We start from the raw sequence: 72,089 nt of genomic DNA on the forward strand, positions 1-72,089 counted from the left end.
GACATATTTTTTTCTTTACTAAGCCGTGTCGTAGGCGGCCGGGTCGTAGCTGTGCATCGCCACTGATCAGTTGGGCAGAGAAGATGTTATGATGATGAGCTCACCCCACAGAGGGATTTATTATTGTTATATGATATGATATATGCCGCCACAGTGAGGAATGATTTTATGAGCATGCATTTACATTTATGTTATGGTTATGGTTGCCCTTAGTGGCCTTGAACAGAGTTTCAGGTTGTTTCTAAATCCCTTTTTATATTATTTACATTATTTGTGCTTGCGCTTATCGCCCTACATATTCAGTACATATTTCGTATTGAAGCCCTTTTGTGCGCTGTGTTCATGCCCACAGGTGTTGATAGACAGGCCGACGCGCCTCCGCAGTAGGACACCGAGATCAACGATTGAGTGTCGCACTCCACTTCTTCGGAGTTGCTGGTTCTGAGTCTATAGGTACAGATGCATATGTATATGTATAGTTTTGGGATATGTTAGGGCCCTGTCCCGACTTGTTGATATTGTGTTACTCTTTTAGAGGCTTATAGACCAGTTGTCAGTGTATATATGTTTTGCTTGGCCTTGTCGGCCCCCGGTACAGTTGGCATGACCGTGGTATAACCTTGTTGTTGGGTTCTTCTGCGTGCAGGTTGATACATTTGGTTCTTGTTAGTGTCATATAGCGGCCTTGTCGGCCCATTATTCATATTACATGTCACAGATGCCATGGTTGGTTCGCTCGGGCCTTCGAGTGCCGAGTGCCGGCCACACCCCCCAAGGTTGGGGTGTGACATTTTGTTTGTGGAAATAATGAATATAAAATCTTATGAATTTAAGCAACAGGATATTGGGAGTGATGATACGTTTAATGCAAAAAAGAAAAAAAAATCTTAATGTAACATGTAAAAAAGTTGAAATGTGTGTATGAGATGTGTGTTGTAATTGTGTGTATGAAATGTGTATACATTATTTATACATTAATAAAATAAGATTGTGATTATTGACCTGTGTATTAATTGTATATAATAATTGGTTTGTATCGTTTTGAGATATATGTGATCATTGTGTGTTTGAAATCTGTATAAATTATATAAATTGTAGTTTTTGAAAATGTTGAAAACTAATATATGTATGACATGTGTATGGAATCTGCTATATATCATTTTTCAGACATATGCGGCACAATGTGTATGAAATGCGAATAAATTTGATACGAATTAGTCTTAAAAATATTGAAAACTGATGTGTATGAAATGTGTATGGAGTCTGGTTTGTATCAATTAGAAAATTTATTATACATATATACTTTGTCATAATCTATACACATTTTGATAAGATTTTATACAATTTATATGTACTTTATCATAATCAAAATATACATACAACTTTTATACATATTTCATACATAAAAATTATAACGAATTTATACAGTTATACATGTTGCATACAAAATTTATACTACATATTTATTTTCTGGTGTATGAACTTTGTATGGAATCTGGTTTGTATCAATTACAGATTTATTATTACATATTTTCTCAAAATTTATACATACTTTAATTTAATCAGATTTTATACAATTTATATGTACTTTATCATAATCAAAATATAGATGCAATTTTTATACATATTTCATATACAAAAAATTATAACGAATTTATACAGTTACACACACACACACACACACACACACACACACACATATATACACACTAGTTTCTCGACACGTGCGTTGCACGTGTATGTCGAGTCATGTAATATGTAATTTTTTAAAATAACAATATTTAAATAAAATTTGGAGTAAAAATATAAATAAAGGATAACGTATAATTTTTATAACTGGTCATATAGTAAATTGTTTGTCAAGGTCATGATTGAATATCGTCTAAAACTACAAAGATGAATAATCAAAAGGAAAAATAGAATCCAACATGATGACTTGTTTAAACCTTTGATTTATTTATCATCGCACATACTTGATAGTATCCAAGCATTAGCTTATCTTATTTCATTTTTTCAAGAATTCACCGTCTTTTTAGATGAAATATTCGAATAAAACAATACTTGTGTAATCATACATGTATGTTAGAATTACTATTTGGATATAGAGTTTTTAATCTATTGATCTGTTGTTTGACTTTATTTTAAAGTGTATATTCCCTTGGTGCCTTCATTTGTACTTTGAGCTATCTATCAACAAAATCTACATATTGGTAGAAAAAATTAAATATTCAATTGGAAAAAAAATCTCAAACCATATATGTATAAAGGGAGAAACGGAGTGCCCATTGTTATTCGCACGTGATTAGTATCTGGTAGCGTAGAATACAAATACAAATTCAAAATAAACACCCAATAATCTTTCATGAAAGAAAAATTAAACATTCAACTAAAATTTCTTAAACCAATCTCAAAAAGATAGGGAGGCAAGGTTACGTCATCCACATACTCATAGTATGTGCCTAAAAAAATGTTTCAAGTATAGCTAAACGTTAACTATTGTCTAAAATTTAATTCTCAAACCTGTTTGTAATAAGAAAAAAATAGAGAAGCAAATTTCAAGCCTTTTTTTATCTTCTCAACATGGAGGTTGATTCAAAATTTGAAAAGAGTTCTTGCAAAAGAAATATTAGATTTTCTCAAAAACCATTTTTTTAGCCAAACCCATGAAAGAAAAGTTTTTCTATTGTAATAAAAATCGAAAAACTTTAATGATTAGTTGAAAAAAATGTTTTACCTAAAAAATTGAAAAATTATTTGCAGGCACATTTACTATTGTCATGACATCATTTCAAATTAGAAAATATAATAGTTCATTGGACTTCTAATTTCGGGTTATTGAGTTACTCTCTCTGTTAGTGGACCAAAAAACTTTCCAAGAATAAAATATTGGGATTCACTATAATAATAGTGCTATATAGTATGTCTTAAAAAATGGAATGTATAGATAACAATTATGCACATACACTAACAAATACAAGTGGAAAATAGTTGCGGCAACAAAAAAGAGAACCAACATACCCGTTAAAAATAGTTGCCTGATTGTTGTATAAGGAATATATATGAAGCATTGGAGTATTGTTGTTAGAAGGCGTGATTCTTTTTCCGCGAAGAGAAGCGTTTATAAAAAAAAAGTGTGTATGATGCGTTTGTCACACCTCATTTTAACCGGGTTAAATTTAGGAGTACAACATATTGGTGATTCCTATTTATTTTGTTTTTAAGGAGTCGCCACCTAATTAATTTAACGGTGAATTAGGACACCTAGATGTTAACTAAGGTAAAGTTAAAACTAAACCTCCGTTAATGGTCTGCTTAACCAATGTGATTCTAGGTAAGGGCTCTATATTATCCTAAAGGGAAGGGGTTAGGCATCCTTTAGAATCCGCTAACTACGGTTATCCGGCCAAACTTAGGTTAATTAATTAAGATGGAAATTCATATAAAAGAGGACTTTGAATGCCATTTTAAATAAACTCGTAAATATTACTAAGGCTTTAAATCAAATGCTATTTAGAAATAAAACTTATAAAAGATAGTTTGCATAAAAGAGGATTTTAGATGCTATTTAAATAAAGCTTAAAATGTTGCTAAGACTTTATATGAAAGTAATGATGATGTCGTTTGAAATAATACTTGTAGAAAATATGATGTATTGCATAAAAGAAGATTTTAAAGGCTATTTAAAATAAAACTTGGACATGCTAAAACCTTGAATGAAAATGTAATGATGTTCTTGAAAATAAGACTTGCAAAAATATAACAACTCGCTATAGCAAAATGTGAACTTTAGACAAAATTTTGTATTATATCAATATGGTGATGTAAAATACCTAAACTCATTTTCTTTAAAATGTGATGGATAGGGTATGAGTTTTCGTTCTTTTATATTAACTATACTTGGCTAAAAGAAGTATATTATTGGATAAACTTTGAAAAATTATTCATAGAATGTATTTGAACTTATATTTGCATATTAGTGATGTTTTGGAATTTCTGGGATAGTGAGCATGAAATATGATTCTTTTAACTCAATATATAAGGTCATGCTATTTTGCAAATCACTTATGCTAAATAAAATAAATATTAGACATTATAAATAGTTTTAACATGAAAAGTAAAAAAAGAGAATAAAACTTATGGAATTGATTGTTAGTCTTCCTTAAACTTACTACCCATTACTAAAACTAAACCTACTAATTCATTAGGATTTATCTAAGTTAATAAAATAAGATAAGGTTAGTTATACAAAGCAAATAAAAATATACAACAATAAATAAGATAGAGGGGAAGAGAATTGAATGGATCTGGCCCATTTTCTAGGCCCAACTGCTGCGAACATGAATGGGCTCGGCCCATTTTAGATTGTTGCGATCACTGTTGCTATTGGGCTTATTGGGCCTTGGCCCCGAATTTGTGTTTTCCATTTTTGCTGTGAAAAAGAGAGTTGGATGGAGAACTGAGTCATGTTGGGCTCTTGGCCCAACATCAAATGCGGAGGAAAACGAGTCCTCAGACTCGTATGCGATGATCATGCATAAAACAAAAGAAAAAGATTAGTATATGATCAATAAGGTTAAGCATATAAAAATATAAATTCAAAACGACTCCGTCGATTATATAGATTATGTATATCCAAGTGTATTTCACGAACATACTTTGATATGCATTTATATACACGAACATATAAATTCAAAATGATGTGCAGGTATCTGTTGGTTTTGGGAGCTTTGAACTGAGGTGGGTATACTTTCAAATGAATACTTTAAGTAAGCATCCACAACTAAGGAATCTAACTCCATTGTTTTAAAACTGAGTTCTTCCAAATGCTTGTCCAAACTAAACTGGAATAGAACACAATGGTGTTTAAAGAATGAGTTAGAGATGGTTGTGATCAAACATATTCCTAACAGTCTTCAACCCTTAAAAGTGGACTTTGCTCAGTTTTCTCTTCTTCAAAAATATATATCAGCAAAGCCATTTATCGAATCATATCAAATGAACAAGCAAATAAACTCAGTTCCTTAAAATCTTTATAGGGAAAAGTTGACCATAGCAGGTTTCAGGAGGGGACTTCAAATTTCAATCACACAACAGAACTTCAGACATTCACTAACTGATCTCGACGAAAAGTTTCAACTATTGATCACAAGCTTCAGCAGGATGCCAACACAAATTTTAAATAGCCAAGGGTTGAACTTAGTAAGTAACATATATGAACATGCTTGGAAACTACTACTACTAAGCATAACCAAACAAAGATAGTAATTAACACACATAAATGTATATCCTAAACTAGCAATTAACATGGCTGTCTTCTAACATATAGAACAAGTTAATAAATGAACAAATCTAACATGTATGATTCTTAAATTAACTACATGATTGTTTGGCAGGGATATACACTTACTAATTGTGCATATGCAACACAACTCGAATCAAATACAATTCATAACAACCCAACACTTAACTACACATGATTTGGAAGCTCTAACTATCATGTTCCACATAGCAAAGATCTGATTTTATTAAGCAGATAAAAGAGAGAACACCACTATATAATGATTTGGCCAGCCCACATATTAAACAGGATCCACCATTTAACTTAGAGGATGATTACAAAGTCCTATAACATGTGAGAATAGCTTGACGGACATACAGACCAATCTGAGTAAGCACAACCTAACACTAATTCATACCTCGAGTTTCGCCGAGGCATCAAACAGACACAAATGCTAACATATCATCCTTTATAGAGTTAGACCAGACACATACCATATTAGGCTCAAATTTATAGAAGGCAAACAAGAAGGTTCATTTGCAGACCACAATGGAGGCATATTAACTCAATACAATGCCATTTGGCAGTTTCTTTTGTCAAATATAAGTGAAAACCATGACCAAAATTAACTAGACAGTTTTCATGCCATTTAAGTGAATTCCAACACAATGAAGAGTCTAGGTAATGAACTCAGTCCCTATTTGAACATTGACTGGATTAAGGCTAATACACCAGTACATTTTACTGCATTAAACTGTTGAACCTGCTTATTTAAACCAATTTAACATAGCAACATGCTTGAACACAAAGGCTAGCTAAATTAGCATATAACATGCTTAACCATAAAACGACTCATCGTATCAAGGTTCATTAGATTAAACTGACTTAAGCAGGCATGGAAATCCCAATACTAAGCAAAACAGAAGGGTTTTTCTACTTCAACTATGATTATAGTTTCAGATTGAGCAAACAAAATAGGCTACTTTGAGTGTAATTTTTATACTAATTACAAAACTAAACAGGACAGACTTAATGACTAAACATGATTTCATACCAACTACGATACTAAGCAAACAGACTAAAAGGTTAAATACAATTTCTTACCAACTGCAATACTAAGCAAACAAACTAAGTAGCTAAACTCAGAACAGATTTAATACTTGGAATATATTTCAACAGGCATATTTAACTAAAATTAAACTAAAACGAGACTGATATATATACACGTCTCACTGTATGGAACTGCTAAACATATTTCTAAACCAATTAACCCAACCTAACACAGGAATATGCTTAACCCCATAGATTAATTATGCTAACACATACCGTGCTTAAACTGATGCTAAAATTAATATCAACATACAAGAAACATGTAATTTAAACTAAGATACAAGAAAAAATGCAAGCAAAATAAAAGGGACAGGGGATTTTGAATAACCAAACAGAGATTTACTAGGCGACCTTAACTACATATTCTGGCAAAATAAGGAAGGAAATGGCCATATTCTAAGTGAGGTTACCATGACACAAAGGACAAAACCAGGATCAAGTCAAGCTAACAACTATAGAGGCACAAAATGTACGTATGTTCATGCTAAGCTAATATGAAAGAGACATCAAACTGAAACAACATTCACTTTTATATTAAACTATTAGGCATCAAAATAAACATATACAATTGTATCAATAAGATTTCTGCTAAACTAGCACATGGAATAAGAATAAACCTAAACTATTATATGGTATCATATAAAGGTACAGCCAAGCAAAACCACAGGGGGCAATCTGATGCCCCACTAGCCAGAGCTGGACAAATATGGCACAATTAAGCAGCTAAACTAATCTGTGACCAATCATTATGGAGCAGGCACACCATACTTAATCTGCCATAAGCTAAATAACATGTGGCTAACCCAAACAAGACATAAATGAACCACTGCAGAATAATTAAAAGGCAAACATATGCACATAATTAGCAAACTACCAGCTAATATATAGAACTAACCAAATGAAGAATAGATAAGCAATGTAGACCTAACTAGCATATGACTACCCAAATTGATACCTAATATGGGGCTGAACAACTGCAGAACTATAAACAGGATTAATCTAAGCTTAAACATGCATAATGCGACCTATACAACTACAGACAGGAACCAAAATATGACTAACCAAACAGATCACATAAGTAGTCTGAAGCACTCGAGCAGTTACTAAATTTAACTAAGGGAAGGTGACTTACATACTAAGGGAAGAGAGCACCTAATTGATTTCATGCAAATAACAGGGAGATAGCATCATACATGAAAAAGAACCAGGCAAGTAAATTTCATTCAAGGCAGGGGAGTGTCAAAATCATAGTAAGGAAACAGCGACCTCAACCAAATTGAAACTTCCTTCTTCCAAATATAGAGTCCCAAAAAAAAAAAAGACAGAATTGGTTTTAAATATTTGTATTCCTTTAAAGACTATTTAGCCAATTTATATTAGATTGACTAGGTCTTATTTGATTAGGTTTAACTTGATTAAACTAACATGCACAACTATAAACAACAGAAAGATTATATGTGCCTAGACTGATCATTAACCAGATTAACTAGGAATGAGACTCCAAATAAATCCATACAATTTACCAGATTGAATTCTCAGCATGCAAACAAACTATGTTCAAATAAGCCGAACATCTAGAACTAAATGAACAGCAACATCCGACAATATCTAAACTAAACTAAAATGTAATAATGACTCATCTACTACTACAGCTAAGCTAAACATCGAACTAAACCATACAAACACATAAACATACAAATTAAAAGGGAAGGAATGGGATTTACCTTCTTCGGGTGCAGCGAAGTGAGGCTTCGAGTCTTCGATCTACACTCGAACACTGCCAAATCCGAGTTTGCGATGCTCGGATTCGCAGCAGCAGCAGCAAGGTAAACGAGAATAAAATTGATTTGATATTTTTGATTTGACAATGAAACAAGACCGAAACTGCTAAAAGAACTCGTATTTTTAGGAATTATAAGCGACTAAAAGACTCATATTTTAGAACTTTTCGGGGTTCAAAAAATTGTTTCAGAACCTTAATTTTCAGGGGATTCTGTGATTCGAAAAAAAAAGAACTACAAAATAGGGGGGGGGGGGGGGGGGTTTAGGGTTCAAGAACTGTGATTCTTAGGGGATTTCCTGCGATTCCAGAACCTGTCCTTAGGGGGTTTCTGTGATTCCAACGCTTGTCCTAAACGATTTCAAGTCGCGCCATTTATAGGGTTTTGGCTCGTTTGAGTCGAAGAAAAAGGAGAGAGGAGCGGGGAACAGGGGAACAGAGGGAAGTGGGAGCGGGTGTAGGCGGCGGTGGTGGGGACGAGAGATGACGAAGAGGAGCGGCGGTGGTGGGGAAAAGAGAGACGAAGGAGAGGAGAGAAAGAGGAAAGAGAAAGCGGCGGGTGAGGGTGAAAATGAAGGAAACCCTAGGGTTTCCTTTGTTAAAAGAAAACGGGTCGGGTCAAATGGGTACTGGGTCGGGTATGGTTTAAATAATGGGCTGATTATTTTTAAAATGTTGGGCTGGATGGAAGAAATAGTTTGGCTTCTAAATTTATATAAGAAACCCATTTTAAATTAATCATATACTGAGTGTGCTAAAATACCCCCTTAATATAAAGTATGTGTTTACTAACATTTATATGAAAAATGAAATGACGCCGTAATAGTCGGGCGATAATATATTTGAAATTCAACAGTAAGTAAATGCTATTATTAAATTACACGAAGATAAATGTGATGCGTGTGCATAAGCTGGTAAAATGCCAAAATAGATAAAAAATTGTGAATTAAAATAATAATGATAATAATAATAATAATGATAATAATAATGATGATAATAATAGTGGTGAATGCAATGGAATAATGAAATGCCGATTTTAATAAAGCTAATAATTATAGTAAAATATAAATATATTTTTTTTAATTTGCCAAAAAATATTAGAAGCGCAAATAGGTATTTCGGAGGAGAGGCGGGACAAAATTGGGTGTCAACAGCGTTGCCTTTATTCGTTTGTGAAGTGTTGCTGATTCGTGATAAAGGAATTTGAAGCATCGGAGTGAAGTGAGGCATTTTGTGAGGGTTGTTCAAAGGAGTGGTTTTTTTTTTCTTCAAGCGAAGAGACACTTTCTGCAAATAAGTGCTATGATGCGTTGCCTTTTTTTTCTTTTAAACGTTGGTGGCTATTAAGTAAAATTTTAGAAGTTTAGTTAGGCGATTCTAATTAGGTTTTTAATAAGGGTAAATGTGTAATTTAACTTTCAAGCTAGGGAGTTCATGCTTTTAATATAATATAGATATAAATAGATAGATACAAGTACAAATTGCTATGGAGATCTGAGTCGTAAGTAATGCTACTCATAATAAACACTATACGCATGCAAATCATTGTTTATCACTTTATATATACATGACATGTATAAACGCATACCTGACCGAATCCGCGACTTAAGTAGCACAAAAAAAAAGTTGAACCAAACTAGTACAAAAAAAAAAGACATTAGTAAGGACCAAACTGCAAAAATGCAGCTAGTGCCTTTCACGCACGAAATTCATGCGTTAAAGGACCAAAACTCAAAAATAGCGTTGGCCTGTGTGAATCAACCTTTCATGCACATAAACTGTGCGCGAAAGGCTTTTCCCTTACACACATTAATTTCGTGCGTGAAAAGGCCTCCCTTCCCGTCACCTTGATTTGACAATGCATTATTTGACCGTTTTAACACGACTTGTATTGCACACCATTTTAATGCGCAATCTAAGTGTTGATTTGACAACACACCACGCATGACAATTTCAGAAATCTATGACACATAAAGCCTTGATTTGACAATACGTTATTGTATTATTTGACCGTTTTAACACGACTTGTATTGCGCACCATTTTAATGCGCAATGTAACACCACGCATGACAATTTCAGGAATCTATGACACATAAAGTCTTGATTTGACAATACATTGCTGCATTATTTGACCTTTTTAACACGACTTGTATTGCGCATCATTTTAATGCGCAATCTAAGTGTTGATTTGACAACACACCACGCATTACAATTTCAGGAATCTATGACACATAAAGCCTTGATTTGACAATACGTTGTTGCATTATTTGACCGTTTTACACACCACCATGTACCACCACCGATGGCTGAAAACCCAGCTTCTGAAAGCCCAATTTAGTGGCATTCTAACAATATCCCTTATCTTGACAGCCTACAGGGTCGTGATGATGCATTTGTCTTCACAAGAGAAGATGATGATAGCCGCCAAAAAACCTGGATTGAACCAAAGGATCTCAACAAAGATCGATGCTACCTTGCAAAAGGAATGTTGTTCGCATCCAAAAAGGCGTTGCAACGGGCTGTCAAAATTTATTGTTTTAAGGACACGAGGGAGTTTAAGGTTGATCAGTCAACCTTAAAGATATGGAGACTAGTTTGTAAACGACGGTATCAAGGCTGTGAGTTGTTGCTTCGGGGAATTGTTAAGCCTGATGGTATGTGAGCTAACACAAAATTCCGCGAAAGACACACTTGTGATATGGAAGAAAATCGAGCAGATCATTATAATTTAGATACAAACATGATTGCTCAAGTATTACTTAAAGACGTTGCTGAAACGCCAAGGTAACTTATACTACCTAGTACATTATATGTCTTATATCGATTAAAAGATCATTACTAAATGTTGTTTGTTTAAACTTGTGCAGGATCCCCATCAAAGATTGTATTCGAAACGTTCAAACCGTATAAAGTAAAACTATAAGCAACAGAAAGGGATTTCTCGGGTGTAGACGCGCTTTTGAGATGGTCTTTGGAAATTGGCATACTTCTTTTCAATCGCTGCCAAGGTATATGGAAGCTCTACAACATTTTAATAATGGTACTGTTGTAGAGTGGCGGCTTATAGAGGGTAAAATCTTCAACTTCGTATTTTGGACATTCAAACCATGCATTGATGGTTTTGCTCATTGCCGACCAGTGATATCCATAGATGGTACGCATGTATATGGTGCCTACGACATCAAGCTCCTAATTGCAATAGGAATGGATGCCAATGGGTCAATATTTCCTTTTGCTTTCGCAATTACCGCTAACGAGAGCAACGACACTTGGGGGATCTTTTTGACCCATTTGAAAACTCATGTTATTAAGGATCGTACCGGCATATGCGTGTTGTCTGATCGACATAAAGGCATATTGCACAATATGGCTAATTTACCGGGGTGGCAGCCTCCCTTTGTTTACCGTCGCTATTGTTTAAGGCACTTGAAGGCAAATTTGCCATCAACATTTCACAATGGCACTCTAAACAAATTGATGTGGTGGGCTGCGATGGAGCATCAACAACGAAAATGGGCTGCAAAAATAGATTTGATCTGGGCAGTAAGTGAACCCATATATGTTTGGTTGTGAAGCTCGAAGTTGAAAAATGGACGCTTCATGCTGATGAAGGCAAAAGATGGGGCATGCTCACAACAAACAGCTCAGAGTCTTTCAATGGCTTGCTGAAATCTGCTCGAGGACTACCTGTCACCGCAATGGTGAGAATGACTTTCAAGCAGGTTGTGGAGCGATTTGTTGTTAGGACAAGGCAGGCTAGAGCGATATTAGCTGACGGCGGGACATGGATGCCAAAGCCCTTCAAAAATATGGAGCCTTATAGAAAAAATTGTGAGCATCACCAAATGACCGAGTATGAACCAATTCAACATGTGTATGAAGTTAGGACGGGTTATCACAATGGTAAGGGTGGAAACGTGCATACCGTTTATGAGGCAACAAGAACTTGCACTTGCGGTAAGTGGCAAACGTACCACATGTCGTGTTCTCATGCTATCAAATGCTTCGAGAGAATGAGAAAAACGGTAACAAGTTATGTGGCGGGGGAATACAAGGTCCACAGTTTCCCCAAATAACTGCAGTTAAATTTTTTTATGACGGCGTCGTTTGTCCAGATAATTTTTTATTACTATTAACGAAATATTGTTACAGAGAACATATAATATATTATAACATGAAAATCAGTTTCAAAAAAACCTTGGTTGTTATAGTGAATGTTATTATAGAGGATGAATGTTACAGGGAGGTCCAACTGTCTTTTTACTTTTTGAGAGTCAATTTGACTAGATTTTAAAGTTAAATTTAATTAGATCAACTCAATTTTAAAATTAAAATTTATATACTAAAAAAAACTATGTATACGAAACAATTTTTTTTTCTCATATCAATATGACAAAAGTGATAAGTAATTTAGGATGAAGGGAGAATTTCATAAATACATTATACATAATCGAAGCTGATTTCTCAATTTGGCATCCATCCATTATATTAGAAAAAAGTAAAAGATGTCCTTCTTTTTTCCAAATACAAGTCAATTCAAAACCATAATTCAAATTTGAAGAGATCAAAAGTTGGACAACAAGTAGTACATTCCACAGCCCAAACTCATATTTCTAAGTTAACATCTATATTCTAATTTAGATTGCATCGTTTTGCCGAAACCAAGATCTACTGATCTTGAAAAAGATTAACGAGAACACAGAGTTATCTTCATCTTCACCCTGTGAAAACAAAAGTTACGTGATCGAACAACAACTGAAATAACAGGGAAAAAAAACCTATGGTTTTTCTAAGTAAAAAAGGCGCAAATTGGAGGTAGATCAATTGAGCTCCAAAGGGACAATTCACTATCGTAAGTAGTTTCTTGTGAACTTTGTGAAATCGTTGAAGAAGATGAACTTTGTGAACTGTATTCAGTATCTTTCTTTTCACCTGTTTCTGTGCTAATTCCTTCTTCATGAATTTTCTTCTCCTCCTCCTTGTGATTCCTTTTGCATGCATTCCTCAGTCTACTTAATTGTTCAGATCTTTCTCTCTGCATAACTCCTCCCGATTTCAGCTTCAACTTTAAGCATTCAGTAATTCCGTTAAAAGCATATAGTGATGCTGAAAATTTCCTCTCGTAATTCATCCTCCGCATAGCTTCAGTTAGCATCGACGATTCGTCTCCATAAACCATCCCCTCTTCCATTGTCTCTGATGAATTAATCCCAAATGGTGAATAGTAAAATGATGATCCAATTTCATCAACAAATTGGAAGTCAATTGGCTCTACTTCTACATCTCCTATATCAGTACTATTTTCCTGTTCAATCTCTTCTTCTCCATCTTCTTCAACAATATTATTAATCTCTCCACCACTCGAGTTTTCATCGCTTTTCACAGGCTGAATCACATTATAATCGTTTTCAGCCAAGCATGCTTCCGAGGTATTTGTGCTCATGGTAATTTCACTCATATTACTGATCATGCTGTTATCAACTATGTTGATCGGACTATTCAAAAATACTGACGTGTGAGTGTCGGATCCGTCAAAAGTATTCCATGTTGAGCAACATAAGTTATCAGTAATCAGATCTTCAGGGTCTTTGAGATACTCCATATACTGCGAATCCGAAAAATAAGCTGTTTCTTCTCTGAATTCTTCTGCCTGTTTGTCCTGATCATGATTTTCTACAGGCTCAGAAGAATCAGAAGAAGAAGAACCGCCACCAGCAACAGCTGCTAAGGAATTATTTCTAGCTTTAAGCCGATTAATAAGAAGATTAGTAATCTTCGAAGGAAGAGCTGGAGTAGAAGACGAAGATGAAGAACAAGGCCAAAAGTTAGTGCGAGTATTGGCTCCACGAAGCAAACAAGCAGCTTCATCATATGCCCTTGCTGCTTCTTCAGCTGTGTCAAAGGTACCTAACCATACCCTTATTTTTTGTATTGTGTCTTTAATTTCAGCAACCCATCTTCCTGATGGCCTTTGTCTAACACCCACGAATCTTTTTCGTGCTCGCCGTGCTCCCCCGAGCGCGGTTGCATTTGCAACAGCAGTTTCCTTTACCATTTCGTCCCAAGCTGCATTCCCTTGATAGTCACCGCGAGTTTTTTCACCAAGTCCCTCACTAGCCCGTCTTTTCCTTGCCATTGTACAGGTGTTAGGGTAAGTAAAATCAGATAGATTACAAGAATGATAAATTGTGAATTTAAGTTATGGATTTGTGATAGTTCTTATGGAGAACTTAGGTTGGTGTGATGTGGTATTTATATGAAGAGAGAAGAGAAGATCCTGTCAAATATACTAGTAGTAAATAGAGCTAGGAAATTTCTTTACACTTGTTAAGATAAATATTTTTTTTTTCCTTTTTAATTATTTCTGCTTCTTGTGACAACATATGGAGAGTTTCTGTTTGATATACTATAGAAAACTGGAAATAAAAGGAATTAATTTAGAGAAGAGGGAGTTGTAAATAATGAGATTTAATAGGTAGTTTGACCCAGCCAAAGAGTGCGGTTTCTTGATTTATATTTTAAGAGATATAACTTGTTTTTTAGGATAAAGTATGCGGCATGAGTTTGGTCATTACAATATATCTCACTTGTCTTCTAATTATAAAGTACAACAAGATGAAAATTATTTCAGTTCATATGTCACTTATCAATACATTTATTAATAATAAATTCCTTTTCTAATATTCAAGGGGATGGACATTGAAATTATCACTTATGAAAGGGACTTGCTACATCATTGTTCCGTGCATGAAACATACAGAAAACCATGATGCAGAATGATCCTTAATTAAAAAAAAAAAAAAACTCAAAGCATCTTCTCATCCAATAGCCATTTGGCTATTTACTCTTCGGCACGGTCTCGTGTTAATTAGAGCTCAATTTAATTTGAATATATCTTTTGTATATACTGAATTAATATGCCCAAAATTGAACTGGTAACATGTTTTTCTCTTATATAATTTTTTTTTTTATCTTTTTCAAGTAGCAATATTGTCATTTTTTTGGACGATAAGATAGTTTTACGTGCACGGTCAAATTTTTGTATAACAACGCTGATCTATGGCCATTTTTAGAAATCCATGTTTGCTAGTGTCGAGAGTATTATGCTTTGCGTAGGTAAGATATTTTTAGGATGTAGTATGTATTACTTTTAGCTTTGATCGGTATATATGCAAAACAACATGCACTATATCAGAGTAATTTGAGTAGCTGGAGTTAGTTACAGTATGTCACTCTCAAATGTGGAACCATACAAATAGAGAAAGGTTAACGACGGTACTTTGTATGATTAACCGAACAATAAAAACATATGCTTTAGAGAGAGAAAATATAGAAGAAGAAATTAAAGGGTAGTTTGTCACTTGCAAATGGAATTAGGACACCAAAGCGGCCAATTCGACTCTGTTTCATAAATCATGAGTTCTGTGGTAACCTATAATTAATAATTGAAATAAATGAATTGCTATAACATGTTAAATCTCATTGACTGTAGAATTATTTCATACGTCTTAGAGAACAAAAAGAAAAGTTCGAGAAAAGAAAAAAGAGTGACTTCTAGCTCTAATCTTGGACTAAACTGAAGAAACTGAGGCAAATGTTCAAAGACCAGGGATAGAAAGGAAAAGGGAAAATAAGAAAGACAAGCACTGAAGAAAAGGGTTTTTTTCTCTTCTTTTTTTTCCTCTTCTTTTGTCGTCGAACCCCCTACAAACAAACAACACAAGGCAAAAACAAAAAACAGTTATAAAAGGGGACAAAATTATCACTTGTGTCCGTTGTGCTGGTTTTATTTATTTCGTTCCTTGCGAAATAGCCGTAAATCTCCCACTAATAGTTGAATGCCAAGTGGAACCTGATTTTTGTCACCGAAAAAAGTGGTGAGATGGTTAGATTCTATCACACTTAACTAGATTTCTTTGAATTTCAGCTCCAAAAATAGAGAATCTTTAGGTAAGGTTGGGTATATCTTCTTAGTAAATAGTAGACCTACCCGACGCATATCTAAGACGAGCATTTGCACAAAGACTGAGATTTTTAAGTCATGGTTGCTCACATTTTTATCTAGAGTGGCCACTAATCACATAAGGGTTCTCAATCAATTTATTTGTATGTCAATGCTAGCTAGTTTCCTAATAAAAATACAGTATTGCCGCGATTGTTTGCACAAATAACTTCTTGAGGTGACTATATAAATTCTCTCCCGTTATACCGTGGACTAAATTTGTCAGCAAAAGGCTGAATTCATTACTTTTAAATGCAAAAAAATTAGTCCACTGAATTAACGGAGATAGAACATAAGGCCATACACGGTTGATGGTACAAATGATCCATGAAATAGTCTCTTCAAATAAGGTAACGTGCGGTTAAACCGAAAAAGGGACCTCAGCTGATTTTTTCAACAAATCAGGAAAAGAGATGTCAACGGCCACTCCAAATCCACCACGTGGAAGTTCCAAAACGATCAATAATTCTTCAACTCGTGACGTAACTTCTAGTATAATTGTTCATTAATTAATTATGATTCCTACTTTCAACCCCTACCCTATGTGGGTATGTATACGATGGCAAGATCAGAAAGAGACATAAGATTCCAACGAGTAGGCATTAAAACTGAAGCCAAAAAGTTATCACACACAAATAGAAACGTCGGGCCAAAGATGAATCTTTTTAATACAATTATTTGCACTTCAACTGCAAATAACTGACCAATCCAAGTAATCTCAAGTGAGCTCTGGGAGTGATATACATTTGGCATTTTCTAGTTCGTCCATATAAAAAAAGGGACATGAACATTTTGAGAAGGATTAATTGTGGAATACCCTGTATGCAATGTGAATATTCTTGAACAAGCCTCTTGAAAATGAAAATATACCTTTGCCTATCCAGGTACTTATACCTTTGTCAACAAATTTAGATATAATCTGATTCTACCATAATACACTTCTGAAGCAACTATTTTAATAGTACTTGTTTCTAATTCCTACGACTTAAAAGTATATCAATCTAGCTGAGAGCATCCACAAAAGAAGGTTCAAACATAGATCTGATTTGCACCCAGTAGTGGTTTTAGCTCTGACAAGAACAAAAAAAATGAGCACCCAAGGGTGTGGCTTAACGGACGATGAAGCGGGTGAGAACCATGGTCTGCCTAAAATGTTAGGTGATTTCTTACTATCTACCTAAGCCTTGATTGACAGAGTACTCAATACATGTGCTAGTGGGTAGCAAGTACCCAATGAAATAGTCAAGGTGTATACAAGTTGGACACCACAGTGTGATTACAAAAAGGAACAAATAAAAATAGAGAATTTCTTTTACGAACAAGAACCTGTTCAGCAGTAGGTTGTGGTGACTGGTGGACCAAAGGTTGATGATAAGTCATTTAGTCTTGGTTAGAAAAATTAAAGGGGCTTAAGCATGTGAAATAAAAATCACTTGCACCATTACAATTTCAAGGTACATACAGCACAATGTCAACTAGAAGATGGTGTTATCCAAAGTATTTGAATTATACCAAAAAGTTGTGTTATACAGAGAAGCAGATTGAACTCGAAACTACATATTGGTGAATCCCATAATCAGATCATCTTACAAATCTATAAAATCCACATGCTTGCCAACTAAAAGTGTAACATAATTACAGCTCGCAATAGCTCAATTACATCCTAAGCATCAGCTTCAGGTTTCAGCAGTACTAAGAAGGGGAGCATTGATACTTGCAGTATTTCCAGAATATCCGACATGCAGTAGTGCTGGATCCTGATAAGCTGTGGCTAATGTATTATGAAAATTTGCTAGTGCAGGATCATTTTGCTCCTGCCTATCCTTTTTTAGCAAACTCTGCAGTGTTCATGGAAAAGCAGAAAAAGAATCATTATACACGTTTGGAAAGGACAACTTAATTAAGGAGCCAATAGAACTTTAAGAATTGATAAGACTGCATTAAAATCAATCTAAAGAGCAAGTAATCATTTTCATCAATATCTCAGGTACCACATAATATTTGGAATCTATAATATGTGATAATCTTCATATCAAGATTATGCAATTCTCATATCATACAACCATGCTCCATGCAACAGTGTTATCCATCCGAGTGTTACAATTACAATGACTTGCTAGCCGGCAGTTACTTCCACTAACTTCCATCCAACTTTAGAGTCAAAACAGCATTACACTGACGAGGAACATCAACAAAGTAAATCAATCACTGTTCGCAATAGGAAAGCTGCACAAAGAATGAAAGCTTGCTGATTAACCATAAGGAGGATGCCATAAGAATGAGAAATCCGGCCTCCACAGATAAAGTGAGTAGTGGAACTAGACCAGAAGTTCCCAATGATTTTTCAATCACTTTTAGTTACGGTGCAATTCCTCCTGTGTCAATGGAAGTCCAATCATTTTAGCATGGACTTTACTATACTAATCCTCCTTGATTTGCAGGCTTATCGGGTCAGAATGCTAGAGCAATTCGTGTATTAGGTGAATTGATCATCAAGATGAGTTCTAGTAGCCATGCATTAAAATAAACAGTGAGTCATCCAAACGCTCATTTTAATGTAAATTAGATTGTTCACATGTAGTATGCATTGACAGCCTAGAAACACCAATGTGAGATATACCAATACCACTCACTCTTTATCAAGTCCAGCAATCAGCAAATATGTTCTAAGTAGCTGCAAACATTTTGCTGATACCAGAGCATAAATGGCAAGCAGTTCTATCAACAAGATTCTTAGATGCTTCTCCAACTTTTGCAAGACTTTTATGAGACATTGAGACCAATCCCTGGAGGGACTTCCTGAATGATCTTACCGGGAACTTTATCATCCTTTGTGCAGCTATGGACCTAACTGCTCAAAGCCAACTTGCAGGAAGTGGGCAATACGATTTCGTATTCCTACGGAAGGCACGATGCAATCCACGATCCATTAGTAAGTTGTTAGCATTTCGATTGAGAAAATTGAATAGGTTTTGCGGGCAACTAACAGGCATATCGCCTCCCTATCCCCCCACCCCACACCCCCGTGACTATCCATGGGCCCTTTTCTTCAAATATTTAAAAGAGCTTCTCATAGCCCAATTATTATATAGTGTCCTCTACCATGGAATTTGAACTTTCAGGTATATTGGACGGCTTCAATGCTAGAGGTTCTAGGGCTTGTTAAGAAGGATGTGATAAATCTAATATAAATGAAAAAATGGACTAACTATGACTAAGAATCCAATCACTTAAAGATTAAGCGCCATTAGTTTTGTATTAGAATCACTACACATTAGCAAAACCACCAACAACTAGTCATCACAAAGTCACCAAATAAGGCAATTGTTAAATTGTAAAGTTAGCCAAGTCAACTCAGTTCTTCCCGGACATCGATATGACTACCATTTTTTTTTTTTTTTGATCAAGTAATTATATTTTCAATCATAAACATGGCCAAATTGGCCGTATAGAAGGGGTATACCAAAAGGTAAAGAATCTACAAAAGGATATGATTCTCTACAAACTCAACCCAATCATCTATACAACAAGGAACTTTCTTTTCACACCAAAAGTAAATAAGGGAATTTATACTACTCCTTAATTGAGAGAAACTCGACTCTATGCCTTCAAAAGCTCTCCTATTTCTCTCCCTCCAAACTACCCACATTAAAGCAAGTGGAACCACCTTCCAAGCCCTTTGTCTTCTTTCTTCCTCTCTTCCAACTGAACATCAAGTCTTTCACAGTTTTTGGCATTATCCAAGGAGTACCAAACCACCTAAACATATCCCACCATAGCCTCATGGTTAGCCCGCAATGTAATAGAAGATGATCCACGTCCTCGCCCGTCTCCTTACACATGTAACACCAACTGACGCGGACAACCTTCCGCTTTCTGAGATTTTCGCTGTCAAGATCACTCCTCTCGTAGCTAGCCAAGTGAAGAAGCACACCTTTCTCGGCACCCTTGGAATCCATATTGCATTACATGGAAAAGTCATCTCCTCCCTAACCAAGAGTTTCCCATAAAAGGACTTCACAGAGAACATTCCATTATTTCCCAGACCCCACCTCCAGATGTCAGAATTATTAACCGGATTGATTTGCCTATAAAGTAAGTCTAGCAATCTTTGAAACTCAGTCACTTCCCAATCTTGTCAGAATTATCAACCGGATTGATTTGCCTATAAAGTAAGTCTAGCAATCTTTGAAACTCAGTCACTTCCCAATCTTGAAATTCCCTTCTAAATCACAAGTCCCAAAAAGGTACTCCACCTTGTGTCCCCCTAATTTGCTGAATTGACAAGTCTCTTTGGCAGGAAATTCTATACAAACTCTAGAATTCGTCTTTCAATAAAAAATGCCCACACCACCTATGTCCCCAAAAACATACTCTACTCCCGTCTCCGACCTTGAATGAGATATTTTCCAAAAAATAATCCCATCCCTTCATGATATTCCTCCAAAAACCACAACCGAAAGGCAAATTAATATGACTACCATATCAACAACAATGAAAGTGATAGAAACAACTTTCGTACTAGTTGCTTAATAACTAAAAGGGCATAGCAAAAAAATAAGAATTCAGTTATATGAACCACGAGCTAGATAAAAAGTAGAGAACTAGGCAGGCACACCTCGACAGAATAAGACTTGAACATAGGTAGGAATCGTCTCCGACAATAGCTGTTGAATACAAGAGTAACGATTGGAAGAGGTACTATCAAGCTTGAAGCCAGAGGAAGTTTCTTTAGCCCGAATATTCCAATGGCTATAACATGCATCAGTATCAAGGAGAAGATCATCGAATCATGTACTATAGGCCACAACTTTCCACCAGTTTCATACTTGGGTGCATAAACATTCAGCAGCTGCTCAAAAAATTAATAAAACATAATCAACGCCACAGCAAGGTCAACAGAATTTTGATATTTCACAAATATCTCTCCAGCAGCCTAAATAAGACCTGTAAATATACTTTTGAGGCAGTCAACTTGGACCAAAGATCTTAAAACAAAGAACTTTGAGTTCCTAAAAGGTCATGCAACCTGCTCTGCTCTTTAATACGAATTAAGCGACTCCTAATTTTGACTTCCTTTGACAACAGCACATTAACAGTAGATCATATGGGGATCAACAGTAGATATTATGGAGATCTTTAGTGACCACATTAACATTGTTGCATGCCTAATATAAATGAATAAAATGCATCCTCTCTCACAGCTAAAACTTTTACATGAGGCGGTCACATAATTCAACATGGTAAGGAGAAGTTAAAGGTCCTGCATTCAATTCTCACCACCACTCCTTATCAAAAAGAGCTTTCAAGTGCTTTGGTACGAAAAAAATTGTCAGGCTCACATGTGATGGGACATGTTACAGACCTAATATAAATAATTACATGTCCCTTATCGAACAGCTTAAGCTTAAGCATTTAGATGAGATAGTCATACAATTCAACAAATATATTCATCTAAGACATGGTTATCATCAAAATGATGGTAAATTATCACTATAGAAGAACAAAAGTTCAAATGGTCTTACAACTCTTTGTCTTGCCTTTTTTTTTTATAAGGTAAAAATAACCTCTTTAGTTTGGCTTTTGCTTAATGCTAAAAATGGGAACTGGACGTCTTTAGGTACTTCCAATTTCAAATTTCAATTCTTGATAACCTTTTGTCTTACTAAAGCATATTTCCAGATTTGGCATTCCATTCATGGAAAAGATAGATCCCAAATCAAAAGTAGAAAAGAGAAGGATTATTAAAACTAAAAGGGTTTCCTCTACCTTTACTATTAATTTTTGCTTGTTTCATGCACAAAGATCCATACCGCTGACAAAGAGTTCCAACTGATTTTTAGATAGAATCAAGCTTTTTCTCTTGGTCGATTAATAGAACTTAAAATGTCTGATAGGAGTGAAACTTTTTCTTTCATATTCCTTTCATCAATGACCTGTATCCAAATTTGAGCAGCCAACCACTTGACTACATGGAACGGGGCTTGTTTTGCCACAAGGCCTGTTACCCTGTGGCCAACTCGAAGAGCTGAAGTTAAAAGAGAAGCTCCAGGTAACACATTAGGTAGTAACACGTACAACGAATAAGCTGAACCAAATCCAAACCATAATAACCACATTTTCTGCCACACTAGCTTTATCTCCAAACTCAACCATCCATCTCTTCAAGAATTTCAGACTTTAGACTGCCAGCTGCTCAAATTGAATTTTGACTGCATGAATTAAGTAGAGCTCCCAGCAAAATAAAGAATTTTTCCAGTAAGGCAGCCGGATATCAAGGGGTCAGAACTCCTTAATTCCCAATACACACTCATTAAGTTGTAAGCACTTTATGTGCTCATTTTGAAAGATAGTAGAACTAGTAGGAAAACTAATCCGTATACTCTGAGTGCTGACATATGCATGGCATGTCATAAGGGGATTATACACTAAATATTCTGAAGATCTCGACGTTCCCATTTTCTCTTTTTAATATTTCCCAGTTCCCAGAATATAGAATTCATCATATTTATATATACCCCAAAGAAACAGAAAAAATGTGCAACTAACCTGGTTCCGGTAGATGAGATATCCCAGACAGTAGTAAACCAAGAGGAATGGCAGAATTAGGGGAGCAAGGAAGAAGTATATTATCCCAAGGAGGCCAAATAAAAGAATCCTGGGAATCTCACTGTAGTAAGGAAGTGAAGGAACCTCAAACTCATCATCAACTTTCCTACAGATATTTCTCTTTATAAAATTGAAAACGAGGGTCGTCAGCCGAAAAAGTTCTGAAGAAGTGCTGGTCCATCCAGATGTAACCACATAGGCAATAAAGAAAGTCGCCTGCAAGAAGAATTGGAACTCAATCTTCTCTAGTAATAACTACTGATTATTTAATAAATATTCAAACATTAGAATTGTCATATTTCTCATTAGAATCATTCAGCATAAGAAACAGTACTAAAACAAGCATATTAGACACATATTCCACATGAAAAGTTTGATGTCAGAATCATTTGACTTCCAATTAGCAATCTACAAAATTTCATTTGAGAACTTTATATGATTTTAATGACTCAACTAATCACATAAAGCCGTCGATTTTTTTTTTTATTATTATTTGATAAAGTCAAAGCCATAGATATATCTATGCAAAATGCTAAGAGAAGTAATATTGAACTATCCTACTAACATGTACAGTTCCTAAGAGTAACCCTCTGTCAAAATAAAGATGGAACTAACTTAACCAGCACAATTATTAAGATTAAGGTGCGTACTATATCAAGTTTCGTGGGAAAATGCTTAACATCACAGTTTACTTTGTTGCTAAGAGAGATTTTTGCCAGAATCTCCACAATAATGGAGTGCCTATTCACTTTAGTCTTCAACTATCTGGTCCTCGTCTATGAGGTTGTCAGCTAAATTATCCTTCTGTAACAGCAGCTGCAAAGATCATCACTAACCCCACAAATTCTGTAAGCATGCGCTCAAGATGATTTCAATCAATGTTCAAAACCAAATGGTTAACTCTTTCCCTCTTACTTAGAATCCTACTGAAAGAATCAGACCTTCAACGTAGTCAAATATTATTGCAAGAAACTAATTGTTGTGACCAACGTAGCTTTGTCTGTGCTGCAAGGATATTTGCAAAAAGTGATTACATGGTAGTCATAACTGACAAAATAGGTGACGAAATCACGTCTTCATCACGTTCGCTTCGGCAATGTAGCTCGTTCTCATTTTTCACTCAAATATTGATAGCAACTTATCGAAAAACAATAGATTGAGCTACAGCTGATATTGTACAAAACTTCTAAAACATATTTAAGGATCAAACTTCTCCTGTTTCAAGAAGATGATTGGCATAATTATAACTGAACCAAACTCACCTGTCCTGGAACTGCTACAGCTAATACAGCAGGAATTTTTTTGGGCTCAAGAAAAATTTTAACACGATAGAGAGCTGTTCCAGAGAGCACATTTGCAAAGAAAATGTTCCATATGGTAAACCACAGAACTTTGATGCATGCACTTTTCTCAATCCGACTCTTAGCAATGTACCCTTGTATGGATGAGAACATAATCATTATGGGTGGCACAAGAAGGAGAAACAGCTGAAGTACAAGACTAGGAAGATATCCGGTTATCACTTGGGTAACAAATGCGCTGCAAGGCACATTAACTTATTTTACCACCATGCAAAGACATCAAAAAATATAATAACATGCTCATTCAGCAGAAAGTTTCCAGTTTTACCACTTACATTCTAAGTAAACCTTTCAAAAAGGGAAACCAGATTTCCAACTGCTCAAGATGTGTAAGCCCTTGGACGACTAAAACGGGTATAGCAAATAGCACAGTAAGGAGGACGCATGCCACACCGACCACCAGGTTGCTAATCCATCTCCTTAGAAATGATGCTGAAAAGAAAGGCCAATAGACATCCTCTGGACCAGGAGCTGGCTCACTGACCCATTGTGTGGGATTAACACCTTGCTGCATGTGTATAGCTGCAGCTGCAGCAAAACGTGTCCTGAAGGATACAAAGGCAGCTCCTACCTCCTGTTATATTGGATATACATAATTAATTGAAGACAATCAGACATTCATGAAGCCTACCTTTAAAAAGATAGGATATAGGTGAGAATGAAATCTAACATTTCAGTGACCGACAAAATGGAAAAAAGCGTCTTAGAAACTAATTTTCTTCTATAATTTACCTAAGGCTCTTCATTACAACATATATGTGAGGTAAGCAATAACATGCTGGTGGTGGAATGGCTTCACACGCTTCTTTGGCAGTTCTGTCACAATTTGAATTCAAAATTCTTCAACAGGTATTGTTGGTTCCAAATGCTTTCAGGATTTAGCAAACTCAGGGGTTGGATAAATCGGTTTAATCACATAACTTGATTAAGCTTGGTTCTCAAAACCCTAATATTTGATATATTGAAAACTCTATACGCATCAAGTAGAGTATACTTGTCCGCGTAGACAAAAGTAAGTACTAAAAGAAGAGTGCTAGCCATGTCCAGATACAAATTCCGTATTGTGAAACATGCATCATGCATGGACAATCAGAATATGTAACCCCTGATGATTACCTTTCCCAGAGTTGAAGATTGTTCAGCCCTTACATTGTCTTCTATATCTTCCAGCTTCTTTTCATAATGATCGAGTAGATCAACTCTCTGTCCAAAAAGGCCCATGAAACCAGAACGCCTGAACCTCTGTTGACCATGGTTTGCTGATTTCAAGTGCACAAGCCTTCTGTACAACTTATCAGAATTTTTCTGCACAAAACGAATGGCACAGACCGCAACAGCAAAACAATAAACTGGTCAATATGTTCTGGCATCCAAAGCATAACTCCAAGTGCACCTATTGTAAAAGACTCGCCTTGACAACAAACTCATTATACGACAACGAGAGACTAAAATGTCAGAAAATTCAAATTATTGTTCTTGTAGTCTTCACTTTCAATATTGCATCAACATTTACATCACTCATTTTCTTGCATGTTGAAAGATTTGTCCAACGCAATATCAGATAACACACAATAATATTAAGTCCTGAGAATTGGGACGAAATTTATTTTGACAATGGCATGTTCCCATATATTTTTTTTTTTCGATTTCAAAAAAAATATATATATGGGAACATGCCATTCGCCGGTGTGTTTCTACTGTATCATGAATCACATTCTACCATGTCTTATCAGATAAATGTATAGTGAAATAACTTCGGCTACCTTATCACAAAAAGATTTTGAAGCAACTTCAGCATTGAAAAAAGAGCATTGGCTGGGAAGTCTTTATTGAAAAATACTAACAGGTTAAAAAAAAAAAAAAAAAAGGAGGGTACAAGCACACACCAACCTCTATTTAACAAAAGGAATAATAAAAGAAATATGCCAACTTAAAAAAAAAGGTAAACAAGAAACAAATGTCAAAACTGAAATTGCTGAATTAAAGTTAGTGTGGCTATCATTCTTACAATGAGACCTTGGAGTTTGCTTGCTCGCCGGACAACCCAGTGTGAAAGATATGCAGTGGGATAATACTCTGAAAAGAAACTTTCAACTGTTTCACTGTAGCTTCTTCCTGATGAAGCTGGAATACTTCGAACTAAAATGGTAAACTGATCTGGATGAGGTTTTGATGAATAAAAGTGTGAAACTCTTTTTGATGAGATATAGTCATACTCCTGGAAATTAGGTGGCATCCCAATGTAAGTTGAACTTTGTCAAGCATGAACAAGAAACAAAAGAAAAGATGTGTCAAATCACTTACAAAGTAAAGAAGATAGCAAACCACTGCCGTGAAGATATAAACAGCTGAGAAATGAATCCATAACCTTGAAAGACAAAACAAATAACTCTCTCAGATTTTAGTCAAGTGCCAAGTACCAATATCAGCCTATTTTGCCAATTCATTACATGACCTTTTTCCATTGGTAAATGATTAGTAGATACAACAAGTTCAAGACATTGACACCAAAACAACGTTGATTTATAAGATGCAGAATATTAGGTGTGGAGCTGTTACTGAACACTCTGATAATAATGTTCTTCTTTTAGAGACTCACTTTGATCATTCTGCAGATAAATATCATATAGCCTCAAGTGTCTGGGCTAACTGGTGACCAGCTGAGAAACTTTAGGATGTATGTGCTTTATTACATGCAATATGCTATCTTGAGCAGAGCTGAAAGAGAATAAAAAAATCTAACAGTTGATAAAAGATGATTTAACACAGCAATATTTAAGCCATAATTCAGCTGTTGAAATTGATATCCAAATTGAAAAACTGAAAAATTTGCACAAATATCAAGGCTACCATAAATTCCAGTCAATGATAAATTGAATTATACACATATGTCAAAGAAAAGATATATGATACAGACCCACCTCTCAAGACTAGGAGAAAACCCTAGGAGAAAATATTGACAAAAGGATAAAGAGTTGAAGAGTTTTGGACAAACACAACTTCTACAGCAGTTGTCTAGCAACTGTTCCCTTGATTTTCTCCAGCAGTTGGTTTAGCAGTAATTATTCCTAGTTTATCTTATCCTATTAGGTTTTCTATAAATATGTAATTAGGATTAGTTATTTGGGTATGAAATATCAGATTTAAAACTACAATATTCTGGAGTCTTGGCCTCTCCATACGGACATCTTATTGGTGTAATTGTGTTTAAGATTCTTGCACAAACTATTGCCAGTAAAACTACTTTCTCTGTTCTGTATCTTCGGTTCTCTACTTCTGGTTACTATCAGTTTGGTATCAGAGCAGATCGATCCAACATGGTCAATACCAAATCTTCTAATTCTCAAGAAGACACTCCCAATGTTGAATCTCTTGCCCAGCAATTATCTGCCATAGCATCAAAGTTAAAGACAATTGATTCGCTGGCAGCAGAAGTTGCTACATTAAAAGCCCAGACTGGCCATACCCAACAAGAGGAAACCAGTCACCGAACCCGTAATGGAGGAAAATCCGCTTGGCAAGAAGAGGAAGAAGACATTGAGAGTCTAGCGTGGCCCAAAAATCCTTCCCAGAGGCCACACACAAAGATGGAATTCCCCAGATTTGAAGGAAGTGATCCAAGGGGATGGATTTTGAAAGCAGAAAAATATTGTTGCTACTATCAAACTTCAGAGGAACACAAAGTTGACATTGCAGCGATGTATCTGGAAGGCGATGCTCTTGATCTCTTCTCTTGGATAAATCGTGAGCGAACTTTGCTTTATTGGGAAGAGCTTGTTAAAGCATTACAGGAAAAAATATGATCCTGCGGAGTTCCAAAATCTGGACGAGCACCTTTGTAGCATTCAGCAAACAGGTTCTATACAGGAGTATCATCAAGAATTTGCAAAACGTTCGTCTAGGGTCACAAACTGGCCAGATCACTGTCTATTAGGAGTATTTCTGAATGGGCTAAAGGAGGAACTTAAATCTGATGTTAGGATTCACAAGCCCAGAACAGTTTACAGGGCTATGAGTTTGGCACTTGAATTTGAGAATAAGTTAGGTCCAATTCACAGCAATAGAGGGCCCAATTGGACACCAACCAGGACACCCACTATACAAAACCCATTGCCCTCTGTTAAAAACATTCAGAACAACGCTGCTTCTTCTTCTCCACATCAAAATTCACGCAGCAATTTTTCTTCCAATCCAACCGGTTCCCAACCTCTTCAAACGCGAACATGGGATACCGAGAGGAGAAATCTTATGGCACAGGGACTTTGTCGTCGTTGCCATGAGAAATTTGCACCCGCTCATAGATGCAAATCTCCGAAACTATCTCTCATGGAACTTACAGGAGGAGATCAATTGGAAGATGTTGACGAGGTCAATGCAACAGTCATTGGTGACCCTCAAGAAACTGGCATTGCTGAAATTTCTTTCTTTCCGCCTTGAGGACAAGGCGACTTTTCAGGGAGGGGGGGGGGGGGGGGGTGCACTGATACAGACCCACCTCTCAAGACTTACCCTAGGAGAAAATATCGACAAAAGGATAAAGAGTTGAAGAGTTTTGGACAAACACAACTTCTACAGCAGTTGTCTAGCAACTGTTCCCTTGATTTTCTCCAGCAGTTGGTTTAGCAGTTATTATTCCTAGTTTATCTTATCCTATTATGTTTTCTATAAATATGTAATTAGGATTAGTTATTTGGGTATGCAATATCAGATATAAAACTATTATATTCTGGAGTCCTGTCCTCCCCATACCGACATCTTTATTGGAGTAATCGTGTTTAAGATTCTTGCACAAACTATTGCAAGTAAAACTACTTTCTCTGTTCTATTTCTTCGGTTCTCTACTTCTGGTTACTATCAGTATATGAAGCTTTTGCATAATTGTTCTCTATTTAATTTCCATTGCTTCTTGTTAAAAACTTGTACATTCAAGGATCCCAAAGACCGGATTCCGCCACACCACTGTTTGAGCAGCATAATATCAAATTTACATCTTTTAATCTGAGATCACGATGTAGACAGTCTGTTACCAAAAGAATCTATATTTTCTCAAAAAAAGAGATGACCAGTACAAACCGAGAAAGATTAAGACAGGTAGTTGATTTCATTTCATCTAGAAACGAGAATGTGATTCAACTTTTAAGTTGTCAAAGTTCAGTTTTACTTTCACCATGTATAGATGATTAGTTCTATGTAATGAGAGAACCTCTATTGACATCATAGTTGAATAAATTCTAGGGTGGAAGGTTAATTCAGCGTACCTGTTTGATCCGTCCTCAACATTTGAGATAGTGAATGCTTCCAGAGACTTGTTGGGCAAGTCCAAAACATCAAGACTTAGTTGTTTCCCCATGTAATTGATCGGAAGAAGAATGAAAACCCCCACGATGACAGCAAAGGTAAAAACTCTAGCACTGTTGAGATATAGGAAACCAGATTAGCTCAAGACAATGAACAAGAGCAGTAAATAAAAGTACTGAACCAGATTAAGATACAAAATGCGGAGTTCAGATTTTAGAAGCCAGCTCCCATTGAACTTATATTTAATGTTAGAAGCAAAGAGTTGCTTTTTCTTATCTTCAAAATAAGGTGTTAGAAGTGTTAAAGTTATCGAGTTTGATATTGAAAAAATATCACTTATAAATATATGATTCTTGTTACCATACTAATCAAACAACATATTCTGCTGATTTCCTTTTCTTACAAGGCTATGTAAGCGTCTATGATCCTGGTGGAAATTTAAGTAGTTTTTTGGCTTAGCGGTGGGAGGCTTTATGCCGCATACCCGAATTTATTTTTCCTTTCATAGTTTACTTCTTCATTTTCAGGGACGGGGACGGGGACGAGGGTTAGGAGGAGTAAGTGGGTTAAAGGAGCATCTAGACTGAGAGTAGGTTCTTGGAACATTGGGACGTTAACGGGAAAGTCCATAGAGCTAGTTAAGACCCTTAAGAGGAGGAAGATTAATATAGCTTGTGTCCAAGAGACCAAATGGGTAGGACCTAAAGCTAAAGAGGTAGACGGGTATAAGCTTTGGTTCTCTGGTAGATCGAAGTATAGGAATGGGGTAGGCATTTTAGTAGATAGTGATTTAAGGGATCAGGTGGTGGAGGTTAGGAGAGTCAACGATAGGATGATGTCGATTAAGGTGATCGTTGAAGGGACCACTTTGAACATTATTAGTGCTTATGCGCCGCAAGCGGGCTTACGCGAGGAGGAGAAGAGGCGCTTTTGGGAGGATTTGGACGAGTTAGTGGGAGGCATACCGCCTACTGAGAAACTTTTCGTGGGAGGGGATTTCAATGGGCACATCGGGTCTATTTCGGGAGGTTATGATGATGTGCATGGAGGCTTTGGCTTCGGGGACAGAAATGGAGGAGGAGTTTCACTTTTGGATTTCGCAAGAGCTTTTGGGTTGGTGATAGCCAATTCGAGTTTTCCAAAGAAGGAAGAGCACTTGGTAACCTTCCGTAGTTCGGCGGCTAAGACTCAGATAGATTTTTTACTTCTTAGGAAGGATGATAAAGGTTTGTGCAAAGATTGTAAGGTCATTCCGAGGGACAACCTTACAACCCGACATAAGCTCTTGGTGATGGATTTAGGGATCAAGATGACGAGGAAGAAGAGGGTCGGGGATGATCGACCTAGGATCAGATGGGGGAGTTTGACCACGGCTAGTGCCCTGGAGATGGAAGAGAAATTGAAGGATATGGGGGCCTGGGATAGTAGTGGGGATGCGACCAGTATGTGGGATAGGACGGCTAGTTGTATTAGGGTTGTAGCAAGGGAAGTGTTGGGAGTCTCGACAGGTAGTCGTGGTCGGCATCGAGGGGACTGGTGGTGGAATGGAGAAGTGCAAGGGAAGGTGGAAGCAAAGAAGATGGCGTATGCGAAGCTGATAGAAAGCAAGGATGAGGTGGAGATGTGGACGAATAGGGAACTTTATAAGATAGCGAGGAAGGAGGCGAAGTCGGCGGTTTCGACGGCAAAAACGGCAGCTTTTGAACGCCTCTATGCTGAACTAGAAGAGAAAGGTGGGGATAGGAAGTTGTTCAGGCTAGCCAGGGTGCGGGAGAGAAGGGCGCGCGATGTGGATCAAGTGAAGTGCATTAAAGATGAGCATGGAAAAGTATTGGTAGAGGAGACTCTCATTAAACAGAGATAGCAGTCATATTTTCACAAACTCTTGAATGAAGAAGGGGAGAGAGACATCGTGTTGGGAGATTTGGAGCATACAGGGAGGCGTCACGATTTTGGGTATTGCAGGAGTATTAAGGTCGAGGAGGTTAAGGGTGCTGTCCGTAGGATGCGCAGGGGAAGAGCGACCGGACCTGACGAGATCCCTGGGGAATTTTGGAAGAGCGCGAGCTCGGCAGGTTTGGAGTGGCTGACTAGGTTGTTTAATGTCATCTTTAAGACGGCAACGATACCCGAAGAATGGAGGTCGAGCGTAATGATCCCTCTATACAAAAACAAGGGGGATGTCCAGAGTTGCGAAAACTATAGAGGTATCAAGCTACTAAGCCATACTATGAAAGTGTGGGAAAGAGTGGTGGAGATGAGGGTGAGGAGAGGCGTGTCTATTTCAGAGAACCAGTTCGGATTTATGCCGGGACGCTCAACTACAGAAGCCATTCATCTTGTGAGGAGACTGGTGGAGCAGTATAGGGAGAGGAAGAGGGACTTGCATATGGTATTCATCGACCTAGAAAAGGCTTACGATAAAGTTCCAAGAGAAATCCTATGGAGATGTTTGGAGGCTAAAGGTGTACCTGTAGCATACATTAGGGTGATCAAGGACATGTATGAGGAAGCCAAAACTAGAGTAAGGACAGTAGGAGGGGACTCAGAGCACTTTCCAGTTGTGATGGGGTTGCATCAAGGATCAGCTCTTAGTCCGTTTTTATTTGCCTTGGTGATGGATAGATTGACGCGACAAATTCAAGGTGAGGTGCCATGGTGTATGCTTTTCGCGGACGACATAGTCCTGATCGATGAGACTCGTAGCGGAGTTAACGCTAAGCTGGAGGATTGGAGACATACCTTGGAGTCTAAAGGATTTAAGCTGAGTAGGACCAAGACAGAGTACTTAGAGTGTAAGTTCAGTGAGACACCCCAGGAGGTTGGCGTGGAAGTTAGGTTTGGTGCTCAGGCCATCCAAAAGAAAAGTAGTTTCAAGTACCTTGGGTCTATCATGCAAGGCAGCGGGGAGATTGACGATGATGTCACACATCGTATTGGGGTAGGGTGGATGAAATGGAGGCTAGCTTCAGGAGTGCTATGTGACAAGAAGGTGCCACCACAACTGAAGGGCAAGTTCTACAGAGTGGTGGTTAGACCGCCTATGTTGTATGGGGCGGAGTGTTGGCCAGTTAAGATCTCTCACGTTCAAAAGATGAAAGTTGCCGAGATGAGAATGTTGAGATGGATGTGTGGGCACACTAGGAGCGACAGGATTAGAAATGAGGCTATTCGGGATAAGGTGGGAGTGGCCTCGGTGGAAGACAAGATGCGGGAAATGCGACTGAGATGGTTTGGGCATGTGAAGAGGAGAGACATAGATGCCCCAGTGCGGAGGTGTGAGAGGTTAGCCATGGATGGTTTCAGAAGAGGTAGGGGTAGGCCAAAGAAATATTGGGGAGAGGTGATTAGACAGGACATGACGCAGTTACAGCTTACCGAGGACATGACCTTAGATAGGAAGGTGTGGAGGACCCACATTAGGGTAGAAGGCTAGTATATAAGTCTCGTTATCTTTCCTTATTAGTAGGCGCATTAGCGCATTATAATTTCTTGTGCTTTGATTTATGTTATTATTTGCTACTTTCTGTACTTTGATTACTCTATTTTATCTGTGCCGCTTTCGTGATTTGCATTTCCATATCGCTTTGAATTCCTTGATTATCCTGTTTTACTGTGTCGCTTGCATTATTTCATTGCAATATCGTTTTAAATCTTTTAACCTTATCTGACCCCCTTTTTATGCTTCTATTGAGCCGAGGGTCTCTCGGAAACAGTCATCCTACCTTGGTAGGAGTAAGGTCTGCGTACATTATACCCTCCCCAGACCCCAAGATGTGGGATTTCACTGGGCTGTTGTTGTTGTTGTTGTAGTTTACTTCTTCATTTTCGTTAACCTTTCCAGCTCCTATTATCGGAAAGGTTGTCGCCAGCCAACAAATCTTTTTTCTTTTCGGGTGTGTTCAGTGCGAAGGAAAATGTTTTCCATGGAAATGTATTTCTAATGTTTTCTTGGAAAACAAGTTGGTTTCTTACTTATTTTCTAGTGTTCAGTAAGTAAGCAAGAAAATATTATCCCAAGAACATTTATATGTAATCTAGCAAATCACTATAGGGGTGGAATGAGGTTGGGAGTGGGGTTTGGGGGTGGGGGGGTTGGGATGGTCAAGGGGTGGGTGTTAGGCGTTGGGTGAATGGGGAGGAGACAATGAACTTGGGATGTCAGTTATGGAAATTGTTTTCGCTACTTCCATTAGGAAAGTCATTTTCCTCATTTTTAAGGAACTTGTTTTCTTAGAGAAAATGTTTTCCAAAACATTTTGACCAACCGAACATGAGAAAAATGGAAAATATTTTCTGAAAAATGTTTTCGTCCATACCGAACGCACCCTTCACAGGTACTGCTTTTTTTTCATTTTTAGTAACTTTTCCGGCAGCTATGCTCCTTTATCGGTAACCTTACCAGCGGCACTGTGCCCATTTTTTATGACTGTTCAGGAAACACAATGCCTAATTCGATGACAATCCAGTGGACAGCCTCTTCTCATCCAGTATTGTATCCCCTTATCAATTTTTCTAGGCAAGATTCCGACAAACAACTTTTTCAGCTACTTCTCTGGCAATTGTTTCAACAACAGTAATCGGGCCACTTTCTGGTGACTAAGTAGCTCCAGTGTTTCCATAGTAAGCAAACTCAATTTGGTTTTCCCACCTCAAGTTTGAAGGGCGTGCTAAAATTTACAGAGGTAGTGTGAGAAGGTAGAGTTAGAATGTTAGAATTGCTAAGTTGGTATATTATATATTATCTCATGGTGAAGAAACATCATATATATATTATGACACGAGAAATAGGTGTATCTTCAACTCCATATTGATCAAGAAATGCATTTGTTTTTATAAAAGTAATCAAGAAAAGCATTTTCCTAATCTCTTCAGTTGTTTCTCACACTAGTCAGCACCCTGTCTCAGTGACACAAGCAATACAAGTCAACACCTAGTCTCTTCAGTAACACGTATAAGCTGCCAAGTAACTCAGAATCATTGTTGCTCCAACAGATGCTACACCGTAGAATTACAATGGGAAGGACAAAAGATCACTTCAACATCCTCAACAGGGAGGTGGAAGAATAACATGGGCAGTGATCTTAAGCCCATATGTCAACTTTATAGTAATACACCAAACATTTCCAGCTAGCAAAATCAGTAGTGTATTGCACAAGCTTCCATTCATATGCTTTCTTTCCTATTCTTACAACTGGAAGGATTTATTACTGAACAATAAGTCAAGCAAAGGCAAATCCTGATACAAAATGCAAATGTCACTCACAAGAAATAAACATAAGGTGTGAAATTATGCACAGAAACTATAATAAATATATCATCCTCATCAAGCCTTCACCGTGAAACAGTGCTTAAGTAACCTGAATATAAAAATGCGCATGAAGACAACAGCATCCAAGCCTGAGGTGGATAAGAGCTCTGCTTCTGAGGGTTTCCATGCTCTTGTCACCCAACCAGCAGACGGCAAAAGTCTCTCCAAATTGAAATTGCTGCTTTGCTGAGATTTCCCCTCAGCAACCAAGCGTGGTGCGTAAACTTCAGCATTTCCTGGCTGCTTTCTCAATATAGAATACAATACGAAGAAAAGAAAACAAAGGCCAAGATTGATTCCAACAGACGTCAAAAGTGCAGAGAGGATCATTCCTTAAATCCGTTCACTGAACTGTCTGCTTACAGCAGGAGCTCTTCAATTCAACAGCAACGGAATACCAATGGCACAGAGAATAAACACTCGTCCACGTAGTTTATTACAGCTTCTAGATAGGCTGCAAAACCATGAACAATCAACATTTCAATTCAAAAGCATCTTAAGTGATCACCACGACAAGGCAGCAACTGGAGTACAACTAAGGTATAACTCGTAGATGTGTAATGACCTGAATAAAGCTAGTTAAAAGTTCAACAATTAAATAACAAAGCTAACCAATTACTCCGTTGAAAACTTGTCATTGGCTGGAAAATTAGTTATAAGAGGCTAATATGGATTAGGGTGGGAACTTTTTTGCTAGTTTTTCAATCACAGGGGGTAAGAAGCTCCACAACATAAGGAAGGACGCTAGAGTAAGGTAGCAGGCATTAAAAGGTTTCTTCTTCCTTGGGCTCTCCCTCCCCCACTTCTCATTCGTCTCGAAATCATTTCTCCTCTGTCAATTCTCGTTCCTTTCCTAAATTGAATCCTCATCGGATTATTGCAAATTTTGCATCCAATGTAACAACAACATACCCAGTATAACGCCACAAGTGGGTCAGGGAGGGTAGAGCGTACGCAGACCTTACACCTACCTCGTGGAGATAGATAGGCTGTTTCCGATAGACCCTCGGCTCTAGAAAAGAAACTCAAAACAGGTCAGAAAAAGAAATAACAGAAGCGAAGAAGACATATCAAAGCATTTCGAAAAAGAGGATTTTGCATAGAATTTGCAGCCAGTTAATTAGACAGGAGTAATAATTGCCATCTTAATCCTCTTCTGATTGTTCATACTACTAAAGCCTCCACTTCCTTGTTCAGTTTTTTTGTTAATTGAGATTATAAGAGTTGATGTGGACTTGAAACAACAATAAACTTGCAGAACACAAATTTAATAAGTAGGTAAATAACAGTGACTGATAATTACCTTTAACAAAGGTTACGAGCTAACAGGGTCCGCATAACCCTAACGGGAATGTAGAAATTGAAGAAAGAAGAAGATAATACTATGAGGAATAACTTAACTGCACGAGAAGAAGTGCAATGAGGTTTAAGTATACGTGCTCTATTTCGCCGATTGGAGATTAATTTTTGGACTTTACTAACGTGTAAGTTTATAACCGACTTTAGCTTTTCAAGTTTCTGAATGTCCCTCTCTAACGTCATTCTTACCTAACTTCCTCACTTCCTAATTCTGTGCTTCCACCGACGTGGAAATTTCTCTTTGTTTTATATCATTTTGTTGTCACTTTCTCAGTGGTTCAAGGCAAGGGGAAATAGAATTTTACGTATTTTCTGAAAAATATTTTGGAAAATGACTTACTTTTGTAAAATATCTTTTTATTTTTTGTGTAAAACTCTTATTCGTGTTTGGTGGTTAGAAAGTGAATTACATTTAATGAGAAAAATATTTATTAGAGATTGATAATAATATTATCAGATCAAATGGTGTTTTGTGAAATTTTTAAGCATATTAGATTGATAATAAATATGTACTGTGTAAAATATTGACTGGAACAGTGATATGAAGCAAGGAGTTTATATAGCTGCTAAGGGAACTAACTTTGACTCAAAACTAAAAGGAAGTAACTTTTATTCAATGGATAAAAAATATATCACGACGATCAATTATCATGAAAATGACTATTTTCTAAGAAAATGTTTTATGAATAATAATTTCAATCATACGAAACATAAACGTTTTCAAAAATGATTTAATTATTAGTGAAAATTGCAAAGACCTCTAGATTTCAATTCTTATAAAAGATGAAAATCTTTTTCCGCGATGGCCTTTGGTATTAATAAACTATTATCATCTATTTTAGAACATACACCATATATAATAGACAAAAGGAAGACCCTCATTCATAGTTAAGTTTGGTTAATGATTAAACAAATGAGGTGGAAGAAAGTTTAAGATGCATGTAGGAGTCTTTATGCGCAAGGTATGTAATAAAAGTCACATGTACAATAATGAGGAAATCACTCTTATGCGCGTAGTACTTAGGCTTTCTCATGCTATAAGTTTTTGGGTCGATTAGACGTCTTTGTTTTAATTAATGATTATACAAGAGGCTTATAGGCAAGAAAAAGAATCGAGTCAACTAAGTTTGATAATTAAGGAAAAGCAAAAAAAAAAAAAAAATTAAGAGGAAAGAAGCAGAACACTTCCTCGCAGGTTAGAAAAATTACGGAATACTAAGAATGCATTCACATCTTCTTTTATTTTATGTTTAGTTTTATGTATTTAGTAAACTTTTAAAAAATATCACATAAAATGAAATGTAATAAAAGAGCACGTGTAATTAGTTGCCTGTCTGCTCTAGCCTTGTTCACACTTGCAAAAGGAAAAAAAAAAGGGGGTCCGAGTAGCGACCCGTTGCATAGAGATTAACAAAGGAGACCCTTCCAAAAATCAAAAGAAAGACACAAAAGGACTCCCTGCGACGAACAGCTCTCAATTTTGGGGCTGCCATCGTCGACATAAGGTATCCCAATTTCCCATCTGCTTTACTCTTTAACCTCAACGCTCACATCCACTTATCATTTTTGCTTGATCTGACTGGCCATTCATTTAGATCTGCAAATTTCAATTTCAAGATTTGATCGCTTACTTATATCTGACTTCTCATTTTTGAATGGCGCATTTCCTGCTCTTTAGAATTCCCTAAAGGTATCATTTTGAGATCTTGGTGGGGGTGGTAGTGCAAAAAGGTTAAACTGCTGGTGGCATCATTGGGAAATTTTAAACATGATGGTGCTGAATATAATATATATATTTTTTTTTTTGGGTCTTTTCCTCTTTCTTTTATTTTCAAGGGGGTTGGGTTGAAATCAATATTGGTTGTGTTCTGTTGATTCCAAAAATGCTCAAGGCAAAGCTTAGTGTTTATGTTTCTTAGAAATTCTCTGGATACGATGTTCTATAGTTAGGATGATGGTTTGCAAATTTCTTGCTTGAAAAAGTCCAACGTAATTGCCTAGCAGAATGGTCAATTAAAAGGGACTTAACCTAGTGCTTTGTGGTTGTGCTCTTATTAAGCTTTTAAGTTGGTTTATTTGAATGTTGAAAGAGTCAAAGAAGAAAGGCTTGATTTTGAGCACTCGCAAGTGGAGAACTAGGAATAGTTGAAGGATACTTGACGAGTATGCATTAGCTTCAAAATTTTATTTGCATAGCTTCCATAGCTGTTCTGCATATGGTTTTGAAGTGCTGTGCTTTGGATAAATAAGAATTTCCTTACTGCGTGGCAAGCGGAAAGAATTTTTCGTTTGCTGTTTAAACATCCAACTGCGTGGTGTGATTAAACAGTAATGTATCTCTATTTACTGGATATATCTGTGTATATGGTCCTGTTACTTTCCCCATCTTCTATGACAAATTGACTCTCTTTCTAAAGTTTTTTCTTGATGTTGTGATATTGGTGATCATATAGTTCTGCTATGAATCTGTCAGGTTTTTTGACCTTTAAGTGTTTCATTCTTTGCTATCTCACTTCATTGTTTTACTTATCTCTATCTACTTAAAATTGTTGACTGTAACCACATCAAACAACTTATATTTGCTCAGGGGAACGGTTGACCAAGCAGCTGCTTGATTCATGCTGTAGTGTTTTCATTCTTTTCCAATTGAAGGGAACTGAATCAAAAGCTAAATTACGATGGGGTGCCTTAATCAGCAGAGTGAAGTCAATACTCCAATTTCAGAACCCAACGGTTATACTATAAAGCCTTCTATAGGTGCCTTAGAATGTATGGTAAATTCAGAAATTGGTGCTGTTTTAGCCGTGATGAGGAGAAATGTTAGGTGGGGATTTCGTTATGCTGCTGAAGATGATCAACTAGAGTATTCTCTCATCCAATCTTTCAAGGAATTAAGGAAAAAGATATTCTCATGGCGACACGAGTGGAACCGTGTTGATCCACTTCTATACCTTCAGCCCTTCTTGGATGTGATTCAATCTGATGAGACTGGTGCACCAATAACTGGTGTTGCATTGTCATCTGTTTACAAGTTCTTGACTCTAGGAATAATTGAATCAGCTAACATGAATGTGGACAAAGCTTTGCATCAGATAGTTGACGCCGTGACAAGCTGCCGCTTTGAAGTGACTGATCCTGCCTCTGAGGAAGTGGTGCTGATGAAGATACTTCAAATTCTACTGGCTTGTATGAAAAGTAAGGCATCAAAGAATTTGACCAACCATCATGTATGCAACATAGTAAACACTTGCTTCAGATTGGTTCATCAAGCAAGTGCTAAAAGTGAACTGTTGCAGAGAATCGCACGCCACACGATGCATGAATTGGTTAGATGTATCTTCTTTCACCTGCCTGACATTGAAAGCAGTGTGCGTTCTGGCCCAGAGGTAATTGAGATTCTCTTATTCTCAGATCCTCTGTATTGGTTACTTGGAGATAGGACATTCACTTCACATATGGGGACTTGTTTTCTTTAAATTTTATGCATTTACTTAGAACTTTTTACTACATCAGTTTCTTTCAGAGGATAGTGTACAGGGTAAAGACGTTCTAGCAAATAACCAGCTATTATGTAAACGGAATTAAGTAATTGTTGACCAATTGTCATACAAACCTTATGTAATAAGAAGTTGCAGAATCCAAACCCGGAGATGCTAAAGAATAAAGATTATTCTTTAAAATCCAATGCAATTGCCGTAAATCGGGCTCTATAACTTGAGCTTAGAACAGTTTACACTTTGAGTCTTGTGAATTTCCTGCATATTAGCTCACTCTCCTATGTCTGGAGCTTGCACACTAATGGTTTACAATTCAGCCTGTACGCTAATTTAGACCTAAGCCAAGCTGACAAGTTTAGCTGCTTCTCAGAGAAGTCTTTGAACTGGGTCTCATGTGATGCATTTTAGACATTTAACAGTTTACTAACCATGTCGAGGACTTGGATGTTGTGTCTTTTGGTAATTTTTTTGAACCCTTAAGTATGTCATCCTAGAGCTGATTGAGTATTAGATATTTGGTCTTTTAAGTTCTTAAAACTTGAATACTAGTATCACCTTCTTGTATATTCATAAAGCCATTAACTTTCTTGCAGGCTGGCAAGAAACAAGACGACAATGGATGTGTTAGTGTAGAATCCACGGGCAACTCGCCATCTGCTGCTATTACTTCAAATGTAACCTCAGTAACTTTGGTGGGCGTAGGGGATGAAACAACAGATGAGAAAACTAGAAAAAGGGATATCGCTTGTAATGGAGAAAACTCAATGATGGATCCTTATGGGGTCCCCTGCATGGTGGAGATATTTCATTTCCTATGTTCTCTTCTGAATGTGATGGAGTCCATTGAAATCAGTTCAAGATCCAACCCTATAGCGTATGAAGAAGACGTCCCACTATTTGCTCTGGGTTTAATTAATTCAGCCATAGAACTAGGTGGTGCTTCTTTTGGAAATCATCCCGAGTTATTGGCTCTGATACAGGAGGAATTGTTCCACAATCTGATGCGTTTTGGCTTGTCAATGAGTCCTTTAATTCTTTCGACAGTTTGTAGCATTGTTCTGAATTTGTATCATCATATGCGTTCTAAGTTAAAGCTACAGCTTGAAGCCTTTTTCTCTGGTGTTTTACTGAGGATTGCCCAGAGCAAGCATGGAGCATCTTATCAACTTCAGGAGGTTGCCATGGAAACACTTGTTGACTTTTGCAGACAGCATATGTTCGTGGTAGAAATGTATGCAAATTATGATTGTGACATATCCTGCAGCAATATTTTTGAAGAACTTGCCAACCTGTTATCAAAAAGCACCTTTCCAGTTAACAGCCCAGTTTCAGCTCTAAATACTCTCGCCCTGGAAGGTCTAATTGCTATGATTCAAGGTATGGCCGAGAGAATAGGCCAGGATTCATTAATTTCAGATCAAGGTTCATTTAATCTCGATGAATATAGACCATTTTGGATAGAAATGTGCAAGGACTACAACGATCCTGATCAGTGGGTTCCTTTTGTCCATAAGATGAAGCAAATAAAGAAAAAGTTGTTGGTTGGAGTTGATCACTTTAACCGTGATCCAAAGAAGGGTATGGAATTTCTCCAAGCAGTGCATCTGTTACCTGATAAACTTGACCCAAACAGTGTAGCATGTTTCTTTAGATTTACAAATGGCTTGGATAAGAATCTTGTTGGGGATTTCTTGGGAAGTCATGAAGAGTTCTATATTCAAGTGCTTCATGAATTTGCAAGGACATTTGATTTTCGGGATATGAACCTGGACACTGCCTTGCGAATCTTTTTGGAGACGTTCAGATTGCCTGGAGAATCACAGAAAATACACAGGGTGCTTGAAGCGTTCTCTGAAAGATATTATGAGCAGTCACCTGACGTTCTGGTTAACAAAGATGCTGCACTCGTGTTATCATATTCACTTATCATGCTGAACACGGATCAACACAATACACAGGTCAAGAAGAAGATGACGGAGGAAGATTTCATCCGCAACAACCGGAGAATAAATGGAGGAAATGACCTCCCTCGAGAATTTTTGTCTGAGCTTTTCCATTCCATCTGTGAGAATGAGATCCGGATTTCCTCAGATCGAGTTGCTGACACCCCACTGCTGGCACCAAGCCATTGGATTGGTCTAGTCCACAAATCGAAGCAAACTTCCCCGTTTATTATCTGTGATCATGGAACTTATCTTGATTATGATATGTTTTCTGTGCTGTCTGGTCAGACAATTGCTTCCATCTCAGTTGTTCTTGATCATGGGGAGCAGGAAGATGTCTGGCAAACATGCATTGATGGATTTCTTGCCATTGCCAAAATTTCAGCCTCCTACAGCTTTGATGATGTATTGGATGATTTAGTAGTATCTCTTTGCAAGTTCACAACTCTTTTGCTTCCATCATATACTGATGAATTTATTGTTACATTTGCCCAAGATAATAAGGCTAGATTGGCCACTTTAGCTGTCTTCACAATAGCAAACAAGTATGGGGACCATATTCGTTCTGGTTGGAAAAACATCGTGGACTGCATTTTGAGCTTGCATAAATTTGGCCTTCTTCCTACCCGTCTTTTTAGTGATGCTGCTGATGACGTGGAGTCTACTTCTGGTGCCGACAAAAGCAAACCTGCTGCAGTTTCCCCATCAGCACCTCATGTGCCTTCATTGGCTCCATCAAGGAAATCATCTGGCTTAATGGGCCGGTTTAGCCAACTGTTATATCTTGATGCAGAAGAACCTGCGCCTCAGCCAAATGAAAAACAGCTTGCCGCCCGTCAGCAGACACTTCAGACTATTCAGAATTGTCACATTGATAATATCTTTGCTGAGAGTAAGTTTTTGCAAGCAGAGTCCCTTTCACAGCTTGTTCGGGCCCTTGTGATGGCTGCGGGCCGACCTCATAAGGGAAATATCTCTCTAGAAGATGAAGAGACTGCAGTATTCTGTCTAGAGTTGCTGATTGCAATCACAATAAACAACCGGGATAGGATAATGCTTCTATGGCAGGTTGTTTACGAGCACATAGCAAGTGTTGTCCAATCAACAACAATGCCTTGTACTTTAGTAGAGAAGGCTGTTTTTGGTCTGCTTCGCATCTGCCAAAGGTTGCTTCCTTACAAGGAAAATCTCACAGATGAGCTTCTCAAGTCACTGCAGCTCGTCTTAAAGCTCGATGCAAGAGTCGCCGATGCTTTTCTTGAACAGATAACCCAGGAGGTGATGCACCTTGTCAAAGCAAATGCTATGCAGATACGATCTCACATGGGCTGGCGGACAATTATATCTCTGCTTTCTATTACAGCTCGGCATCCAGAAGCTTCCGAAGCAGGATTTGAAACACTGTCATTCATCATGGCTGATGGGTCCCACCTATTGCCTGCGAATTACATCCTTTGTTTAAATGCGGCCAGCCACTTTGCTGACTCCCGCATTGGAAATGTTGATCAAGCTCTGAGATCCTTGGACCTGATGGCTGGGTCACTTGTTTGTCTTGTTAGATGGTCTCACAAGACAAAGGATGCTCTGGGTGAAGAGGCTGCTATAAAAATGTCTCAGGATATAACTGAGATGTGGTTGAGGCTGGTACAGGGACTCAGAAAATTTTGTTTGGATTCAAGAGAAGAGGTGCGTGGTCATGCCATCTTGATGTTACAGAGGTGCTTGACAGGAGTTGAGGGGATTCACATTTCAACTGATCTGTGGTTGCAGTGTTTTGATCAGATTATCTTTACCATGCTGGATGAATTTCTGGAACTTGCACCACAAGGTTCTATTAAGGATTACAGGAGCATAGAAGGAGCAATTTTTCTGTCTCTGAAGCTCATGTTCAAAGTGTTTCTACAGTCACTGCAGCATCTCTTACAGTTGGCATCCTTTTGCAAACTTTGGTTAGGGTTATTGGATCATACTGAAAGATGCATGAAGATGAAATTCAAAGGTAGAAGGAGTGAGAAGATCCCAGAACTCGTCCCTGAACTTCTCAAGAACACTCTACTTGTCATGAAAACTAGTGGAATTCTGGTACCAAGTGATCCTGTAGGAGGGGACAGTTTCTGGCAGCTAACGTGGTTGCATGTGCACAAAATATGCCCATCCCTTCAATCCGAAGTTTTCCCTTCTAGTGAATTGGAGCAGTTGCAAAAACAGCACGTCCAAGCTGGATGTAGCCCTCTCTCAGAGGGAAATGTTCTAGTCTCACCTAGTTAAAGCACATATTGAAGATTCATGTTGTTGACAACACTTTCATTTGGTGAAACTGACATTCTTTATCAGCACTGCAATTAGCATGGTGAGAAGACATATTGTGCAGCTGAGAACGTGTCAGGCGTTAGGCGAAACACGTTCATTGAAGCACAAGCCGCAGCCTGCTGGAGCAAAGCTGGTTTCTGGTTTCCTCTGGTTTACAAGTTGTGATATCTCCATTCTGAATGTTATATGGTGCTTTACTGTTAAAAGAGCCTTGTTGGCTTTTGAGGGAAGATTAGGGAGGGGGTTGCCTTGGGCAATTTTTGTGCTTCTGTTGCGATCACTGCACTTTAAGTTTGATAACTTAGTTACCATTTTGGCTGTGCAATATTGGCTATACTACAAAGTAGTGATTGATATTTGATAGTATGATACGGTCAGTTGATACATAGGGTTTCTTGAAAACTATATGGTTCAATTGTAAGATATAGATTGCTGATATTGTTTTGTGCGCAAGGTATCTTTTCTTAAATTGTTTAGTGCGAAATTCTACTGAAAAGATGGATACAAAATACAGCATATACAAAGTAATATCAAGACTAGTCTTATTTTGGTCGGAAGAAGATGAGACCCTACAGAAGCGATCATTGATACGTTATCAAAGATTGCAGCTTCCCTCATCTTATATAGCACCGAGTCTACGACCTTAAATATTACTCGAGACTTAAAAGTGTGTGGTGCCAGGTTCATCAAGTTTTTTTGCTGTCTAATATGCTTAACTAGCAAGAATTTGCACAGTATGCATGTGATTTTGACGTTAAAAGTATTAATTTTGGCAAATTACGTTCTTATTTTGTTGCTATTTTAAAAATAGATCGATCTGGTTATATAAGTAGTGGAAATCAAGGTTCATTTAGAAGCTTTTTTTGGGCACTATAACGGAGTTTGTATTTCCTTTCAACACCCAGTTTTGCTTACCTTAATGGAGTAAGTTCATCTAGAGAGCCACAATACAACCTAGCCACTTCATGCATCTCTGTTCTTGAAAATGTACTTAGCACAATGATTCTGCATTTAAAACGAGAAAATAATCTGCATTTAACATTAAAAAGGAACGACACGGGACTCTATACAGACGTTAGGGAAGAGAGGACACCCCTAAGCAGCTAAACAATGTCTAAACACAAAGGGCCAATAGAAGGAGAAGGAGGTATGTGAACTCCACATTCTAACTAAAAGTCTTAAGGTATAGGTCTTCTTGCCATCACATTATAGGCTTTAGCATCCATTTAGCACAACAAAGCTAAAATAGAACTCCAATTTCAAATGGATTTACATCCTCATAACTAGGATATTTCAGTCGACACCACAAAATGTAAAAAGAAAAAAAAAAAAAAAAAAAAAAAAAAAAAAGGGCAGATGACTCAGATACACAGAGAGCACCAAAATTTGGCAAAGTTTGGAGTGATAATTATGTTTGATATAACTGTTGCCATTTCACTGACGATGACGACAAGGGGATTTTAACCACTCAGCAAGCTCCACGACATATAGTGAAAGGCTCAAATGCTGAATTTGGATTTTGTCGAGTGCTTGTCTTTGTAGATGTTTAACTCATGCACCATCAAAAAGCCCTGCAACAGCTCAACCTCATTGAGCAATCTCACCTCCTCTCATTACTCTGAGTACAGCCATCAACATCTCTAAAAACTGCTCAATTTTTTCGATTTGAACATCAACAGCATCAAAAGTGCTTGTGCATCTCTGGGTGTACATGCATTAAACCACAAGTTTCATGCAGGGCGATTAGCAGGTGATGTCGGTCAATAGATTGAATGTAACATTATTTATAAGTTAAAATACCAACATCTATAGCATCTTCAAGAGCCTTCTTTCTTGCCCTGGTATTTGCAATTTCAAGAGCTCTGCTTCTTGCCATAAGAATCTGCAGGTCAGCATTATTGTCAGCCTAAATCAAAAAAAAGACTAATAGCCTGTTTGGCTAAGCTTCTCCAAGGCCAAAAGTGTTTTTCTTAATTATAGTATTTTTTTTTTTTTGAAGTTGATGTGTTCGGCCAAGCTTTTAGGAGAAGAAAAAGTACTTTTGAGTAGAAGCCGAAAAAAGTAGCTTCTCTCCAAAAGTACTTTTCTGAAAAGCGTTTTTGAGAAAATACACTTAGAAGCACTTTTTAAAAGCTTGGCCAAACACTAATTGTTGTTCAAATTAGTTTGCAAACTACCTCGCTAAACACAAACTGCTTCTCACCAAAAGTACCTTTGTTGAAAAGCACTTTTGAAAAAAACACTTCTCAAAATAAGCTGATTTTCGAAGCTTGGCCAAATAGGTTATATATGGGTGGCTGGTGTAAATGTCGTCAACAAGCAGAAATTAAGATCTATACCATCTTTCCGCGGAACATGTCCGTCTTCAGAATCTGATAAGAAGCATTCAATATTTCTGCATTCTGCACTACCGGCATTTTTAGCAATAACCCAAGCAGAAATGCAACCATGTAAAAGAAAGTAACCTGAGGCTACTAAAGGCTTTCTGATAGAATTTGCTGATATACCCAAAATAGCAATTCTGTACCTTTCTTATTGCATTGAAAGCAGTTGGATTTCCTGTCTGTAAGCACCTACATAACATCCCAGAAGGTTGCCAGAATGATTCATGAATACCAGAAAGCTTAACCTTATCAAATTCCACGGCTTTTAAGATGTCAGAATCATCAGAAAGTTCCTTGAACATTCTGCAGCTGTGATGAGGAAATCAGGATCAGAAGCAACATAATCTGCAAGATAACCACCAGATATATGCAGACACCTTTGCTAGACCTCATTCGATGTTGTAAAAAGGGAGAATCATAAACACCCATAGGACACATGTTGGGTCATACTAGGCAGGTTAATCGCAGCAAGAGTAGTTAATCACATCAAAAGAATTGGAGAAGACATAGCACTGAAGTGTTTTGGAAAGCAAGAGGCGGAAAAAAGCAACTAGGGCTCGCTTCACCGAAGCGAGAAGCGAAGCGCGCGCTTGTTTCAACTGAAGCACAATTTAATACAAAAATAAAAAATATAAAACTTGCATAGATAAATAACCAAGAACTCAATAGATATAACATACTAAGCAAATCTTTATATTCTTAAATTTAAAAGGAAATCGAAACAAAAAAGAGGCGATGAGAAGAAGAGAAGAAAATCGAAAAAAGAGGAGAAGAGAAGAAGAGAAAAGGAATGGAAAACAGACGAGAAAAGAAGAAGAGAAAAAGATCAGAAAAAGAGGAAAAGAGAAGAAGAGAAGAAGAAGAAGAAGAAGAAGAAGAAGAAGAAGAAGAAGAAGAAGAAGAAGAAGAAGAAGAGAAGAACTTACCTTGAAACCCTAGAAATGAAGGAGAAGAAAAGCAGCAAAGAAGATGCGTAAGTTTGTTGCAATTGTTTTAAAATTAGACCTAAAATTAACCCTTATTTCAATTACCTTGAAACCCTAGAAATGAAGGAGAAGAAAAGCAGCAAAGAAGATGCGTAAGTTTGATGCAATTGTTTTAAAATTAGACCTAAAATTAACCTAAGTTGCTCGGACTCTCTAAAAATGTTGCCGCACCCGTGTCGGATCCTCCAAAAATACACTACTTTTGGAGGATCCAACACGCACCCGTCTATATTTTTGAAGAGTCCGAGTAACATAGAAATTAACCCTTATTTCAACTAAATTTCCAAAAATCTTTTTTCGCAAAAGGTCGCCTCGCTCCTTCTGCTGAAGCAAGCGCTTTTCTGATCTCGTTCTTTCTTCAGAGAACAAAAGCGCTGACCTGTCGCCTCGCTTTAAGAGCTGAAGCGAGCGCTTTTAATAACACTGACTCAAGGTAAATGACGACAATGCCATCAGTTATCTAGAATAAAGAAACCTACAAAAACAAGAAAAAGATTTCGGGATTGAATATTTACACTGATAAAGTCCGGGCAAGATTTCCAGCTCCATCAGGTGATACGGCAACATGATACATAACGTGTTTCAACACATCAGAGTTCAAATCCGTTATTTTAGATGGCTTCAAATCTGTTTTTTTAGATTGCCTTTGCCTCTTCCGCTTCATAATTGCTGAAATAAAATCAAGAAAGTCAATGTGTCTTCATTGCTTAACCTCTTGTGATTCTTTTTATTGGAAGAGAATAGCGAAAGGAGGACTCGCAATATTCCTATCAAATCCGACCAAGTAACCCCCTGATTGGATGCAGGCAGCAGCCCGGTAGAAGGAGACAAAATTCAAGAATTCCAAAAAGCGCAGTTTAAAGCTATAACCCCCATTATGTGGAATTACAAGATAATGTCGAGCAAAATAAGATAAATGAGCTATGTTTGGAGAACTGTAAAGCTTCTTCACGTACGTGAGTATCACTTCACAACAAAACCAACATCCAAGTATCATATGAAAATAAAGAATATTAAAGCTCGCTAATGAATAGCTTAACGAGCTTGGGAATAAGTAAAGATTGACAGTCGAACTTGTTATACGCCTAATCTGGACAAGATCAATCAAACACTCACGTCATCTAGATTACAAGAACGTAGACGCAATATGGAGAAAGACCAAATTTTTAGAGCTTGACATCCTAGTTTTCATGACCTAGCCTCTCTCTTCCAATTTGGTAGTTTGACAATTGATGTTTCACAACCTTCTGCCTAATTTAGAAGCTGAAAAAATTGTAACAGCATAGTCCAAGTCCAAATAGAATGCAATTCATATAAAAGATTCACATAACCAACCCTAGAACTAGTTTAAGATTGAGGCTTCATTGTATGCATAGTTCACATTCCATGTTAGATAAACTTAGAAATCAACATAACACCCCCCCCCCCCACCCCACCCACCCAAAAAATAGAAAAAAGAATGCAACTTTTAGGGTTAATAGAAAAGAACAACTTAATGCAACAAGAAACCTAGACTTGAGCTATAGGGTTTACCCAGTTTATACGTTATGCCATTAGAAAAATCGTCTTTTTAACACCCAAAAAACACAGGCAGGCCAAAATCAATTAATAAAAAAACCCCAATTGAAAAAATAAACCAAATTGAAGTAGTGAGCATAGAACATAAAAGCCAAGAACCAAAAAAAAGGCACTAGTGCAGCAAAAAATAGTCGGTTCTAACAGCGTGTTATTACAAATTACTAATATTTAATACCGATGGATAAAGAATCTGAGGCATTAATATGTGATAACAATAAAAGGGAAAATGAAAAAAGTAAAGAAATCAAGATACCTATGTTCGACGGTAGACGGCGGAGACAGATGATATGATGGGTACGATGATGACTCACTCTTCTCAGCCTTATTCACTTTCTGATCTGCTTCTAAGTACACAACAAATAGGTTTTTCCTTTTATATTATAAAGCTTAGAATCAATATGAATTTTTTTTTTTTTTTTTTTTATACTTTATAGAATATTATATTACTTACTCAGTATATATGGAATTTTTAAATATATAAAGTGTTACTAATATTATGTGCCTTTTGCATACTTGTTAAGGGAAGGACATTATATTGCTCCCTCAAGAACATGAATCAGTTTGTTGAGAGAAAGGTTTGTTCCGGATAGCACACCGATGAATGGAAATTACATAAAATTAAGTCTTTGTGAATGTGCAAACCGATTTCTTGTGAGCCACCAAAGAGATAATTCAAGTCCTCGAGTTCGTATAAAGATTCTTCCTCAATGGCTTCCTTCTCACTAGGATTAATAAGGTAAAATTTGATCATTAGCAATTCGTTCAAGTCGAATAGGCATAGATTCATTCAACTACCTTAATTTTATGAGTGTATTTGTTTTCTTTTTAAGTAGATCCTGATATTAAAGTAAGTAGGCGAAGTTCGACTAAACACAATGTATTTTAGCTTGATTTAATGATTTTAAATTAAAGATTGGCTTGAGTCGGTTAAACTCAATCGAAATCAAACTTGAATTCTGACTGAGTTGAATCGTGCAATTATTACGTTTTACAAAAGTTAACGCTTGAATTCATGTAGTAATAACTAAATTAGTAATTATCGCAATTGTTAATAGATTAGTTTAATCATGATACTTTTGTCATAATAATAACCATAATAAGTTAGTACTTTTGTACTTCTTTATAGATATACCTAAACTTTTAATCACATTTTTTCTTATAATCTTTTAATATAAAGTATTGGTTGAATTTATTTCTCAATTTAAACTATGTATTAAATATTTTCTTTTTGTAATCAATTAGTTCGTTGTACAATTTCTATATATGCAAAAACAAGTTGTTAAAGAGCCCACTGAGATTCGACTTCACTTAGTTCAGACTTGTTATAATGTAGCAAAACTCTTTTGGGTTAAGTTCAAACTCAGTTCGGTTCGATTCGACTCAATTTGGTATTGCAACAACCGTTAATGATTTCGGTACGACTATACGCTCAGCTAATTTTTATGAGAATACTAGAAGAGAATGGAATTTTTTTACAATTTTGAGCTTGTAATAAATTTATAATAACGAGTTAATCCTCTTAATTGATAACTTCACATTGTGATGATCTCACCAACTTTTGCATAATGCCTAAAAATTATTTGTTATTGCTTAAAAATCACGATAAGTCACTAAACAATTTTGTTTTATAATCAAAATGTCATCCAATTTTACTAAAGTATCATCTAAAAATGTTTCGTTTATATTCTCTTAATGACTTTTTGTGATTCTCAGGCAACTTAAGTAAATTTTTCAAACAATTTAGTGATTTCGTGATTTTTATATAAAATTGATTGATTTTTTTTATTACAAAAAATAGTTTAGTAGCTTTAACGCAATTAAAGAAAAGGATAGTGGAGATGCGGTGATAGCTTTGAAAATGGAGGTTTCCGGTACTCAAATATAAAGAAACTTTTTTGTTTTTGTAGTAATGAAATAAATTGACGTGATTTACCAGCATGTTAGCTTTTTTAAATCAATATATGGGCTGAATTGTATTTGCAACTGCATACAATTTAGGTAATGTTTATCTAAGTAGAAGCAAAAGGGGATGTAGCTCAAATGGTAGAGCGCTCGCTTTGCATGCGAGAGGCACGGGGTTCGATCCCCCGCATCTCCACGTCACTTTTTCTTTTCCCCGTTAGTAAATTAGTTGATACATATTGAGTAGTTTAGGGGTGTTAATGGCACGGTTCGGTATTTTTAAAAAATTATATCATCCCAATTTTTCGGTTATTTTATTTTGTATAACCAAAATTAGACTTTTCGAGACCGTCCCATCATCTCGGTTTTTCTTCGGTATCGATACTGTTCAGTTAATTTTCGGTTATTTTAGTTTTAAAGTGTCACCTAAAAATACACCACCATTAAAATTTAACGATACAGACGTCCACAAACTTATTTGTAGTACACCATCAAATAAAGCTTCTATTTTTTTCTTATAAAAATTTAATGTAAAAGCTATTAAAAAAAACTACACAAAGTAATTAAACTGAAATGTGTTATATCAAGTAGCAAGACAACAACGATGACATCATCGCGACGTGAATCGTCACTGATTGACCAGGGAAAAGAATAACTTGCCAAAGACAACAATGTTGAATTGAGCTAAAACAAACATTAGCTTGTAGGTCACAAAAACCACAACTTGAATTTGATACATATACATCAAGCAACATAGTAGAGGAGACCAAGATGGAGGTAAACTTCTGTTAGTGCTAGCTATAACAAAAAATGCCTACTTAAATCATCAAAATCTATGACCGTATGACTATGTATATGAGGTATCCTTTTGAAACTAAATCCAATCAACTAAAGGATCAAAATTTAGTGGCCAAAATTATTTTTTATGTTTGAAACGGAACTTATAAAATATATTTTATATATTCATTTAACATATTTGTAATATATAAAATGTATTTCATACCTGTAAGGCTATTCGATTCGGTTCGGAAATTTTTCGATTTTTTGTATAAATTAAAAAGACCACCCTAATTATTCGGGAAGGTTATAAGCTTAAATAAAAATCCACGATTTTATTGAAAAAACACTATAAACGATTCGATATGATTAGGTTCGATCGATTTTTCATATTTTTTTGACACCCCTAATATTGAGAACCGTTAATGAGTGTCAAATGATCAGTCACCGACCAATTGACTGGTAAAGACACTTTATTATTAGTAGTAGTAGCCTTATTTTTTTATTCTATATGTTCCCTGCCCCTTAAAATTATTCACGAAACAAATTCCTGAAGAAGACAAAAAAAATGAGGGAGACAATTGTGCTTGTTTCCCTTTGCGTGCACGAGATTACTAGTAACAAAGGAGTATACACACCAATAATGTTCATTGTTAGTTTGATTAGTTGACCAGATACTAAAGGCCACGCAAAGGAAAACTCACACTTGATGGACCAGAGTTATTCAATAGGAAAACAAAAGAAAAGGTTTTCTCGTTTCTCTTATTTTTCTGAGATGAAAAATCTTATTTATGGTGGAGACAAATTTTTGGGGCTTTCCTTCTTGAATTTTGCGTAATCCGCGAGCAAATTATTTCTTACATTATGCTCCATGCTCTCCGCTATATTCTTCATGACCTGTTAGCATAAAAAAGCCAATGTTAGAAAGATATTCTGCTAAATGAAATATCAAGACATATTTAAGATAACAAGTTTTAAATGTAGTTTTTGGTATATCGCAAAAGTCTTTTTCCTTCCTTGAACTCCATATACAGTTAATTTGTATATCATATAAAATGAAATGGATTAATTATCATGTATAAGTGGCAAATTCTAACCGACTGTGTGACATCCCGGTGAACATGTGGAGGGATCAAAGCAAGCATGGGAGGTGGAGCGAAGCTAAGGCTCATATTGAAATGACCTTTGATTCTGCTTCTTGTTCCTTTTCTATCAGGGTAAAGTACTCCCTCCATAGTAAGCCTGAATTCTGATGGCTTATTTCTCCCCTCTGTTAGCCCTTCTAGATCCCATTTTGTCTGCATTATAATTTGCAGCAAACCACAAGTTAAATTGAATTTATCTTGGAATGAATCCTTTATTAGTTGGTTAATTAATAGTGGTACTTGATCATAAAAAAATCGACAATTTGAAGTATATATGTAATTACAATTTTGAGCTCAAGAACCATAGAGGTATGGGAGGGAACGCCAGACGGGTATTCTTTTCCTTTTGTTTTGCATCTAAGTCTCATGTTAACAACTGGCCACGCTGTGAGGAACAAGAAGGCTATCGGTTCCATTCGGATTCTCCATTCTTCCTGCACCATCTAGTGCTTCATTAATACGGCGATTTAATTACAGAGAGCCAAAGAAAACTTGTATTGATATAAAAAGCTCGCTTGATTTAATTAGTTGATTGAAAAGTATCTGATAAACGATAAGAGTAGAAAAATACTTTTAAACATTAAAAAAAAAAAATATATATATATATACATATATAGTTACTCATGTAATTAAGGGTGGGCACAATTTGGGCCAACCCGAAATCCGAACTTTTTAAATATTTAGATTATGGATTGGACTTTAAATTTTATTTTTAAAATTTATGAATTTCGGATTAGATATGGATTTAGTACTACGGATTTTTGGATATCCGAAAATTCAAATTTTTTATATCTTATATTTAGCCCTACCTATATCATATGTGTCCAGTATTAATAAATTTATTTTCTAAAGGTCTAATAGATTAGTACCTAGGCCCTACCCATTAAAATATTAAGTCCAATAAACAATTCTCAACTAAATCAAATATAATATAAGGTTTTCTTACTTCTTAAGTCTCAAAAGTCTCACGTCAGTGTCATCAACGGCAGAGTTCTTTGTTATTTTTCCAGATGACTACTTAGATTTTATTTTGTTCATTTTCACTTTTCCATAATGCTTTTATTTGGTATGAATTTAAGATGTTGGACATGACTTGAATTTGTTAATACTAATTTGAACAGGAAGGCTTTTTTCACTGAGCAATTAAGATTTAGATTTACCTTGTGGAACTAATACATGAATTTCGTTCCTAATAAATTTGCATCAAGTCTCAAGAGTCAAATCCGAAATATCCAGACAGAATAATTCGAAACCAAAATTAAAATATCCAATCAATCCGAACTTATTTGGATTGGACTTGGATTGTAATTTTTTCAATCCGAAAACTGAATATCCAAACCGAAAATTTTATATGTAATCCGATAGCCCGAACGCCCCCCTCATGTTTGGATAATTGGCAGAAACAACTGTTATTCACATTAAAGAATACTCACATTCTATATGTCATGTCCAAATACAAAGGTCGATCACAAGAAAGACAGATCTATCATGTACATGCAAAAAAAAAAAAAAAGAAGAGTAAGTAGTAGCTAATGACCTCGTTCAGACGTTGAATTCCTCTGTTCTCTGGGAAAATAACTTTGAAAACTCTTGGTTTGTCCTCCATGTACCTGTCGAAAGAAGCCTGCAGCCACCTAATATATTCAGGTGCGTAATACCACCTAGTATTGCTTTACTACAACTAGGGTGTCAATGGCCCAAAAGATATAGCCCACCCAATCCGTACCGCCCAAGTAAATTTTGAACCAATATTATAGCACAATCCATTGATTACCTCTGCCCATTTGACACCCCTAACTACAACATATCTATCAGCTTTAATTAATGGTATTGCCACATGCAGAAACACAGGCGGATCTAGAGTAAATTAAGTCCCGTTGCTTCCGACTCAAATTATATATGCAGAAGTAAAAGAAAAAATAATAGCTACATGTGAAACAGACGGTAGTATATATTGATCATTCAGCACTCCCTGACTCTAGATTCTAGAATATTCGACCAGCACACAAGCCATACCAATAAAAGAACACGTGATAGAGAAGAGAGTGCGTACATGAGGGGATTCAAAGAGAGGCATATCGGCTAGAATGGTGATTTGTGAATCGTAAGTCTGCTGAGCCTTAATGGTAAAAATGGGATATTTTTGCCGGCTTGTTTCAGATTCATGCAATTGCCGCTTTGATGAAAATAACACTCCATTTCTCTGAATGCCCCTCCTAATTCTGCCTTGCTGCATTAAGCCATTTACACGATGATGTGAACATGAGGGACGTGTCACCGCCACAGCACTTATGTTCATGACTAATTCTTTCAAGTTATGTAGAGCTTCAGTTTTCTTTCTTTTAGCAAAGGCAAATTAAAGGGAATTCTCTGCGTGGAAGTTGGGACAATCCGTATTATTTTATTTTTTTTCGAAATTGCATCCCCCTTTTTTCTAAAATGGAAGCGTAATTCACTAGGTATGGAACGTGACACCATGTTATTAGGTTGTTGTCCCTTTCTAGCTTTTCATATTGAGAAGCCATGTACTACTTGATTGTGTAATTTACCTACCATGTGTCATTTTTCAAAGAGCTGCTGAAGGTCGTCATTCCTGCTAGTCGGTGAGGGGTAATTTTGACATTTCAGAATTTTTTATCGTTAAAAGACTTTGTAGGTAGGTGCTATATGTATGTACTTTTTCTTCCTTGGACACTGGCATTTCTATGCTAACTAGACGGTGTTTCCCGTGCTCACGGGCCCAACACTTTAGATTATAATACATTTATATGTATGTAATTGTCTTTAAATAGTGATTACATATATATATATATATATATATATATATATATATTATGTTCAAAACACGATTAATATAACATTGTAGTTTCTGCTCCGTATCTAAAACTTTATTATATTAATGTTTGCTACGAATACAAAATCGGCAAATTTATTAATATTTTTTAAAAGAGAAGACTTGTTTAAAAGGAAACTATTTTTCTCTCTTTGAGATAAAACAATAGCAATATTTAAGCATCAGTTGATACTTTCAATTTTAATTCGATTAATTTTAATGTGTAAAATACTTATTATTTTTTATCAAATTTTGATTTGGATAATTATAATTCAAATTATTAAATTAATTTTGCATGTTTAAAACGAAACAAAGTAGAAATTGATTTTCTATTTAAACGAAAAAATACTATTTTTTAATTTGTGGTAAATATTTTCGGTTTAGCTCATTTTACTTGTCATGTTGTCTTTTGCATGGTTTTTTTTTAAGAAAACGTCGATTAGAATTATAATCTGACTAATTTACCTTATTCATTATTTGATCTCCATTTGATATTTTTTTTTTGCTACACTAATCTTTTTTCACATTTATTAGAGTAAGAATAAAAATAAAAAAGTAATTAAATTCTATCTTATTTTAAAATATAAATATTTTAAGTATATTTATTTTAGTAAACATAACAAATAAATGACATGGCAGAATAACAAATATAACAGTTTAATATCTAGATTAGATCTTAGGCTAATATAAAAAAAGAAAGAAAATTATATGGTTTGACTACTTAACCTTTTGAAGAAAAACAATTTCATTTGCTCACATTAATGGATTGATACACACGTGGCAATGAATCCATCATTAGTGACTTAATGAGATACTTTGGAAATTATATGAATATTGTTTGATCTTTTAATATGAGGTGCACTTTTTTTTTTGACATTATTAATTTGCACTATTTTTATGCATATATATATATATATATATACTATGTTCAAAACACGATTAATATAACATTGTAGTTTGTACTCCGTATCTAAAACTTTATTATATTAGTGTTTACTACGAATACAAAGTCTGCACTTTTTGTTTTACATTTTTTTTTTAATATGGGGTTCACTTTTTTTTTATATTGCTTGATTTTATTAATATGAGGTCCATTTTTTTTTACCGTGAGTTTGGAGATGTGGGTTCCACCTTTTTTTTTTTTATATTGTTTGATGTTGTTTAGTATGGGGTCCACCCTTTATGGGGTGCATTTTTTTTTTTTTTTTGACATTATTAGTTTGCACTATTTTTATGCATATAATATATATACATATACTATGTTCAAAACACAATTAATATAATATTGTAGTTTGTGCTCCGTATTCTAAAGCTTTATTATATTAGTGTTTTCTACGAATACAAAATTTGCACTTTTTTGACATTGTTGTTTAGTATGGGGCCTATCCTTTTGGACATTATTAGTTTGCACTATATATATATATATATATACTATGTTCAAAACACGATTAATATAACATTGTAGTTTGTGCTCCGTATCTAAAACTTTATTATATTAGTGTTTGCTACGAATACAAAGTGTGCACTTTTTTTTTTTTGACATTGTTTGTTTTTTTAATATGGTATTCACTTTTTTTTATATTGCTTGATTTTGTCAATATGTGATACTATGTTCAAAACACGATTAATATAACATTGTAGTTTGTGCTCCGTATCTTAAACTTTATTATATTAATGTTTGCTACGAATACAAAGTCTGCACTTTTTTTTTGACATTGTTTGTTTTTTTAATATGGGATTCACTTTTTTTTTTATGTATTGCTTGATTTTATCAATATGGGATACTATGTTCAAAACACGATTAATATAACATTGTAGTTTGTGCTCCGTATTTAAAACTTTATTATATTAGTGTTTGCTACGAATACAAAATCTGCACTTTTTTTTTACATTGTTTGTTTTTTTAATATGAGATTCATTTTTTTTTATATTGCTTGATTTTGTTAATATGGGATAATTATTTCTAATCCTCGGAAATGTTACTCCTTTTTATGAGAGCTCTAGATAAAGAATTATTTGTTTTAAATAAATCCATTCAAGATAATTTGATTAATTTGGGATAAAAGAGAGCTGGACATGATGAAATGGTAAAATTTTTGTGGAGCCCACATGGTGATGATATCTGTTGCCAACAACGTGTGAAGTGAAAGCTTTCTCGTGGTGGGGCTCACGTGTAAGAAAATATAAACTATAGTAGTACCTTTTTGACCATAAGGGAAAAGGCACATGCTCTTTAACATTCAGTACAACACAAATTATGCACGAAAATTACGTAATACCATAAATGCCCAAACGGACGACAAAAAAGTGAGCCAAACTGGCTCTTCTATATAGTTAATTAAAATTTTCAGCCTTTTTAAATGACACATCAAAAAATGTGGACCACTCTTAAACTTTTATGTGTAAGTCTCTATTGGCAGGTTTTACTTGTCTATCTCTTCATAGCTTTTTTAGTAAATATCCTACATATTTACTGTAGCTTTTAAGTGCCTTAAATAGACAGAGAAACGTGGGCAGGGATTCATTTTATCAAAATTACTTTTTTAACTAAATAACACCACTAACTGTAATTTTGTGATCAAATTAATTAAATATGTTTACAATTTGATTGCAATGTTTAATATTTTAAAAAGAAATTAAGATAAATATTACATTATCAAAAACGCATATTCCAATGTATGAAGTTTCTAATTATGAAGCATCAAAATAGCCAAAATAATTTATTAGTAAATACATAATTATGATAGTAGTTCAAGTGAAAATAAGGATAGAAGGAGTACTTTATATCACATTTCCCATGTTATATGACACCATAGACTCATATAATTACCCTGTGTATGAGACATTGATTTATAATAAATATCTAGGGTTTGAATTGTTGTAAATAATTTTTGGAGTATGAACTGTGTTAATATTGTTTCTATGAATATTTTATGTAGTCCTTGTATTTCAAGTTATGCATATATGCGAAGTTTAAAGATTTTCACGTTTTAATCTAGGAGTATGATCACTCAAAATGATGTTTTCGAATTTAACAAAAGTAATTAAAGTTCAATTAGTTTTGAAATGTTAGTTAAGGTTTGATTAGCAGTTTAAAAAATGATTATTATCATATTTCTTTTAAAAATAATAAGAATAAGGTTACATTACTTGAAACAAATAGATACACTATAACACAAATTGTTGAATCTCCGCACCCAAAACTTCTAATTTTTTTTTTTACATTAATTTTTTAAAAAAATCATAAAATACGTTGAAAGATGTTTATAATTGCATAGAGATAAAATTATTAATATATGTTGGGCCCGTGCTGGCGCGGGCTTCGATATCTAGTTAATTTAATATTCGACCTAATTGTTAGATACTGTAATATTTGTAAAATTTGGCCAGCACGTCATACCGTAATGTTAGAGTATGTACATGATTTTTTGGGACGGATTTGAGGGGGTAATTTATGTATTTTGCATTAAAAGTATAATTGTCTTCTTTGTATATTATCCGCATTTTAAGACAATACCAGTGCACGTACCCGCGCTTCGCACGACTAGAATAAATTTTCATCTCTAATATCCAAAGAGCCATCAAGTAGGTCAATTTTCTTGCACTTATTTAACAAATTTTATATGAATTTTCTGTTGTACATATAATATTCTAACATATATTTTCTTTTCATCAGGGAGTTTAGCTTTGGTGCATTGATAATCTTTCTCTTCTTTTATTTATGTAATATTGAATTGAGATTAACTTAAAAAGAGTTACATGAGTTGCGGAAATTCATATAGTCCATCACAATTTGTTTGTAGGCACAATTATTATTGTTTTTTTTTTAATTTAATTATTATTGTTATTCATTTTCCAAAACAAACAAAAGGGTAAAATCTCTTTTATTTTCTCCAATTCTCATTTTATATGTAGAAAAACAAAGATAAAGGTAACAGATCAAAGAGAATCAAGGTATCATTAAGCTATTTTAAAAAAAAAGTATTGTATCTAATAAAACTTCAGAAAAATATAAAAAAAATGAGGGCAAGAAGGATTAATAGGCATTCACCATATTCACATAATGAGTGATAAGGTTTCTTTCAACTCCCTCCATGACAGTTGCCTACAAAAAAGAAACTTGAGGGGAAAAAAGGCATAATATTGGTATATTGTTGTGTAAAGGTGGCAACCGGTTCCAACCGGAACCGGTTATGGAACCGGTTCCGGTTTACCGGTTTTAAACCTCAAACCGGAACCGGTCCGGTTCGGAGTGGTTAAAAATTTTTTTGTTTTGTTTTTTGTATTATATATATATATATATATTATAGTATTTATTTGTATATTGTAGCTATATTTTCATATGTTATACAACTTTATAATTAAAGTTTAAATATTTACTGACTAACAGCCTAACAGCAAGTCAGCAATACAGAATAGTGCTTTTCGTATACATATATATGTATAACTTACATATACTTATATATATGTATAACTTAATATATATATATATACTAAATATATATATGTATAACTTATTATATATACTAAGTATATGTATAACTTAATATATATACTATATATACATATCTACTATATCTACTATATATACTTAATATATACGTACTATATACTAAATATATGTATAACTTAATATATATACTATATATACATATCTACTATATATACTATATATACTTAATATATATGTACTATATACTCTATATACTTATATATATGTATAACTTAATATATATACTATATATATGTACTATATACTGTAATATATATACTATATATATATATACATATCTACTATATATACTATATACTCTATATACTTATATATATATATATATGTATAACTTAATATATATACTATACATACTTATATATATGTACTATATACTATATATACTTATATATATATGTATAACTTATTATATATACTATATATATGTCTAACTTAATATATATACTAAATATATGTATAACTTAATATATATATACTATATATATGTATATATATGTACTATATACTATATATACTTATATATATGTATAACTTAATATATATACTATATATACATATCTACTATATATACTATATATACTTAATATATATACTATATATATTTATATACTATATATACTTATATATGTGTATAACTTAATATATATACTATGTACATATATATAAGTATATATAGTATATAAGTATATATAGTATATATAGTATATATAGTATATATATTAAGTATATATAGTATATAGTACATATATATAAGTATATATAGTATATATATTAAGTATATGTACTATATACTATATATAGTATATATATTAAGTATATATAGTATATAGTACATATATATAAGTATATATAGTATATATATTAAGTATATGTACTATATACTATATATACTTACTTATATACTTTAGTTTTTTTTTTTTTTTTTAATTTTTTACCGGTTAAATCGGTTTAACCGGTCCGGGTCCGGTTTTACCGGTTTAACCGGTTCCGGTTTCCAAAATATTGGAACCGGACCGGTAAACCATTAAACGGTGAACCGGAACCGGTTCTACCGATTCCGGTTTAACCGGTTCTGGTTCCGGTTTAACCGGTCCGGTTACCGATTAAAACCGGTAAGGCCAAACCGGTTGCCACCTCTATTGTTGTGTCCCAAAGAGCTCCTAGGAAAATATCACTGATAACATAACTTTTTCTACCTGCTACATTCAACAATTACTAATAGGCATTCACCATATTCAGATAATGAGTGATAACATTTCTTTCAACTCTGTCCATGAGAGTTGCCTACAAAAGGGAAACTTGAGGGAAAAGAAGGCATAATATTGGTATATTCTTGTGCCCCAAAGAACTCATAGAAAAATATCACTGATAACATAAATACTTATTGCTACATTCAACAATTTAAGCATCAATTTAAGTGAAAAAAACTACAACTAAATAGGGTGTTGTTAACTGAAAATCAAACTAAAGAACGAAGAAATAGAAAAATAAATATTTCACAATCAAAAGCATAACAATCAATTAAATTTAGATTTTGATAAGCATTACTGTTACACCCCATTTTAACCGGGTTAAAGTAGAGTGCAACATTTTGGTGATTCCTATTTTTGTTTATTTTAAAGAGTCACCACCTAATTAATTTAACGGTGAATTAGGACACCTAATTTATTAACTAAGATAAAGCTAACTAAACCTCCGTTAATAGTCTGCTTAATCAGTGTGATTCTAGGTATGGGCTCTTTATTATCCTAAAGGGAAGGGGTTAGGCATCCTTTAGAATCTGTTAATTACGGTTATCCGGCAAACTTAAATTAATTAATTAAGATCAAAGATACCACAGTGGTATTTAAATTTTAAGAAAATGGCTAACAAATGTTGCCAAAATTGTAAGAGAAAATATAATTTATTCAAAATAAGATTCACGACAAAAATAATAATAATAATAATAATAATAATAATAATAATAATTTGCATAAAAAGATGACTTTAAATGCTATTTAAAATGAGATTTGCAAAATATAATAATTTGCATATAAGTGGAAGAGAATACGGGTTATAGTGTTTTAATAAATATTTGAAACAACTCAAATGACGAGATATTAATCGATTTTGCAATTTAGGAATATAGACAAGATGCCAGTTTCCTTTCTCCTTTTCATTATCTTTTATTACCCTGCTCAATAATAAATAAAAAATGCATGATTGATTCAAACTTGAAGAGTTATTTATAAAATATACTAGAGTATATATGCGCGTATTTAGTGACATTTTGAAATGTATATGATAGTAAGAATAAAATATAATTCCCTTCACTTAAAATATATAGTCATGCCATTTTGCAAATCAATTATTCCAAATAAAATGAATATTAGACATTTTAACATGAAAAAAAGAGAATAAAAACTTATGGAATTAATTTTAGTCTTCCTTAAACTAACTACCCGTTTCTAAAACTAAACCTACTAATTTCACTAAGGTTTGTCTAAATTAACAAAACAAAATGTTAGTCATGCAATAAAAATTAAATGCTTAAGAGAATAAAATAGAGGAATAAATAAAATTGAATGGGTTCAGCCCATTCTTTGAACTACTGCAATCCGTTACTGTTGGGCTTTGGCCCAATTATATTTTTTTAGACTGTTGTGGCTGTTGCTGCTGTCTGGGCCTCGACCCAGAATCATTTTATGTATCTGATGGGGGGTTGACTCGGTAAGGTATCCCGTTGGGCTTTGGCCCAACATCGAATGCGGAAGAATAACGAGTCCCTCGGACTCGTATGCGAAGGTCTTCTTCGGGTGCAGCGAAGTGGGTGCGGGAATTTCCAATCAACCTCGAAGACTACCAAATTCGAGCTTGCGAGGCTCGGATTTACAACAACAACAGAGCAGACGAAAAACAAAAAAATTTGTTTTAGTATTTCGACTCGATATTTTGAACTATCACAACCACTGCAAATTTGATATTTTGGAAACTTTGGGGTTTTTCAACTTTAATTTCTAGGGGATTTCTGCGGCTAAACAACTTCTCTTTGTAGAGGATTTCAGCGACTGCAAAAACTATGTCTTTGTAAGGGAATTTCTCCGTCTCCGGCCTAGTTCTTGGGGAATTTCATGAATCGAAAAAATCCCCTCTCAAATGACTTGCAAACGATTATTTATAGGGCGATTCTAGGGTTTGTTAGGGTTTTCCTTTGTGAAGAAGAGAGAGAGGAGCGTGGGGGACAGAGGGAAGTGGAGGCAGCAGAGGCGTGGGGGGACAAGGAGGAGTGGATGTGGCAGAGGCGTGGGAGAGATGAGACGAAGGAGAGAGCAAGGGAGAGAAGAGAGAGGGAGGAGGAAAGAGAGAGGAGCAGGGGCGGGTGAGTGCGATCTGAGGAAAAAGATGAACCCTAGTGGTTCTTTGTTTATTGACCCGGGTCGGGTCAGATGTGTGGGCTGGGTCGAATTTTTGGACTGGGTTGTGGACTTTAAAATGTGGGCTGGTGGTTTGAAGATGTGGGCTGGGAATAAAATGTGGACTGGTCTGAAAATTGGGTTGGGGTGAATTAAAATGGGTAGTGGCCTATGAAAATTATTTTGGGTTAATCCGAAAATATTGGGGGTGAATTGGGCTCGTATTTGAACTAATAATAATAATAGCTAGTAACTGTAATAGAATAATGAAACGACGATATTGATAAGAGGCTAATAATTATAGTAAAATATAAATATTTTTTTTTAATTTGCCAAAAATATTAGAAGCGTAAATAGGTATTTTGGAGGAGAAGCGGGACAAAATTGGGTGCCAATAACTTGTCCTTCTTTGCCCGGTAATGATGAAAAGAATTTTCGGGCAAAGACGTTGACTCGGTAGCCTATTTTGTCCCGGCTAAAGGAAATTTGAGAGGATTATGGCCGAACTCCGGTCTCCAAGTTGCCTACATATCTCGGGTTGCACGAGAATCAGACCGAGTGTAGTTCTGGGATAACTACGACACCTTATGAATAACGAATCCCGATTGACGTGAATCTCTACAAAATATTGTCCCAGTGTCGAATTATGATGACACTGGGTATTATGATAGAACTTGGGAATTCTGAAAATTGAGTGTGCTGGAATGCAAGCGGAGTATTTGAGGTTGGAGCTGAGTGTTCGAGGTAGATCTTTGACCCTTGTTGAGAAGTCTGATTATCCATCTCAACAAATTGCCCCAGTTCGCTGCCAAAGAAATAGTTCCACGTTGCGCTAGAGCTCCTGTGAAAAATTAAACTCTTGTTGACGAGCTTAACTCAACTTTCAGCAATTGCCCCAGTTCATTGCTTAAGATTATGATCCACGAGTTGATGTGCAAAGCCATTTTAATCTTGCCATTTTCAAAAAGCCACAAGCTAAAAACAATAGTTAGCAATAAAGAAATATATATGTAAATAAGACAGGGTTGGAGAAGTTTACACTTGCAACCCATGTTTCGGAAGTTGAATCCAAAACATACTTTGGAGATGAATTAAATTTATGGCTTCCACTTGAAGAAGAAGTAAGTCGACATTGATATTCACTTTAACGAAAGCTAAATCCACATCCACGTTTGTTTTAAGGAAATCTAAAACCATGATGATGTCCGCTTTTGAGGAAGTCTAATTTATGATCACATTCAAATCCATATGTACAAAATCCATAGTGCGTAAATAGTAATCCACGTCCTCATTCACGGAATCCATGCCCACATCATAAAACTCATGATATAGAAAAATGAATTCATGTCCACGTCCAAAGACCCACTATGCCCAAATATAAATCCACATCCACGTCCACATTCCACGGTACAAAAATATAAATCCACCTCCACTTTTTCAAACTTTAAGTGCAATGAGATAAATCTACTTCCACGTCCACAAGATCTATAATGTAAAAAAAATAAATCCACGTCCACGGAATTCACTGTGCTGGAATTTAAATCCATATTTATGCCCAAAATCCACAATGCAAAACATAAATCCACGAACTTTATAATGTAGAAAAATAAATCTATGTCCACATCCGCATTCCACGATACAAAAAATATAAATCCACATCCACTTCCACAGACTTTAAGGGCGAAAAAATAAATCCACTTCCACGTCCGCATTCCATGGTACAAAAATATAAATCGACATCCACTTCCACGGTACGAAAATATAAATCCACATCCAGTTCCACGGTAAAAAAATATAAATCCACATCCATTTCCACGGTACAAAATATAAATCCACATCCACTTCCACGGTACAAAATATCCACATCCATTTCCATAAAATTTCTAATGCAAGAAAGATAAATCCATTTCCACGTCCACATCCACAAAATTCTCAGTGTGAAAATATAAATCCACATCCATTTTCAAAATTGTATAATGTAAGAAAGATAGATCCACTTCCACGTCCACAATGTTCATAATGCAAAAAGATAAATCTACTTCCGCGTCCACAATATCAACAATGCAGAAAATAAATCCACGTCCACTTCCACAAATTTTATAATGAAAAAAAAAATATAAATCCACTTCCACGTCCACATCCACGAAGTCATTCGTGCGAAAAATGATAAATCCACATCTACTTTCACAAATTTTATAATGCAAGAAAGATAAATCCACGTCCACGTCCACGTCCACAATGTTTATAATGTAAAAAGATAAATCCACTTCCACGTCCACAATATCCAAAATGCAGAAAATAAATCCACGTCCACACAATCTACGATATTGAAATATAAATCCACATCCGCTCTCACAATTTGTAATGTAGAAGTGTATATCCACGTTTATGTCCACATCCACAAAACCATTCGTGAAGAGATATAATTCCACATCCATGTCCCGTTGTGACGAAAGTTAAATCTACAATTGTTTCCATGATTTAACATATGATGCAAGATTTCGATCCTGTCATCTCATTAAATACGACATTCTAAAAAGAACTTGTTAGCGACTTGAAATAAATAAATATGTATGAAGTGATGATAAAGTTGAGGAATTTAAACCGATAACAGGTGACCATGTCCGTATCCACTTCGAAGAAGGTTAAATCCACGATTATGTATCCTTGATCCATCGAGAAATTCCACGAGCTAAAACAAATCCACATTGAAGAATATTTGCCTTTTGCAAAAAGTTAACTCTTTGTTCACGTCCATAACTAAAATTTGAAGAAGAGTCAAATATGAGCCACATCCATGTTAATTGAAACATGTCTCATCAAAGAAAAATTGTGAGTTTAAAAGAAAATTGGTTGATTTGTGCATATCGGGGAACTTGGTCCTTGAATTGACCCTTGTCTCAGTCGCGTCCACGTTCTTCGAGGCCTCACCAGGTATTTTGCTTTGCCAAGGAGTTTCAGTAATAAGTAATAAAGAACGTCTTTTGAAATTAAGAGTAATGGGATTTGGATGACTTCGAAAGGGAATATTTAGTGGCTCTAATAGATAAAATGATTATGAAGACTTGTATTCAAACTTATCAACATCTTAAAAGTTGTTGAACATTTAAGACCACTTTTGTGCTACTTCTAAAAAAATTGTCTCAATTTCCAGTCCTGAAGGCGCTTTGTTCCAAACAGTTAAAAAGTGAGAAGTTATAATGAAATTTTTTGGAAACGATTCGATCGATTTCGAAAATTTGTCCTAGTTTCAAGATACTAGGACGCATGAATTGAAACAATGGGAAGATCAAACTTTACAAAAAATCCTTATGTATCTTATAGGGACTAAAATGGTTGGAAAAAACCAAAGACGTTGAAATTTTTTTAAATAGAAGGGCCGAACCCGCCTTGGGTTGCCTACGTATCCCAAAGGAATCAGGCCAGACGTAGTTCGTGAGTAAAACTAAGAACTTTTGAGGGTTTTTTTTTGTTTATTTATTTAAAAGGAGGGTCGAACCCGATGTGGGCTGCATACGTATCCAAAAGGAAATCAGGCCACACGTAGTTCCAACCCACAAAACAAAGACACAGAAATATTTTGAAAAGGCGCCGAACCCGATATGGGCTGCCTACGTATCCAAAAGGAATTCAGGCCAAACGTAGTTCATTACCCATAAAACAAAGACACTGAAATATTTTGAAAAGAGTGGCCGAACCCGATGTGAGCTGCCTATGTATCCAAAAGGAAGTCAGGCCAAACGTAGTTCATTACAACAAATGACAAAGTCTTAATTTAGAAAGGCCGTAACAAAACATAGAGGCGACATGACAAAAAGAAACTAAAGGTTCTAGCTTATGCCTCTGGCCTATTACAAAAGGAAATTTAAACTTAAATTACTAAAACTCCTGGCGAACCGGGGCTAAGATAAAAGTCCAATTCTTCAACTTAGGTCCTGGCTCGGCAGCCTATAAGGTCGGTGTTTCAACAATGTCTTCGATTACCACAGCATGCTCATCTTCATCTTCCACGAACAAGTTCTTGATCCCTTCCACAATATCATCATAGGCAAATTCAACAGTCAAATCTGAAGTTTTGGAGATGACAGGTTTTGAGAAAGTTTGATCAATGGTAGGAATGGGTTTTGGCAAGAAAATCTCGTTTCCTTTATTCTTTCGTGCTTTCATCACTTCTTCCTCAGTTGGTTCATATCCCAAACCAAATGTAAACTGTTGCGCAGGGAGAACTACAGGCTCAACCCGCCCATTTAATGTCTTCCCTAACCCAAATCCAGGTCGGACCCATTTTTCAGCATTTCCTTTGCAACCATGATTGTGGCGCATGGCCTTTTTGATTCTTGAGTTTGACATACTTCACCCACTCTAGTAACATTCACAACCTCCCAAGCATGGTAAGTTGTTCCATCAAACCCTCCCGTTGCCTCGATGAATGGGATAGATTGCTCTCGATAGATAAACGTGTCACCTTCTCCATGTATGCATATTTGTTGTTGATCCCACTCAAATTTGACAGTCTGGTGCAAAGTAGATGGCACAGATCCAACCTGATGGATCCACGGTCTTCCTAACAACATGTTGTATGTCGTAGAGATATCAAGTACTTGAAAATCCATAATGAACTCAACAGGTCCAATCAGCACATTCAACTCTATTTCTCCAATAGGACGCCTTTGAGCCCCATCAAATGCTCGAATATTCATATCACTTGTCTTGAGCTCGCTAATATTATATCCGATCTTCTTCAGACTTGTTAGTGGACAAATGTTAAGTCCAGAGCCCCCATCAATCAACACTTTAGACACAAACATGTTATGACACTTGACAGTTATATGGAGTGCTTTGTTGTGACTACATCCCTCTGGTGGTAGTTCTTCATTATCGAAGCTGATTCGATGACTATCAAGCACGTGCCCAACTATTCCAGCTAACGTCTCACTAGTTGTTTCGCTTGGAACATATGTTTCACTCAAAATCTTCAAGAGTGCATTTCTGTGTACATCTGAACTTAAAAGCAAAGAAATGATAGGAATCTGGGCATTGGTATTTTTCAACTGATCCACAACTGAGTACTCACTGGCCTTAATCTTCCTCAAAAATTCTTCTGCCTCGGCTTCCGTCACGACCCTTTTGGGAGGCACATTGATTTCTTTATTTTGCTTGAATCTAGCTAGCTCTTCTGGGGTATATCACCTTCCGGACCTTATCATTCCTGACGTCTTAGTCTTGTCAGTGATCGTTTCCTTTCCTCGACACTCCATCACAGCTTGTTGATAATTCCATGGTACGGCTTTGGTATCGAGCACTGGTAACTGATTTGGTGCTTGAACTACTTCCACAGGTGTTGATGAAGCTCCTAATATCTCGACAGGCACAAAACCTCTTATCACTATAGCCGAAGAAGCAACGGCTATAAGACCATGATCTTCCACGCTATTCACAGGCACTATGAATTTAGCTGGATTGTCATCATTTTCATCTATTCCAATCATATTTATCGTGGCCCCATCATGGGTCGGGAGTGGATTGTTAACCACGTTTGGTGCCGGTTGTTTGACCATGATCTGTTTTGCTTCAATAAGATCTTCAACCTTATGTTTCAATGCGTAACAACGATCAGTGGAATGGCCTTTTACCCCCGAATGATATGCACATGTTTTAGTGGGATCAAAACTTCTAGGTAGTGGATCTGGAATTCTACCTTCCACAGGATATAATAAGCCCGAAGCTTGCAGTCTTTCAAAAACAACGCTCAATGGCTCTCCCAATGGTGTAAAATTTCAGAAAGGTCTATTTGGGCGAAAGGGTTTCCCGACCCATCAAACTTCTCGAATTTTGAAATCTTGTAACTTGGCGGCAATTCTACTTCAGGAAATGCACATAATTCCTCATACCTCACGCTTTGGTTACTACCAAGTCCACGCAAACTTCTCATAGCATCCTCCAAACTTTTGAGCTTTCAATTTATCATTTCATCATTAATTGACTGTGCCTCATTTTCTATTTTGACATAATGATCAACATCTGTGTGACATAGTCCTTGGGTTTGTGTCATGGGTGGAGCTGTGGCAGAAGTATATACTGGCGGAACTTGATGCGCATTGGTAACATCATGCGCCGGCGGTATGTACTGAGCCTTTGAAGAAGCGGTTGTAAACAAAAGAGGAGCATTTTGAGTAACTAGGTAGGCAAGAGGTTCGGAATGAGCTGGTTGAGAAGTGGTAAAATAGTTTGCCTGGTTAAGTTCATCCAAATTTGGGAATGGAGGTGGCATAGGCAAAGTCTGACGAAGCCCATGAGATGGAGTCATATGTGGTGGAGTTTGAGAAAATGACCGATTTTGAAGTACCATGTGACTTAGTTCAGCAACTCGTCGCTCCAGGCGAGCAATGATCTCCAAATGTGTTTCTGGTTCATTAGAGGATGTGGGATCACTCGTGATCGGTAAACTAAGAGATGACTCAGATGAAGTGGTTGCATTGATCAAACTTTGCTCCATTTTAGAACGAGTCTTTTTAGTTAACCAGGTGATTAGTGATGAGTCAGAGTCTGATTTCTTGGCTCTAGACCGTGTGAAGTACGGATGCTCCGCCAGTTCCCCTTTAGCACAAGTCAACCTTTTTGTTTTGAAAATAAGTTTAAAAAGATAAAACAAGAAAAGAAAAAGAAAAACGAGTCAGTATACGGTAAGGACATGTTATTGCATATAAACACATTATTGCACATAATATATTGCGTTCTATAATGCAAGGGACCTCTTTATGCCAGAGGTAGGCCTAACGAACATTTGAAGGACAAATATGTCTTTTATGTATCATTCCACAACTCTTCCTAAAACTAATTACAAGAATAATAAACATTTATTACATGCCAGTTAATAATACAATTCTAAGATATCTAACATTTCATTTCCACTAATTTCCTTTGGTTGTCTTCAAACCTCTGGCATTAATTGGATGCTCTACGACAACCTGCAACAAAATGTCAGTTTTCTTGAAATATTTATCTATAGAGTACTAGGTCCACACATTTGTCCTTCAAATAATGCACATAAATAGTAAATAGTGTCACTTAGAGTCATAGACTCATTTGGACATTTGGTAAGGTTGACTAATGAACTTAATACACCAAGGGTATTAAGCCTCCTAGGTTTAAAATGATGCATGTCCTTACAAGGTTTTGGTTTTCGCTCTACCTAGGTAGGCTAAGTGTCACGACCCAGCTAGGGGCCGTGACGGGTACCCGGGGCTAGCCACCGAGCACCACTCGTTCTAATACTCATCTTACTCATTTAATGCCCTTTTACCAATTTTATACACGAATTGTAGGAAAATCATATTTTATATAGAAACATAAATACTTATATACATTTGCCTCTCGGCCATCAAAATAATATATACATAATAATAACATCTTGTGAGACCATCTGACCCACACTGCGTATCTACGAGCCTCTACTGACATACTAAACATATAGACGGAACAAGACTCCATCGTGCCCAAAATATGCATATATACCAAAAGAAGAATCATAAGCACCTCCGGACAATGGAGTGCTCTCAATTAGCTGATAGCTACTAAGGGTCTGGACCAAGCTCACCTCCCTGTCTACCTGTGGGCATGAACACAGCGTCCAAAGAAAACGGACGTCAGTACGAACATTGTACTGAGTATGAGAGGCATAAATAATAAAGAAAAACAGTGTTAATATAATGTGAACATCAATATGAAACATCTGAATCTGAATGACAATCATAAAAGAAGTAATGCATGCTGTCTTACTCATACTCATCATAATTTCATATATGCATAATATGCAAGCTGCGCGTCCATATCGGAACGGTGTAATAATCAATAACATTAGCCCGCGTCCAGGCCTCCCGCGTCCGGGGTACCATCTCATGCCGCCCACTAGTGGTGTCTGCCCATGCCAAAAGGTCATGGTGTATCCGTATAGCTGCCCGCCTTGGCGGTGACTGCCCGGCCAACTAGGCGCGGTGTAATATGATCATGACATGCTCATAAAAAATACTTGTAATAATATGCTTATCATAATATGCTTATCATAGTACATGCATAAGACTCAAGATCAACTATACTCTGTCGGGGTGGCGTAAGGTCGTGATCCCCCGATTTCATTATGGAGCAATTATTGACATTCTGCCTCACCTTGAAGGAATTAGTACATAAGGTGAGTGTAAGAAATAAATAGCATCATTATCAATATGGCATCATCATATCATATCTCTTATCTCTTATCTTATATAGACATTTATGGACTTAGGCTTCTAGCTTTCCGGAAAATAGGAACTCATGAAGAGGAAAAGAACTTATGCTATAGGATTCATGCCATTAGAAAGAAAGGACTAGCGTCACATACCTTTGTCGTTTAGCTATGTTATCGTTCACTTGCTCTTCCCCAATGTCACGTCGTTACCTTCACGGGAGAATTCATATTAACATTAGTTAATAGATTATAAGGACGCGTCGTAAATTCTAGAGAAAATTGGGCAGCATTTCCCCTGTAAACTTAACAATCCTCGAAATTCCAACTTAGCCAAACATCAATCAAAATACCAACAACAACAATACCAACAATTTCATATCAAACTAGACTTAAATCCATTCTTAAATTACTTCCAAAACAGCCCAATATACATTTGGATATCAATGCTTGTATACACTTCTTTATTTCCGTATATCCATAATATAACAACAACAACA

General features: G+C 35.9%; 5 protein-coding genes and 1 non-coding gene across 11 annotated transcripts; 2 read left to right on the plus strand and 4 right to left on the minus strand.

Annotated features, from left to right (window-relative positions):
- Positions 1–12,957: 12,957 nt before the first annotated feature.
- LOC132624742 (ethylene-responsive transcription factor ERN2-like) lies at positions 12,958–14,304 on the minus strand. The gene has a single exon (XM_060339472.1). It carries the CDS (start codon positions 14,302–14,304, stop codon positions 12,958–12,960), a length of 1,347 nt encoding a protein of 448 aa, XP_060195455.1.
- A 3,284-nt stretch (positions 14,305–17,588) lies between these two features.
- LOC132623191 (CSC1-like protein HYP1) lies at positions 17,589–36,294 on the minus strand. 4 transcript variants are annotated; one of them, XM_060337918.1, is made up of 11 exons: positions 36,151–36,289; positions 34,799–35,203; positions 29,399–29,551; positions 26,445–26,508; positions 26,149–26,358; positions 25,257–25,445; positions 24,416–24,714; positions 24,042–24,318; positions 22,720–22,995; positions 20,789–21,022; positions 17,589–18,008 (listed from the first exon to the last, which is right to left on the minus strand). In XM_060337918.1, exons 2-11 carry the CDS (start codon positions 35,077–35,079, stop codon positions 17,847–17,849), a joined length of 2,145 nt encoding a protein of 714 aa, XP_060193901.1. In that variant the 5' UTR covers positions 35,080–35,203; positions 36,151–36,289; the 3' UTR covers positions 17,589–17,846. The 4 variants fall into 4 exon arrangements, 3 of the variants coding, with proteins under 3 accessions (XP_060193901.1, XP_060193900.1, XP_060193902.1); XM_060337917.1 differs by having other exon boundaries at positions 36,053–36,288; XR_009576156.1 differs by lacking the exon at positions 17,589–18,008 and adding an exon at positions 21,940–22,362 and having other exon boundaries at positions 20,885–21,022; positions 36,053–36,294.
- Positions 36,295–37,456: 1,162 nt separating this feature from the next.
- Positions 37,457–44,327, plus strand: LOC132622838 (ARF guanine-nucleotide exchange factor GNOM-like). Of its 2 annotated transcripts, none has more exons than XM_060337508.1 (3): positions 37,457–37,613; positions 38,696–39,494; positions 40,199–44,327. In XM_060337508.1, exons 2-3 carry the CDS (start codon positions 38,787–38,789, stop codon positions 43,814–43,816), a joined length of 4,326 nt encoding a protein of 1,441 aa, XP_060193491.1. In that variant the 5' UTR covers positions 37,457–37,613; positions 38,696–38,786; the 3' UTR covers positions 43,817–44,327. The 2 variants fall into 2 exon arrangements, with proteins under 2 accessions (XP_060193491.1, XP_060193492.1); XM_060337509.1 differs by lacking the exon at positions 37,457–37,613 and adding an exon at positions 37,640–37,798.
- A 522-nt stretch (positions 44,328–44,849) lies between these two features.
- LOC132623196 (uncharacterized) lies at positions 44,850–49,437 on the minus strand. Its single transcript, XM_060337924.1, has 6 exons — positions 49,060–49,437; positions 47,744–47,897; positions 46,386–46,551; positions 46,198–46,260; positions 45,663–45,740; positions 44,850–45,559 (listed from the first exon to the last, which is right to left on the minus strand). The coding sequence occupies exons 2-6, from the start codon at positions 47,890–47,892 to the stop codon at positions 45,446–45,448; spliced, it is 570 nt and encodes a 189-aa protein (XP_060193907.1). The 5' UTR covers positions 47,893–47,897; positions 49,060–49,437; the 3' UTR covers positions 44,850–45,445.
- Positions 49,438–50,831: 1,394 nt separating this feature from the next.
- On the plus strand, positions 50,832–50,904 carry TRNAA-UGC (transfer RNA alanine (anticodon UGC)). The gene has a single exon. It is a non-coding gene; the product is annotated as a tRNA-Ala (tRNA).
- Positions 50,905–52,054: 1,150 nt separating this feature from the next.
- LOC132623856 (uncharacterized) lies at positions 52,055–55,082 on the minus strand. 2 transcript variants are annotated; one of them, XM_060338664.1, is made up of 5 exons: positions 54,684–55,082; positions 54,168–54,254; positions 52,915–53,064; positions 52,583–52,783; positions 52,055–52,382 (listed from the first exon to the last, which is right to left on the minus strand). In XM_060338664.1, exons 1-5 carry the CDS (start codon positions 54,927–54,929, stop codon positions 52,275–52,277), a joined length of 792 nt encoding a protein of 263 aa, XP_060194647.1. In that variant the 5' UTR covers positions 54,930–55,082; the 3' UTR covers positions 52,055–52,274. The 2 variants fall into 2 exon arrangements, with proteins under 2 accessions (XP_060194647.1, XP_060194648.1); XM_060338665.1 differs by lacking the exon at positions 52,915–53,064 and having other exon boundaries at positions 54,684–55,081.
- Positions 55,083–72,089: the final 17,007 nt, after the last annotated feature.

This window comes from Lycium barbarum, chromosome 12, assembly GCF_019175385.1.
Source record: "Lycium barbarum isolate Lr01 chromosome 12, ASM1917538v2, whole genome shotgun sequence".
Lineage (NCBI taxonomy): Eukaryota > Viridiplantae > Streptophyta > Magnoliopsida > Solanales > Solanaceae > Lycium > Lycium barbarum.

Excerpts from the sequence above, each read along its gene's own strand:
- LOC132624742 (XM_060339472.1), bottom strand. The coding sequence starts at position 14,304 with ATGGCAAGGAAAAGACGGGCTAGTGAGGGACTTGGTGAAAAAACTCGC.
- LOC132623191 (XM_060337918.1), bottom strand. The coding sequence starts at position 35,079 with ATGATCCTCTCTGCACTTTTGACGTCTGTTGGAATCAATCTTGGCCTT. Across the intron at positions 29,552-34,798 it reads ATGCGCATTTTTATATTCAG|TGCTAGAGTTTTTACCTTTG; the intron begins GTTACTTAAGCA and ends ATATCTCAACAG. Across the intron at positions 26,509-29,398 it reads GTTGAGGACGGATCAAACAG|GTTATGGATTCATTTCTCAG; the intron begins GTACGCTGAATT and ends TTGTCTTTCAAG.
- LOC132622838 (XM_060337508.1), top strand. The coding sequence starts at position 38,787 with ATGGGGTGCCTTAATCAGCAGAGTGAAGTCAATACTCCAATTTCAGAA. Across the intron at positions 39,495-40,198 it reads GTGTGCGTTCTGGCCCAGAG|GCTGGCAAGAAACAAGACGA; the intron begins GTAATTGAGATT and ends ACTTTCTTGCAG.
- LOC132623196 (XM_060337924.1), bottom strand. The coding sequence starts at position 47,892 with ATGAAGCGGAAGAGGCAAAGGCAATCTAAAAAAACAGATTTGAAGCCA. Across the intron at positions 46,552-47,743 it reads CTTGCCCGGACTTTATCAGT|CTGCAGAATGTTCAAGGAAC; the intron begins GTAAATATTCAA and ends TCCTCATCACAG. Across the intron at positions 45,560-45,662 it reads CTCTTGAAGATGCTATAGAT|AGATGCACAAGCACTTTTGA; the intron begins GTTGGTATTTTA and ends ATGTACACCCAG.
- LOC132623856 (XM_060338664.1), bottom strand. The coding sequence starts at position 54,929 with ATGAACATAAGTGCTGTGGCGGTGACACGTCCCTCATGTTCACATCAT. Across the intron at positions 54,255-54,683 it reads CTCTCTTTGAATCCCCTCAT|GCTTCTTTCGACAGGTACAT; the intron begins GTACGCACTCTC and ends AGGTGGCTGCAG. Across the intron at positions 53,065-54,167 it reads GAATTCAACGTCTGAACGAG|GAAGAATGGAGAATCCGAAT; the intron begins GTCATTAGCTAC and ends TAGATGGTGCAG.